This window comes from Oncorhynchus mykiss, chromosome 6, assembly GCF_013265735.2.
Source record: "Oncorhynchus mykiss isolate Arlee chromosome 6, USDA_OmykA_1.1, whole genome shotgun sequence".
Lineage (NCBI taxonomy): Eukaryota > Metazoa > Chordata > Actinopteri > Salmoniformes > Salmonidae > Oncorhynchus > Oncorhynchus mykiss.
Genome location: NC_048570.1, coordinates 55954308 through 56015255, shown reverse-complemented (window position 1 = coordinate 56015255; position 60948 = coordinate 55954308). Strand labels below are relative to the sequence as shown.

General features: G+C 41.0%; 3 protein-coding genes and 1 long non-coding RNA gene across 11 annotated transcripts; 1 reads left to right on the top strand and 3 right to left on the bottom strand.

Annotated features, from left to right (window-relative positions):
- Nucleotides 1-929: 929 nt before the first annotated feature.
- Nucleotides 930-11738, top strand: LOC110526174 (zinc finger protein 501). The gene is made up of 2 exons (XM_021606848.2): nucleotides 930-1198; nucleotides 10201-11738. The coding sequence occupies exons 1-2, from the start codon at nucleotides 1006-1008 to the stop codon at nucleotides 11343-11345; spliced, it is 1338 nt and encodes a 445-aa protein (XP_021462523.2). The 5' UTR covers nucleotides 930-1005; the 3' UTR covers nucleotides 11346-11738.
- A 14063-nt stretch (nucleotides 11739-25801) lies between these two features.
- Nucleotides 25802-32986, bottom strand: LOC110526173. 3 transcript variants are annotated; one of them, XR_005052167.1, is made up of 3 exons: nucleotides 32852-32986; nucleotides 27732-27904; nucleotides 25802-27375 (listed from the first exon to the last, which is right to left on the bottom strand). XR_005052167.1 is itself a non-coding variant. In XM_036980464.1 (3 exons), exon 1 carries the CDS (start codon nucleotides 30487-30489, stop codon nucleotides 28393-28395), a length of 2097 nt encoding a protein of 698 aa, XP_036836359.1. In that variant the 5' UTR covers nucleotides 30490-32844; the 3' UTR covers nucleotides 25802-27375; nucleotides 27483-27618; nucleotides 27732-28392. The 3 variants fall into 3 exon arrangements, 2 of the variants coding, with proteins under 2 accessions (XP_036836359.1, XP_036836358.1); XM_036980464.1 differs by lacking the exon at nucleotides 32852-32986 and adding an exon at nucleotides 27483-27618 and having other exon boundaries at nucleotides 27732-32844; XM_036980463.1 differs by lacking the exon at nucleotides 32852-32986 and having other exon boundaries at nucleotides 27732-32844.
- Nucleotides 32987-34351: 1365 nt separating this feature from the next.
- LOC110526171 lies at nucleotides 34352-43816 on the bottom strand. Of its 5 annotated transcripts, none has more exons than XR_005052165.1 (5): nucleotides 43566-43816; nucleotides 39825-39962; nucleotides 36790-36951; nucleotides 36336-36410; nucleotides 34352-36095 (listed from the first exon to the last, which is right to left on the bottom strand). XR_005052165.1 is itself a non-coding variant. In XM_036980460.1 (5 exons), the coding sequence occupies exon 1, from the start codon at nucleotides 43011-43013 to the stop codon at nucleotides 40785-40787; it is 2229 nt and encodes a 742-aa protein (XP_036836355.1). In that variant the 5' UTR covers nucleotides 43014-43816; the 3' UTR covers nucleotides 34352-36095; nucleotides 36336-36410; nucleotides 36790-36951; nucleotides 39652-39713; nucleotides 39825-40784. The 5 variants fall into 5 exon arrangements, 3 of the variants coding, with proteins under 3 accessions (XP_036836355.1, XP_036836356.1, XP_036836354.1); XM_036980460.1 differs by adding an exon at nucleotides 39652-39713 and having other exon boundaries at nucleotides 39825-43816; XM_036980461.1 differs by adding an exon at nucleotides 39702-39713 and having other exon boundaries at nucleotides 36331-36410; nucleotides 39825-43816.
- A 3348-nt stretch (nucleotides 43817-47164) lies between these two features.
- LOC110526172 lies at nucleotides 47165-50034 on the bottom strand. Of its 2 annotated transcripts, XR_005052166.1 has the most exons (3): nucleotides 49958-49972; nucleotides 48291-48989; nucleotides 47165-47893 (listed from the first exon to the last, which is right to left on the bottom strand). It is a non-coding gene; the product is annotated as an uncharacterized LOC110526172 (long non-coding RNA). The 2 variants fall into 2 exon arrangements; XR_002473897.2 differs by having other exon boundaries at nucleotides 48291-50034.
- Nucleotides 50035-60948: the final 10914 nt, after the last annotated feature.

Here is a 60948-nt window from a genome sequence, read left to right as displayed (position 1 = left end):
TCTTCCCTGGTGATGCTCTGCCAGGCCTTTACTGCGGCTGTCTTCAGTTCAAATCAAATTAATAATTTGTTATTCTTATCTCTTACTTTATTTAGGTATTTTCTTAAAACTGCATTGTTGGTTAAGGGCTTGTAAGTAAACATTTCACTGTAAGGTGTATTCGGCGCATGTGACAAGTACAAAGGGCAGCAGTCAATAGTTAGCTGTTCAGGAGTCTTATGGCTTGGGGGTAGAAGCTATTTAGGAGCCTCGTGGACCTCGACTTGGCGCTCCGGTACCGCTTGCAGTGCGGTAGCAGAGAGAACAGTCTATGACTAGGTTGGCTGGAGTCTTTGACCATTTTTAAGGCTAGCTTGTTCCTGCTTGTTCTTGGGGCGTTTTGCCTTCAGCTTGTACAGTATAGTGTCCAGGCACCCCATTTATGCTGTTTGACCACAGTAAAAGTCCAACAATACTCTGCATTATTCAGAGCCCCGTGAAATTACACCATATATGGATTATACAGACCGTACAGAATACTCCCCAACCCACTTCTACATCAGCACAAAGAATCTTATGTGGCCAATGGAATGGGTGGAGTAAAAGGCCAACAACACTCCGTATTATTCAGAGCCCCATGAAGTATTCAGACCCTACTGAGTATTCCCTACAATACTTTTACTGTGCCACCCAGAATAGTTTTTGAACTTTAAGTCAATATGTATTCCATATACAGTGATTCACATTGGGGCATTTATTTGAACTTGGAACATGTTTTAAAACCCACATTTAATGCAAATGTAATTTAAATATGAATCAATGTTTACAGAATAATGTTTCATTTATCATGAATCAATGCAGGTTATTGATACTTTTCTACTGTGACGTGCGGGACTTATATTTTGAAAAATGTCGACATTCCGTGACCCGGAAATACTTATTTAAGTGTTGCTGACGAGACGTTGATGAAGCGTCGTATTAACCGAATCACAAAAATAGAACAAATAGAAGGACATTTCAACCAAAATGTCAAAATTACAGTTGTTGCAAGCGTTTCTCTCCGATCGATTAACAACAGTGGCTGTAGAGATATCCGTGGTAGTGGAAAAGGCGTTTGCAGAGTACCAGGATGAGATGTCACGTTCAAAGGAGGAGAATCAACGCCTGCAGAGGCTGCTGGATTCGGTTTTTAATCCCGATCTGAAATTACATAAAGCAGGTAGGCAAGTTTATATGTTTACATTACATTTTTAAATGCGTCATTTAACAGACGCTCTTGTCCAGAGCATTCCTTCTTAGTGATTTAGGCACAATGGAGAGTGTTTGAAGTCAGGGTTGCCAGGTCCAGCTAAAAAAAACATTGCCCAATGACCACTTAACTTGCCCCAAAGGCCTGAAAACTAGCCCCCTTTTCCCCCCACAGAGAGTTGCCACATTTATAGAATAAACCATTTCCCCATAATGTTATTGAGCCTATTAAGAAGGAATATCGACGTAATTTGGAACTACGTTAGAAGCTAAATTTGGTTTTCATCAAAAATAATGATTATTGCTTACTTGACATGACATAATAAAATAATTTTTATATATTGCAATTTAAAATATAATTTGCCCTTATTAAACTCGCCAGATAATTTTCCATCAATGGATGTCGATTTAACTTGTTTGACTGCTATGATTAAACAATAAGGCACGAGGGGGTATGGTATATGGCCAATATACCACTGCTAAGACTTATGGCAATGCGGAGTGCCTTGATACAGCAGTTAGCAGTGGTATATTAGCCATATACCATAAACCCCAGGGTGCCTTATTGTTATTATAAACTGGTTACTAACATAAAATTATTTATTTGTTATATACCACAAACCCCATGGTGCCTTATTGTTATTATAAACTGGTTACCAACATAAAAGTAATTTTTTGTCATACCCAAGGTATATGGTCTGATATACCACGGCTTTCAACCAATCAACATTCAGGCCTTTTGGCATGTGCATAACTATAGATAAATCTGACAGGTGAGTTTGAGTGATGAAAGTTGGACAGAGGTTCTCAATCTCTGAGCAAGAAACAAATGTATTTAAAAAAACAAAAGAAAATTGGTGGGCTATTTCCTGGCAATTGTGCCGTTTCTGGCAATTGTGCCATTATGTGCCAAATGTTAAGACTACAAACCGTTATTAATGGACCATTTGCGAGATGGACTTGTCATTTCAATAGGCATAGGCTACAGACTAAAGTCTGGGCCTAAATTCAAATTTCCAGGGTTTCTTAGCTAGATGCAGGTAGCCTAAAATCAATGAAAGGCCTACATCTAATTTCAGGTAGTCTACAGTAGCCTAGGAAAAATGTAGGCAAGATGTAAACTGAACAATTTAGCAGCTGGATGCGTTCAAATTAACAGACTAATTTATTCAACGTGAACAGTTTGGCGATTCCGAGGTAAGAAGTGCTTCTGGAGCCCACTAGCCTGCTGAAATGGGATACTGAGGACGGGGTTGTAATTTCAATCACTAAATGAAATATTCATAATATGTATATGAACTGAATATGATTGTCAACAACAGCCAGTGTTTATTTTTTTTTTACCTCTAGCCTAATCAGACTGACTGTTACTGTCATTCTAATGCGTTCTAACAACTGATCGGCAATTGCAATAGAGCTTTGATAACTTCCAATTTAATTAACTAAACATTTCCATTAATAATTGCATAATAACACAAGGCTACTACAACAATACACTGAAGTTATTGGCTATGTATTAAATCTATTTTTTGCCAGCTCCAATTTGTGCAAGTGGCACAAATTGATTTGCAATGATTCCAGTCATTTTTAGAGATGGTGGCGCCGGCAGAGATGGTCGCCTCGCTTCATTCAGGTCCTTACAAAACTATGCAGTTATTAGTTGATTTTTTTGGGTACTATTTCTTACATTGTTATCCCAGAAAATCTCAAGTGTTATTACATACAGCCGGGAAGAACTATTGGAAATAAAAGCGATGTCAATTTACCATAATTACAACCAGGAATACATCTTTCCCGAAGCGGATCCTTTGCTCGGATCTCCACCCTGGACATGCGATCTTATCCCAGAGACCGACCCAAAACAGCGTGTTCGCCGCAGATGGAGCAGCCTACTGGTCAGACTCAGGCGAGCACACCATTCACTGCTTCCTAGCATATTACTCGCCAATGCTCTAGATAACAAGGTGGACAAAATTAGGGCACGAGTTGCCTTCCAGAGAGACATCAGAGATTGGAACATTCTCTGTTTCACGGAAACATGGCTCACTTGTGATACGTTGTCAGAGTCGGTACAGCCACCCGAGTTCTTTACACATCTCGCCGACAGAAACAAACATCTCTCTCGTAAAAAGAAGGGCGGGGTGTATGCCTTATGATTAACGACTCATGGTGTAATCACAACAACATACAGGAACTCAAGTCAATTTATGTTCACCTGACCTAGAATTCCTTACAATCAAATGCCGACCGCATTATCTTCCAAGAGAATTCTCTTCAATTATAGTCACAGCCATGAACATTTTGTTGTTCCCAGCCTATAACTTAAACAGGAAATGCCCATGTTCAGATCAATACAACGCTGGTCTGACCAATCGGATTCCACGCTTCAAGATTGAGCGAGTTTATTAGCAAGTGCATAGGATATGTTATACCCGCTGTGACTATTAAAACCTTCCCTAACCAGAAACCGTGGATTAATGGCAGCTTTCGCGCCAAACTGAAAGTGCTAGCCACCGCATTTAATCATGGCATGGTGACCGGAACCATGACCGAATACAAACAGTGTAGCTATTCCCTCCACAAGGCAATCAAAAAGGCTTCAGTATAGAGACAAAGTAGAGTCGCAATTCAACGTCTCAAACGTGAGACGTATGTGGCAGGGTCTACAGTCAATCACGGATTACAAAAAGAAAACCAGCCCCATCGGGGACATCAACGTCTTGCTCCCAGACAAATTAAACAACTTCTTTGCTCTCTTTGAGGACAATACAGTGCCACTGACACGGCCTGCTACCAAAGCCTATGGGCTCTCCTTCTCTGCGGCCAACGTGAGTAAAACATTTAAACATGTTACCCTCGCAAGGCTGCCGGCTCAGGCGGCATCCCTAGCCGCATCCTTAGAGCATGCGCAGACCAGCTGGCTGGTGTGTTTACGGACATGTTCAACCAATTCCTATCCCAGTCTGTTGTCCCCACATGCTTCAAGATGGCCACCATTGTTCCTGTTCCCAAGAAAGCTAAGGTAACTGAACTAAATTACTATTGCCCCATTGCACTCACTTCTGTCATCATGAAGTGCTTTGAGAGACTAGTCAAGGATCATATCACCCCCACCCTACCCGACCCACTCCAATTTGCCTACCGTCCCAATAGGTCCACTGACGATGCAATCACACTGCACACTGCCCTATCCCATCTGGACAAGAATACTGTTCATTGGCTACAGCTCAGCATTTAACACCATAGTACCCTCCAAACTTGTCATTAAGCTCGAGACCCTGGGTATCGACCCCGCCCTATGCAACTGGGTCCTGGAGTTTCTGACAGGCCTCCCCAAGGTGGTGAAGGTAGGAAACAACATCTCCACCCCGCTGATCCTCAATTCTGGGGCCCCACAAGGGTGCGTTCTCAGCCATCTCCTGTACTCCCTGTTCACCCATGACTGCGTGGCAATGCACGCTTCCAACTCAATCATCAAGTTTGCAGACGACACTACGGTGGTAGGCCTGATTACCAACAACGACGTGACGGCCTACTGGGAGGAGGTGAGGGCCCTCGGAGTGTGGTGTCAGGAAAATAACCTCCCACTCAACGTCAACAAAATAAAGGAGATGATCGTGGACTACAGGAAACAGCAGAGGGAGCACCCCCCCTATCCACATCGATGGGACAGTAGGTGAAGGTGGAAAGTTTTAAGTTCCTCGGCATACACATCACGGACAAACTGAAATGGTTCACCCACATAGACAGCGTGGTGACGAAGGTGCCACAGCGCCTCTTCAACCTCAGGTAGCTGAAGAAATGTGTCTTGTCATCTAAAACACTCACAAACTTTTACAGATGCATAATCGAGAGCATCCTGTCGGGCTGTATCAACGCCTGGTACGGCAATTGCACCGCCCTTCACTGCAGGGCTTTCTAGAGAGTGGTGTGGTCTGCACAACGCATCCCCGGGGGCAAACTACCTGCCCTCCAGGACACATACAGCACCCGATGTCACAGGAAGGACAAAAGGATCAAGGACAACAACCACCCGAGCCACTGCCTGTTCACCCCACTATCATCCAGAAGGCGAGGTCAGTACAGGTGCAGCAAAGCTGGGAACGAGAGACTGAAAAACAGCTTCTATCTCAAAGGCCATCAGACTGTTTAACAGCCATCACTAGCACAGAGAGGCTGCTGCCTACATACAGACTCAAATCTCTGGCCACTTAAATTAAGGGACTTAATAAAGGTATCACTAGTCACTTTAAATAACGCCACTTTAATCATGTTTACATATCCTACATTACTCATCTCATATGTACAGTGGGGCAAAAAAGTATTTAGTCAGCCACCAATTGTGCAAGTTCTCCCACTTAAAAAGATGAGAGAGGCCTGTAATTTTCATCATAGGTACACTTCAACTATGACAGACAAAATGAGAAAACAAATCCAGAAAATCACATTGTAGCATTTTTTATGAATTTATTTGCAAATTATGGTGGAAAATAAGTATTTGGTCAATAACAAAAGTTTATCTCAATACTTTGTTATATACCCTTTGTTGGCAATGACAGAGGTCAAACGTTTTCTGTAAGTCTTCACAAGGTTTTCACACACTGTTGCTGGTATTTTGGCCCATTCCTCCATGCAGATCTCCTCTAGAGCAGTGATGTTTTGGGGCTGTTGCTGGGCAACACAGACTTTCAACTCCCTCCAAAGATTTTCTATGGGGTTGAGATCTGGAGACTGGCTAGGCCACTCCAGGACCTTGAAATTCTTCTTACGAAGCCACTCCTTCGTTGCCCGGGCGGTGTGTTTGGGATCATTGTCATGCTGAAAGACCCAGCCACGTTTCATCTTCAATGCCCTTGCTGATGGAAGGAGGTTTTCACTCAAAATCTCACGACACATGGCCCCATTCATTCTTTCCTTTACACGGATCAGTTGTCCTGGTCCCTTTGCAGAAAAACAGCCCCAAAGCATGATGTTTCCACCCCCATGCTTCACAGTAGGTATGGTGTTCTTTGGATGCAACTCAGCATTCTTTGTCCTCCAAACACGACGAGTTGAGTTTTTACCAAAAAGTTATATTTTGGTTTCATCTGACCATATGACATTCTCCCAATCTTCTTCTGGATCATCCAAATGCTCTCTAGACTCTAGTGTCAATTATATGCATATTCTAGCATCTTGTCCTGACAAAATATCCCGTTTAAAATGGGAACGTTTTTTTTCCAAAAATTAAAATACTGCCCCTAGAGTCTCAACAGGCTAGCAAACTTCAGTCGGGCCTGGACATGTACTGGCTTAAGCAGGGGGACACGTCTGGCACTGCAGGATTTGAGTCCATGGCGGCGTAGTGTGTTACTGATGGTAGGCTTTGTTACTTTGGTCCCAGCTCTCTGCAGGTCATTCACTAGGTCCCCCTGTGTGGTTCTGGGATTTTTGCTCACCGTTCTTGTGATCATTTTGACCCCACGGGGTGAGATCTTGCGTGAAGCCCCAGATCGAGGGAGCTCATCAGTGGTCTTGTATGTCTTCCATTTCCTAATAATTGCTCCCACAGTTGATTTCTTCAAACCAAGCTGCTTACCTATTGCAGATTCAGTCTTCCCAGCCTGGTGCAGGTCTACAATTTTGTTTCTGGTGTCCTTTGACAGCTCTTTGGTCTTGGCCATAGTGGAGTTTGGAGTGTGACTGTTTGAGGTTGTGGACAGGTGTCTTTTATACTGATAACAAGTTCAAGCAGGTGCCGTTAATACAGGTAACGAGTGGAGGACAGAGGAGCCTCTTAAAGAAGAAGTTACAGGTCTGTGAGAGCCAGAAATCTTACTTGTTTGTAGGTGACCAAATGCTTATTTTCCACCATCATTTGCAAATAAATTCATAAAAAATCCTACAATGTGATTTTCTGGATTTTTTCTTCTCATTTTGTCTGTCATAGTTGAAGTATACCTATAATGAAAATTACAGGCCTCTCATCTTTTTAAGTGGGAGAACTTGCACAATTGGTGGCTGACGAAATACGTTTTTGCCCCACTGTATATACTATATTCTATACCATCTACTGCATCTTGCCTATGACACACGCCATCGCTCATCCATATATTTATATGTACAGTTGAAGTCGGAAATTTACATACACCTTAGCCAAATACATTTAATCTCATCTAATTTTCACAATTCCTGACATTTATTCCTCGTTAAAATTCCCTGTTTTAGGTCAGTTAGGATCACCACTTTATTTTAAGAATGTGAAATGTCAGAATAATAGTAAAGATAATGATTGATTTATTTCAGCTTTTATTTCTTTCATCACATTCCCATTGGGTCAGAAGTTTACATACACTCAATTAGTATTTGGTAGCATTGCCTTTAAATGTTCTATGGGATTGAGGTCAGGGCTTTGTGATGGCCACTCCAATACTTTGACTTTGTTGTCCTTAAGCCATTTTGCCACAACTTTGGAAGTATGCTTGGGGTCATTGTCCATTTGTAAGACCCATTTGAAACCAAGCTTTAACTGATGTCTTGAAATGTCCACATAGTTTTCCTGCCTCATGATGCCATCTATTTTGTGAAGGGCACCAGTCCCTCCAGCAGCAAAGCACCCCCACAACATGATGCTGCCACCCCCGTGCTTCATGGTTGGGATGGTGTTCTTCGGTTTGCAAGCCTCCCCCTTTTTCCTTCAAACATAACGATGGACATTATGGCCAAACAGTTCTATTTTTGTTTCATCAGGCCAAAGGACATTTCTCCAAAAAGTACGATCTTTGTCCCCATGTGCAGTTGCAAACCGTAGTCTGGCTTTTTTTATGGTGGTTTTGGAGCAGTGGCTTTTCAGGTTATGTCGATATAGGACTTGTTTTACTGTGGATATTGATTATTTGCTACCAGTTTCCTCCAGCATCTTCACAAGGTCCTTTGCTTGTTGTCCTGGGATTGATTTTCACTTTTCGCACCAAAGTACGTTCATCTCTAGGAGACAGAACGCTTCTCCTTCCTGAGCGGTATGACGGCTGCGTGGTCCCATGGTGTTTATACTTGCGTACTATTGTTTGTACAGATGAACATTGCACCTTCAGGCGTTTGGAAATTGCTCCCAAGGATGAACCAGTCTTGTGGAGGTCTACAATTTTTTTCTGAGGTCTTGGCTGATTTCTTTAGATTTTCCAATGATGTCAAGTAAAGAGGCACTATCTTTGAAGGTAAGCCTTGAAATACATCCACAAGTACACCTCCAATTGACTCAAATTATGTCAATTAGCCTATCAGAAGCTTCGAAAGCCATGACATCATTTTCTGGAATTTTCCAAGCTGTTTAAAGGCACAGTCAACTTAGTGTATGTAAACTTCTGACCCACTGTAATTGTGATACAGTGAATTATAAGTGAAATAATTACTTGTCATGCACAAAGTAGATGTCCTAACTGACTATAGTTTGTTAACAATAAGTTTGTGGAGTGGTTGAAAAACAAGTTTTAATGACTCCAACCTAAGTGTATGTAAACTTCCGACTTCAACTGTACATATTCTATTCATCTCTTTACATTTGTGTGTATTTGTGTGTATAAGGTAGTTGTGAATTTGTTAGATTACTTGTTAGATATTACTGCATATAGTCGGAACTAGAAGCACAAGCATTTCGCTACACTCGCATTAACGTCTGCTAACCATGTGTATGTAAATTTTACCAATAAAATTTGATTTGATTTCAACATATGTATTGTATCAAATGGTAGCCTACAATGGCATATAAAGTGAAAGGCTACTGGGGGCAAAACTGCGAACATGGCAACCCTGGTGGAAGTTAGCCCAAGAATGTACTCTTAAGGAGTGTACGGGACTGAGGTAAAATTGGTTTTATATTGGATATTCGGTTCTCTCATCAATAGCTATTGAACCAAGTATGCCATGACTATATTCTGAAACAGAGTTGATGGAGAACAATCCACACCATAATACAATTTGGGATTTCAATCTTCAATAGCTCTTACACAACACGTGTGTAGGCTGTTTTATGGACATGACATCACGTCACGCATTGATACTGACTCAAACTTGTTTGATGTTAGTCTGGAGTGTAATTTTGCTATCCATTTAGAATTAACTGAAGTTTTTATTTTTTATTATTTTCGTTTAAATTGTATAAGCTATTGAAAATTAGAAGCACTTTTTTTAAGGGGGGGCAACAACACACTTTTGGTGGGGGGGGGGGGTTGTTGTCCATCCTCCCTTGATTCAGAGTATATCATTGTCATGGCACGCTTTGTGGACGAGCTATTGAAGATTTAAAGCCGGCAAAGTTTTTACATTTGAATCGATCTTACACAATGCGGGTGGGTGCAGGCTGTGTTACGGACGTGATGTCACGCATTGATACTGACCCAAATATATTTGATTTTAGAGTCTGGATTGTGTTTTAGATGTCCATTTGGAATTAATTGACGTCTTTTTTATTTATTAGTATAATTTAAATTATTTAAACTATTGAAGATTGAAACCCGAAAACAAGAGTGTATATAAACTTCCGACTTCAACTGTGTATCTTTTTTTTTAAAATCTAATCTTTAACTCTGCATTGTTGGAAATGGATCCGTAAGCATTGTTAGTCTACACCTGTTGTCTACAAAGCATGTGATAAATACAATTTGATTTGAAAAATGTGATTTGATGGCATGGTTGCATGGACTCGCGGTCAAAAGACTGTGTGGCTGCCATTCCTCTCACTCCCAATTCCTGTCACTCCCAAAGGCCTTTTAACCGTTTAGTGGCATTTAAACATAAAACAGAAATTCATTATTGATTTGAACCATAAAATGATTGAATTAACTATTTGGCTCCTACATCATCAGTCATATCTACGCTATGTGAGCGATGCTAACATTAGCTAATAAATCATGTTAAGAGTCAAGTCACAGAGGTAGATTATTTATTGAAATGTGTAGATTTTTCTTGAAAGTTAATTCCTGTCTTTCCTTCCAGACCCCCTGCAGCTCACTCTCACTGTCTCTGAAGATGAGGTTCCCTCTGACCAGCAGCACTCTGAGCAGGTTTGGAGTGATCAAGAGGACACAGAGTTCTTCATTCCCTGTGTGGAAAGTGACAGTGATCAGGGCTCACACCAAACTGGGAAAAACAGCAAGAGGGACTCCCTATCCACAATTGCAGCAGAACAGATCCAAACAAAACCTGATGAAGAGGATGACGGAATATCAGAATCAACCAGTTATGCTCCCCTCACCCAGTTAAAGCCTCTAAAAATCAAGAGGACACGGTTAAAGAAAGGACAAAGCTCTTACATCTGCGCTGAGGTCAAGACAACCAGTGAGCTGATTGAGCCATTGAGGGATCACACAAGGAAGAGGTCCTACAGTTGTACTGAATGCACAGCAACCTATGACAGACCATGTCATTTGAAAACGCACAAGAGAACTCACACAGGTGAGAAACCATTTGAGTGCAAAGACTGTGGTAAATGCTTTAACCGCAAGTATTGCCTGCACGTGCATATGTTAACACACACACGGGAGAAACCGTACTGCTGCCATTATTGTGGTAAATGCTTCGCTCTAAACACAAGACTAATAGATCATCTGAGGATACACACAGGGGAGAAACCATACAAGTGCCCTTTCTGTGCCAGATGCTTTACATTTCTATCTCACTTAAGTCGTCACAAGAAGCTCCATACAGGAGAGAGGCCATTTCAATGCAATGTATGTGGGAAATGCTACACACGGAAGGAGCACCTGACAGACCATATGAGATCCCACACTGGAACAAAACCATACAGCTGTAAGCAATGTGGCAAATGCTACAAACTGCAGGGGAACCTGAGATCGCATATGGCGAGTCACACGGGGGGGAAATCATGCAAGTGCCCTGTGTGTGGACTAGGTGTTATAAATCTTAATCGCCACATGCAAGTTCATGCAGGTGAGAAACCGCATCAATGCCAAGATTGTGGGAAGTGCTTTAACCGAAAGGAAAAACTGACAGAGCACTTAAGGACTCACACAGGAGAGAAACCGTATCGATGTCATGAATGTGGTGAATGCTTTAGGCTCAATGTAACCCTGAAAAAACACATGATGACGCACACTGCTGCGGCAAGTACTTCTCCATGAAAGAAGATTTGAGAACTCAAGAGGACACACACAGGGACAAATCTGTTCACTGCTCAGTGCATTGCATGTTTCAGCAATATTGTTTAGATTTGAATTTGAACAATGTTTCAGTCAGAAGGGTACAAAAGCTGAAAAACATACGCATACCCAGTCAGAACTGTGACATGCGGTTTTAAACGGGACAGAAATTGTATAGGTGCAATGATTCTGGTCAATGCCCTAATAAAAAGGCATGCTTGAAAAAAAAACTAAATAAAAACATTTGCTGTGTATTTTTTATGCATTTGAAGAACACAACATCACAGTATGTGCAAAAAGATCAATCTGGAAAGAGGTTTGTGTGGTGCAAATGAACAGTATATGTCGAAAAATAAAGAGTAGACCTCATAGCTACTATGATTTTAAATGATTTATACTGACAAAATATAAACGCAACATGTTTCATGAGCTGGAAAATGATCCCTGAATTTTTCCATACACAGACAAATCTTATTTCAAATGCTGTGCACACAGTTATTTACATCCCTGTTAGTGAGCATTTCTCCTTTGCCTAGGTAGTCCCTCCACTTGATAGTTGTGGCATATCAAGAAGCTGACTAACAGGATGGTCATTACATGTGTGCAGCTTGTGCTGGGGACACAAGGCCACACTACAATGTGCAGTTTTGTCACACAACACAATACCGCAGATGTCTCAAGTTTTGAGGGAGCGTGCAATTGGCATTCTGACTGCAGGAATGTCCACCAGAGTTGTTGCCAGAGTATTGAATGTTTATTTCTCTCCTATAAGCTGCCTCCAATGTAATTTTTGAGAGTTTAGCAGGAAGTCCAACCGGCCTCATAACCACAGACCACGTGTAACCATGCCAGCCCAGGACCTCCACATCCGGCTTCTTCCCCTGCGGGATCTTCTGAGACAAACCACCCAGACAGCTGTTGAAACAGAAGTATTTCGGTCTGTAATAAAGCTCTTTTGTGGGGGAAAAACTAATTCTGATTGGCTGGGCCTGGAATCCAAATGGGTGGGCCTATGCCCCTGCCCAACCATGGTTGCCCACTTAGCCCATTAGGGCTAAGTGCCCTAATCCATAGATTAGGGCCTAATTAATTCCTTATATGAACTGTAAATCTGTAAAATCGTTGAAATGGTTGCATTTTGCATTTATATTTTTGTAAAGTATATTATTTCATAATTTCTTGTCAACAATATTCATCTTCGATCTTCACCACCTTATACTGTAAATGCTTATGCAAACACTGTTGCCTTCCATAGGTTTTCCCCCATTTGGAGACCAGACCTTTTTTCTTTTTTTTAATATGCGTTTTGAGTTGCAGTGACCTTTTTTGTTTAATATATTTTGTGTGCCTCATTCTAATTTAGTATGATTTCTTTGGCAGTGACCTTTTATTTAATATATTTTGTATTCCTTAATTTTCCTCATGCGCCCAGATTATTTTATTGTAACAACGGATGGATGCCTGATGAGACCTAAGGCTCAAAATGTTATAACTTCAAAATCATCTGGGAGCATGAACAGCAGTGTGCACCATTTTGCTTTTATTTTTCACCTCATTCTAATTTTACACGATCTATGGCTTGCTGTGTTTCTCCCTTGTGTTTTCTAATTGATTCATTGCAGACTCCTCTCCCTTGGCTGTGCTCCTTGGAGATGGGAGTTGGCCCAGGCATGCCACAACTGGGCCAGATTTGATTTAAAGAGCTCCCACAAAAAGGAGCTTTCAGCCCCAGTCTAGGCCTGCTGCTGGAGGGAGAAGACACCCAGTCAGCATAGATACCAGGAGCCAGAGGGGGACCAGAGTCGACAACGCTCTCTACCACACAGATAAATGGCAATCGATCCCTCTAAGCATGTGAGGGTGAGGTCGAATACTTCTAATCAGAAGGGATCCCTCCCTCATCCATCTTTTTCTCTCTCCCTCTCTACCACTGCTGTTCCGTGGGCTGGGTGCCCACAATGGATGACGGCGCATGACTACCGACAACGAACAAGCGTTGGAATGGTGGTGGCCATCTTGAGGACCTCCAGCAGCATGGATTGTATCTCTGTATTTTCAGGTTCCATTGAGTATAATTTTTGATTTTATAAGACCTTTTTCATGCCACTTGAAATGAAATTTCATACCAATTTTGAGGTCTGCGTGCCCCACAAACCTGCTGATATTCCAATGAGTAGGCTAATCACCTAATATAGAAAGGACAAACATCATGCTGGACTCCACCTTAAACTTAAATCTGGTGCTGGATCCTCGTGTGTGTGTGTGTGTGTGTATAATCCAAAGATCAGAAATAGGTAAATAAACTTACATTTGTATTGCCGCACAAACATTCGGTACGAGCCCATGAAACATTTGCATAATTGGGCACAACCGGCAATCCCAAAGCAGTTCCTTGAACCTGAAGAAACGTTTGAAGACCATTATCTTCAGGTTCAAGGAACTGCTATGGGATTGTCAGTTGTGCCCAATTATGCAAATGTATTTATGGACTCGTACCGAACGGGGAAATTTGAGTTGGACATTTTTCATACGGTAATAATCTCCTATTCTAAGTTAATCAAAGTGTTTTATGAAATCGATGACATCTTTTTTTCATTTGGTCAGGTAACGATCTTAAATTGGAGGAATTTTTTACATACATGAATTCATTAACGCCAGCCATTAAATGATGTTAGTATCCCATAAAGAACATGTTTCCTTTTTGGAAAGATGGCAATTGCTTGCACACTGAAGTGTATAGAAAAGAACCGGATTGAAATACCTTTCTTCATTTCAACAGTTATCATACATTATTATTTTTTACCATAGCCAACTCCTTTCGCATTAGGCACATTTGTGACTGATTTCTCATTCAATGTACATGCCAAAGATTTCTGTGAACGATTCTAAACAAGAGGGAATAAAGAGTCATTATTGGACAATTGCCTTTAGAGAGTAAGACAAGCGGAATGCATTATTGCAACCACATCAAAGGAATCCCTCTCCTCTCTCAGCAACTTTGGCTGTTGAAGGAAGAGGACCAAGGTGCAGCATGGTGAGCGTACATTTTATTTTTATTATAAAAATGACGCTGAACAAAACAATAAATACTACAAAAACAAACCGTGAAGCTAAAGGCTAAGTGCCCTAAACAAAGTCAACTTCCCACAAAGACAGGTGGGAAAAAGGGCTACCTAAGTATGGTTCTCAATCAGAGACAACGATAGACCGCTGTCCCTGATTGAGAACCCTACCTATAGAGATACAAATAATAGAATATAGAATACCCACCCCAACTCACACCCTGACCAAACCAAAATAAAGACATAAACAGGATCTCTAAGATCAGGGCGTGACAGGTGTCCAACTACAGTTCTATTTCAAGGTCGATCAAGGAGGTGGTTAATTGACATTGGCACATATCACACAGTGGCCCCAGCTTTGGTAAAGCGTCTGTATCCCCTCTGAGGTTTTGCTATAAGAGACCCTCAATTTTAAGGGATTGTTTAGTTGACTCATATTGGCCTAAGGAAAAAAGCATCACATTTTATGTGTATCGTTCCTGATCGCAGTTTCCCTTGTCACGACTGTGTCCACTGTTATGCCATGATCAGAAGGAACGTTCTTATCCATCCCCAACCGGGTGAGAGGATCAAGGTTTGAGGTAGAATAACATGTAACCGTAATCGGCCGCGACCGGGAGGTCCGTGGGGCGACGCACAATTGGCCTAGCGTCGCCCGGGTTAGGGAGGGCTTGGTCGGTAGGGGTGTCCTTGTCTCATCGCGCACCAGCGACTCCTGTGGTGGGCTGGGCGCAGTGTGCGCTAACCAAGGTGGCCAGGTGCACGGTGTTTCCTCCGGCGCATTGGTGCGGCTGGCTTCCGGGTTGGATGCCGCGCTGTGTTAAGAAGCAGTGCAGCTTGGTTGGGTTGTGTATCGGAGGACGCATGACTTTCAACCTTCGTCTTTCCCGAGCCCGTACGGGAGTTGTAGCGATGAGAGAAGATAGTAGATACTACAACAATTGGATACCACGAAATTGGGGAGAAAAAGGGGTAACATTTAAAAATAAAAAAAAAATTAAGAATAACATGTAACACAAAACATGTTGTATATCTCCTTAAGTGTTCCTGTCACTTTTATTATGTGAATAATACCAAATGTGGAGTTACGACAAGGATATGTGAGCATAAGAGCTCCTTTCGCGACCATGAGGAAATTTCAAGAGCCATAATCATGAACTAAGTGCCTTACTTTATATGGGTATTGAATTGGTGAAGGCGCCATATAGGGGAGGATATGGGGATAAATTACTTCTCCAAAGAGAGATACGGTACATTCGGAAAGTATTCAGACCCCTTGACTTTTTCCACATTTTGTTACATTACAGCCTTATTCTAAAATGTATAAAATAGTAGTTTCCCCCTCATCAACCTATACACAATACCCCATAATGACAAAGCAAACACAAGTTTTTATACATTTTTCACAAACTTTACTCTGTACTTTGTTGAAGAACCTTTGGCAGCGATTACAGCCTCAAGTCTTCTTGGGTATGACGCTACAAGCTTGGCACACCTGTATTTGGGGAGTTTCTCCCATTCCTATCTGCAGATCCTCTCAAGCTCTGTCAGGTTGGATGGGGAGCTTTGCTGCACATGTAACATATGTAAATCGTACTCTCCTTGCGTTGTGTTTTGTCCAAATAAATCATCCCAGCCAGTGGTCCCAGTTGAGCTTTATTTATTTCTGTTGTTAAATAGGAAACAGCACGTTAGTTGTGCAGGGCTTAACGATGTTGATGGCTGTCGATGGTAAAATCTGTAGCATGAAAACAACTGTTGGCAGTGGGTATATGTGACCATTACATCAGTGTATGCTAGCTAACACACTTATTTACAGCAATCATATGCCAAAGCACATCCCAGAAAGACCCTCAATCCCTAACAGGTACCATATACCCACACATGTATAAATCAGTAATGTACAGCAAACTTGTACACATTGTAAAATAGAAAACAGTATTCAGAACGTGATCTACCCCTTGCATCACATTTTCATACTGGGGAGACCTAACATTCGCGATCTCCCCCTATCTGCATGCGGGGCCACTCACAACACGCCTTGTTGTCATCAGAGTTGAACCAACCAATAAGAATGCTTGAACATTGAATACACCTTTCTTTAGAGGCAAGTGGAAACATAACCAACCCTGTTACAAACAGCTCTTTTCAAGTCTCTCCAGAGATGTTTGATCGGGTTCAAGTTCGGGCTCTGGCTGGGCCAGCTCTAGGATGAGTCTTGGTGGTTCCGAACTTCTTCCATTTAAGAATGATGGAGGCCACTATGTTCTTGGGGACCTTCAATGCTGCAGACATTTTTTGGTACCCTTCCCCAAATCTGTGCCTCGACACAATCCTGTCTCAGAGCTCTACGGTTTTTGCTCTGAAATGCACTGTCAGCTGTGGAACTTTATCTAGACAAGTGTGTGCCTTTCCAAATCATGTCCAATCAATTGAATTTACCACAGGTGGACTTCCAGTCAAGTTGTAGAAAAATTTCAAAGATGATCAATGCAAACAGGATGCACCTGAGCTAAATTTCGAGTCTCATAGCAAAGGGTCTGAATACTTATGTAAATAAGGTATTTCATTTTTTTTTACAGTTCCAAAAAACGGTTTTTGCTTAGTCATTATGGGGTATTGTGTGTAGATTGCTGAGGATTTGTTTTTATTTAATCCAATTTAGAATAAGGCTGTTAAGTAACGTTATTTTGAAAAAGTCAAGGGGTCTGAATACTTTCCGAAGGATAGACTGCTTGGGCACTCTTGCCCCAGCAGGCCTTACTGATGAAATGTCTTGTTTTTTTGTAGTAGATTTTTTGTAGTAGGTTATAAGTAGCCCAAACATTTAGGTAATGACAGAATCATGTATTTGTATTGTGGGTATATCTTTTTAATTGATTTTCATGTTTCCTCCCAACTCCCTCTCCTGGGATCTCTTGATTTGGGCGAATACTGGTATTCTTGTTGTGACATTGATTGCCAGTGCCTTGCACACTGAAGAAGGGCTCATATCAGAAGGTTCGTGCAGCAATAAACATTTAAATGTAGGTTTATGTACCTGAGTGCTGTCCTATTTATGTTCTTTTGACTAATATCATAGACTAATATTTGGTGCTAATTCACCAGTTGGAGAAGTGGAAACTCAAAACACATTAGCTAGATCCCTACCTCCTAAATATAATTTTCACTTGCAGTAGCAATGTTTGAATCTAACAGTAAAGTAATGACTAATGTCCTAAAATAACGTTGCTGCCATAGCCTAATACCCAATGAGGCCGTTGTAATCAGACGGCCGACGCACTTGCAATGGCCAATGCTCAAATCCATATCAATATCTCGGTTGTAAAATAGACAGCTGAGAAATAAAAAAAATTACACCTGCACAAAGGTGAGAACATACTCTCTTCAACTGTGACAAGTATTACTAAGGATATATGTGTTTTTCTTAAAGCTAGGATCAGAACACGTTTGTTTTCTACAGGAGCGCAGTGGGAAAGGTTGCAAAAAGTGGCTCGCTCATTATCACTGCAGCAGGCCCAAGTGAAACAGGAAATGGTCAGGGCAGACACTTCCATTTAGAGGAATTATGAATCTTTTGCTTTACTGTTTGACCAAATAATTGAATAGCTAAATAGTTGACTAGCTAGCTAACAAGTGCGCTAAATAGTGTGTGTGTGTGTGTGTGTGTGTGTGTGTGTGTGAACCCAAGATGATTGTGAAATAAAACTTAAAAACGTTAATCATTATAACTTTATCTGTGAGGTGACCTGGGATCTCAGAACCTTGCTTTTTTTTTTTAAACAGTGTTTTCGGTAAATAAAAGCTGTTTACAAAATAAAATTGTTTTAAGTGTTGACATGCATTTACTAGCCTACATCTCTGGAGAGCACAAAATCCATTGTGTGAAATTTGTCATTCAAAAGATGGAGGTGTATTCTAACACTTGTACAGTAAGAGAACATGCCCCCTAGTTACAGTAAAACTGAACATGTGGAAAACTCACATTGTGACAACTACTAGTTGAGGATTTGGGAGGAGACGGAATTGTTGGTGCTTTGGTGTCAACCAAAAAATGTAAACACGAAAATCCATGGCTGTTTCTCAGCTATATGGCACAAAGCAGGTCAATACATTTCTAGCTCCCTTAGGGCACTATTCAGTCTGTATCGCTGAAGACTTACAGATTGCGTGATAGAAATGTAAAGGTAATTTCTGATTGAGCCGCCATGCAGTCTCTGCAAACATGAGGATATTGCCTTTACATTTCAATCACACTAACGCTGCACTTCCGCGATACGGACTGAATAGAGCCCTGAGTTCCTATGATATATCACTCAGGGCATCTGGCCACAGTCTTTATCAACAGTCTTTTTTTTTTTGTTATGATTTACTGTCTGTCGATTTGGGAGTAAGGGGGGAGTTTCTCCACCTTTGGGGACCACTTTTCTATCTGCACTCAAAGGATGTTTGTTGCAGGGCTCATTATTAATTGTTCGGTTCCTTTTCGTCTCTCAGCAGAGCCACATAAGTCATTGATTTGTTCACCTTTGTGTCTGTATAGCCTCTCCCGTGGAGTGCACATTGCACTGTTTAGGCTGTTACATCTGTTAGTGTCAATTGTCTAATAAAAAGCTAATCAGTCTGGCACTTCAATTTAGCAAGCAAATTGCTGTCCATCTGTAATTATTGGGACAGCAGTGGTGATTTTAGCATGTAAATCTTGGTGGGGCAAACTCTACATATATTGTTTTAGATGCATGCCAGCAAAGCCACTACACAACACTAAACAGTACAGAAATTGTAGTGGCGATCTTAGCATGTAAATCTTGGGGGACAAACTCCCAATTTTTGTTTAGATATATGCCAGTAAAGCCACAACACTAAACAATAGATTAAATGCAATATAATGGTGAGAAACGCTGCCCACAAACTGTTAGGGCCTACATAAAGCTGTCCCAACAGCAGAGCTTTCTTTTCAGCACCATGGAGTGACTTCTTACCACTGCTACACCTGGCCATCAATGGAGCCTTGTCTGGCGGTGAAGGAGTTCATTCAGCCTCATTTACTGCCTTTTTAAAAAGCTTAGCTGAAATGACTGACTTGCTTAAAGAAATGTGGTTTCTACTGACAATTGAGATGTACAAACTATGGCATAAGGGAACGATGAGCGGATAAGAGGCGATCCGTAGTTTCACTAAAGACATTAATGAGCGAGCTAGGACGACGTAGTCAATATAACTATTTGTTTAGCACGTTTGAAATGTACAGCAACAAAATTCCGAACATTGGCCGTTCTTACAGTATTTTCCCTGTGCACCAAGTCAAAACCGTAGGATAAATAAAGAGGGCATATAAGCAGGCAATGAAAGCTCTTACAATATTTGATGACGATTCTCTAAAACAGGCTTGTACACCACCAAGTCAGAACATTAGGCTAAGTTATGAGGGGGAAAGGGACCACAATTAGGGTGAGGCACATGGGCTACTAACAGCTTACTACACACACTAAGTATTACTTTCTTAGCTACAGTATACATATCTCCCTGGCATATTACATTATTTCTGCAGCAGCATACAATACATTTCTGGAGTCACCTTGTTGTGCGGTGCTCACTTGAACAGAAATATGGTGCGCCGGTCCTTCTTGTGGGCAAATTCCGAGTTGGATGACCATTCAAAACCTATTTTCCCAGTCGGAGCTCGTGGTTTTCTGAATCACCAGTTGTCTTGAAGTCACTGAAGTCTGAGATGTCCAGTTGTTTTGAATGGGGCAGAAGTCATGCTGGATTGACAGTATGACCAGTGTATTCAACATTTTCTGGCCTATGGTGTTGCGTGTGAATGTTTATCCTAATGTTTATCTTAAGCTTGGAAAAAGAAACCCAGACTTGGACCGGGCACCCCCTCCACTGAATAGCAGGCAGGAGCCACTGATTCCTTCCAAACCACTCATTGTTGAATTTGTGATTTCCAACTTGTGTAATGTTTATGTCCAATGGCCGATGAGCATCGATACATTTTATCTATCATTTCTATTCATATGACAAGTGTCTGTGTGCCACCCTTTTCCTTGATGACAGCTTTGCACACTCTTGGCATTCTGTCAATCAGCTTCACCTGGAATGCTTTTCCAACAGTCTTGAAGGAGTTCTCACATATGCTGAGCATTTGTTGTATGCTTTTCCTTTACTCTGTGGTCCAACTCATCCCAAACCATCTCAATTGGGTTGAGGTTGGGTGATTATGGAGGCCCGGTCATCTGATGCAGCACTCCATCACTCTCCTTCTTGGTTAAATAGCCCGTACACAGCCTGGAGGTGTGTTGGGTCATTGTCCTGTTGAAAAACAAATGATCGTCCTACTAACAGATGGGATGGCGTATCGCTGCAGAATGCTGTGGTAGTCGTGCTGGTTAAGTGTGCCTTGAAATCTAAATAAATCATGACAGTGTCACCAGCAAAGCACCCTCACACCTCCTCCTCCATGCTTCACAGTGGGAACCACACATGCAGAGGTTATCCGTTCACCTACTCTGCATCTCACAAGGACATGGCAGTTGGAACCAAAAATCTCTAATTTGAACTCATCAGACCAAGGACAGATATACACCAGGCTAATGTCCATTGCTTGTGTTTCTTGGACCAAGCAAGTCTTCTTGTTGTGACGTGACTATCATTAATATGATGACTGCTATTCATTGAATAATTACCTCCTATGTTTATTTATAACTCAATTAAATTAATAATGTAACAATTAATTCATTAGTAATTATGTTTCCTGAATTAACTCAAGAATATATTGATATCATACCAGTCATCAATCAATCATTTCCTCATATCAGTCTCATTCTGAGTGTTGCATAATCCTAGCCTAAGTGATGAATCAGCGATACACAAATTGGCTTAATTATTTATTTACTAACTAAACAATCACACATAATTACATAAATACACACACACGGTATAGGTTATATTGATTGCTAACATAATGCAATGAAAAGTCCCTGGTGGACTAACCCGATAGGACGGCTGGTTACACAATGGAAAGAGGTGGGGAAAGACAAAGAGCGGGAGAGACAAAGACTACAAGACCAGAAACTTTACATACTAACTGCCGACTGGGAATGTTTTGGTCTAGTCTTCAACTTCTTCACTCGTCGAGAGTTTCAGAGGGTCTTACCATTTTCTGGTCTTGTAGTTTTAACCATTTCGTGACATCCGCCTTACACCGTCCGCCTGCTTGGTCTAATGTACATTTCGTTACGAGTCCTTGAAAGCACTACAGCCTGAAAGGCGGTTCCATCATGTTGACACAAACTCTGAGCTCACTTGGGCATAGCTACTGACTGGCACAAGTTTGCAAGAAAAACAATTCTCATTTAGAAGGCTAAAATCACATTTCTATCTTTTCACAAAGAATTTCATATTTAACCATAAGTTTTACAACATTTAGATGTAAATCTGATATATATATATATATATTGTGAAAGCTTTTAAAGTTACAATGTTTCCGTCATAACGTCTTTCTGATCATTTTAATGACATCACAAAATAGACATTAATTTTCTATATTCCATCTGTCATAATTCCCAATATTTGGATTTTGAAATATATTGTCCCAATGTTGATTGTTTGATGTTTGAAGTTTTGGCAGTCTCTCTCTGTTGTAACAAAGGGATTTTTAACTTCTCCATACTGCAGGGGCAAGAGAGAGAACGTTTACGACTGGTCGTCAAGTCATAAAACCGTCCCAACTCCCCCAGGAGAGGGGTTCTGGCTATCTTCTAACATTTTCCTAGCCGATGGGTCCTTTTGATCCTCTCCAAGGCTAGAGAGTCATTACATTCTTATTGGTGTCCTATAGTAGTGGTTTCTTTGCAGCAATTCGACCAGTAAGGCCTGATTCACGCAGTCTCCTCTGAACAGTTGATCTTGAAATGTGTCTGTTACTTGAACCCAGTGAAGCATTTATTTGGGCTGCAATTTCTGAGGCTGGTAACTCTAATGAACTTATCCTCTGCAACAGAAGTAACTCTGGGTCTTCCTTTCCTGTGGCGGTCCTCATGAGAGCCAGTTCCATCATGGCGCTTCATGGTTTTTGCGACTGCACTTGAAGAAACTTTCAAAGTTCTTGAAACTTTCAAGATTGACTGACCTTCATGTCTTAAAGTAATGATGGACTGTTGTTTCTCTTTGCTTATTTGAGCTGTTCTTGCCATAATATAGACTTGATCTTCTGTGTACCAACCCTACCTAGTCACAGCACAACTGATTGCCTCAAACGCATTAAGGAAAAGAATTCCACAAATTAACTTTTAACAAAACACACCTGTTAATTGAAATGCATTCCAGGGGTTCTACCTCATGAAGCTGGTAGAGAGAATGCCAAGAGTGTGCAAAGCTGTCATCAAGGCAAAGGGTGGCTACTGAAGAATCTCAAATATAAAATGTATTTTGATTTGTTTTACACTTTTTTGGTGAAAACATGATTTCATAGTTTGATGTCTTCACTATTATTCTACAATGTAGAAAATAGTAAAAATAAAGAAAAACCATTGAATGAGTATGTGTGTCCAAACTTTTGACTAGTACTGTATATAAAAAATATGAACTAGCTAGCGTCAGCCAAGTTATTTTGTTAAATCAAATCATCAAATCAAATCAAATTTATTTATATAGCCCTTCGTACATCAGCTGATATCTCAAAGTGCTGTACAGAAACCCCGTTACAGTTAACTACCTTGATGTTGCAAGTCCCATCAGCCTCCAACAGTTTCAAATTTTAATTTAGAAAATTCAGACTGCGACAAGATTCATCTGATGCATTCTAAAAGTAAAATATTATACTGCTCCCTCGGTCTCGAGACGCTTGAGAATGCTTACATGCTGATCACACCGCTCGCATTACGTGCGCGAGCGTTGCAAAATAAATGTACACATACGTTATTCAATCATTTCATCCAAACTGCTTGCACGCTTCAATGAGCGTCTTGTCTAAAATAGAACTTGGTTCTATTTTTTGACGCATGAGTCGCTGCAAGTCCCGCCTCCTCATTGGGTTTTAGGAGCATATACGCCATGTGGGTGATTGAAAGATGAAATGAGGTCCACATTCCAGTCCAGTTGGTGGTGGTAATGCACCATAAAGTTGGTTGCAAACCGCTATATAAAATCCAAAGAAGACTGAAGGGAGAGATTACTAGAAACCAACTAGGTTCACCCTTTTATCTGTGGATTAATTGTCGGAGTAGAGGACCTTGTGCATTTCAGATAAAATAACAACCCAAAGTTTATATCCCAGGACAGATCAGCTAGCTAGCTAAATGGCCATGAATGTTTCATGCATTTTGACCTGTCCCCAAATTAATACAGTTGGTTCAGAATTTGTTTTGATATTTCAACCTGCGTGTCCTGATTGCGTCGGGACAAAATCAACACGCGCACGATGGCACGCGCATGCCCGGTCTAGTCAGCATGTTAGCCAACAGAAGAAAACAAAAAACAAGTGGGAAGTTGGGAGTATCTATTATGGTGTGACGTGACTATCATTAATGTGATGACTGTTTTTAATCAAATCAATTGTTTAATTATTATGTGATTAAATGAATCATGTAACAATTCATTAGTAACTTGGGGCACCACGGGAAAGCGTATTTAACGATTTATTATCTCCTGAATTAATCTCAATCTATAGATATGAATATATCCTATAACAGTCACTTATTCATGTATTATTACCTCAGTCTCCTTCTGAACGTCGTTGACCTCGTGAATCTGCACGAACCCTAGCCTAAGTGATGATTCAGGGATACACAAATTGGCTTATTTATTTACCAACTCACTAAATAATCACACAGAAATACACACACACAGTGTAGATGATTTATTACTAACATAATGCAATGAAACACAGTCCCTAGTGGACTAACCCGATATGACAGCTTGTTACACAATGGAAAGGGGGTGGGGAAAGATAAGGAGCGGGAGAGACAAAGAGAGTGGACTTATCGCACATACAGTTGAAAAACACTCACTGTAAATATGGATATTTAGTACCCTAACAACCGCTCATTCAGAAAAGGAATGCAATACATATTTACGCGTAGATGTCTTTCTCTGTCGTCTCTCTGTTGAACTCGATAGTTGAATGTGGTGGCTCGATGTAAGTCTCTGGTGGTCCACCAGAGGTCACAATTTCTTTAGTAGTTGTAGGCTTCTTTTGTTCTGGAGTGTTTGTTAGAATGGATCCATCAGAGGTGAATCACACAGTGGTGATAGGAAACTGTTCTTCTTTTGTTCTACATAGACTACTTTAAATTACCCAACTGTAGAGATTTAACCATTGGTAACATATTCAGCTCACGCTGCACGTAGACTGGTCTCAATGGTTGATTATTCAGGGTACAGCTAGGACCACTTTACACACCGGCAGCAACCCGGCATTTTTGGTCTAATGTTAATTTCCTTACGAGTCCTTTTATGCTTAGGTAAAAAGGGGCGTTCCATCATGCTGACACGAAGTCTGTGCTCACGTGGACGTGGTTACTGACTTAGCAAATGTTTATACAAAAAACAATTCTCATTTAGAAGTCTAAAATCACATTTTATCTTCACAACAGTATTCTTATACTTAATCATTTATTTTATACAACATTTAGATGCAAATCTGATCAATACATTGTGAAAGCTCTTAAAGTTACAATGTTTTTTATTTATTTATTTTTTATTTTACCTTTATTTAACCAGGTAGGCAAGTTGATAACAAGTTCTCATTTACAATTGCGACCTGGCCAAGATAAAGCAAAGCAGTTCGACAGATACAACAACACAGAGTTACACATGGAGTAAAACAAACATACAGTCAGTAATAAAGTATAAACAAGTCTATATACAATGTGAGCAAATGAGGTGAGAAGGGAGGTAAAGGCAAAAAAGGCCTTGGTGGCAAGGTAAATACAATATAGCAAGTAAAACACTGGAATGGTAGTTTTGCAATGGAAGAATGTGCAAAGTAGAAATAAAAATAATGGGGTGCAAAGGAGCAAAATAAATAAATAAATAAAATACAGTTGGGAAAGAGGTAGTTGATAGGGCTAAATTATAGGTGGGCTATGTACAGGTGCAGTAATCTGTGAGCTGCTCTGACAGTTGGTGCTTAAAGCTAGTGAGGGAGATAAGTGTTTCCAGTTTCAGAGATTTTTGTAGTTCGTTCCAGTCATTGGCAGCAGAGAACTGGAAAGAGAGGCGGCCAAAGAAATAATTGGTTTTGGGGGTGACTAGAGAGATATACCTGCTGGAGCGTGTGCTACAGGTGGGAGATGCTATGGTGACCAGCGAGCTAAGATAAGGGGGGACTTTACCTAGCAGGGTCTTGTAGATGACATGGAGCCAGTGGGTTTGGCGACGAGTATGAAGCGAGGGCCAGCCAACGAGAGCGTACAGGTCGCAATGGTGGGTAGTATATGGGGCTTTGGTGACAAAACGGATTGCACTGTGATAGACTGCATCCAATTTGCAGTCCAATGTTACACCATCCTTAATGATATCACAAAATAATAAACCCACCAACCATTCCAAGCGTTTGGATTTCAAAACTAATGTTCCAATGTCCAATCTTTGGATGTTAAAGTTTTTAGCAAGAGTCTCTCTGTAACACTCAGACATTCAATACTGCAGAGCCAAAGGGAGAGTTTCTGCCAGGTATTTACAATCCGGTCGTTAAATCATAAAACCGGGCCAACTCCCCCAGGAGAGAGTTTGGCTATCTGTCAGCCATTGGCCTAGCTGATCCGGCACCTTTGATCCTCACCAAGGAGTGACAGTCATGACAATTATATAGATAAGATACTCAAGTGGCCACTCTAACAATGAAAATACATGTCTTCAAAGATGGAAGGAAGTCGGGAGGAGGCGAGATCAGGTGGGACCATTCTAGCGAATGAGAGGGCAGTTACACGCTTGAACAACATGCATAACACCGATATAAAGTTATTTTTCTACCTTCATTCAATTATTTGATACGGTAATACAAAGTTGGAAAAACTAAAATTGCCCTGCCAACTATTAGCCCATTTACTTGTCTTCTCAGCCAGCCAGAGCTGACGCCATAACATCAAAATGCCATAGTGGTAGCTAGTCCACTTAACCATTGAACACCCCAACCAAAGAGAAATAGGCTTAATATGAGTGTATGAATAATCACATTCATATTCTACGTATGTAATATATAAGATTGTGGTAGGAAGTAGAGAGCAATTTCCTGTTGTGTTTTCATTTTTGTTTCATGTCAGACATTGGGACCACCAAGAGCTGTGTTTTCCAGTCAGGTGAGCTACAATGTTTTGTGAGTCTGTGGTCCCTCAGATCAGTCTTTTCCCTGTGATCTCACAACCTTTCTGAGTTTTACAGTGAGGAGAATCTGATGAACATAGTATTTCTGTTCTGGTAAAAAGTACAGGTCAGTCGTGACGGAGTCTAGTGTAGTGGTCTAAGCTCCCCGACTCTGTACCAGATATGCCCCCTGGCAACAGGGATTGGGCCCCCTGCCAACAGAGATTGGGCCCCACCTCGGCCACCCTCTGTCTATGCCCCTACTATGTTTCAATCTTTACATTTCCAGCTGTATTGTGAAAAACAAAAATAAAACATTTAAGAAAAAAAAAAAAGGTTCAGGTCGGTCAACCCATGGACAGTGCTGAATTCCAAATCGACCCCTTCTCGTAGCCCCTTCTCGTAGCCCCGAAACAGTGACACTGCATGTGTCATGTTTAACTCCACTGAAATCCTTTGCAGGCTTAAGTGGGCAATCAGAGTACATTTTTAGTACGAAGTGTTGAAAGTAGGACTGATCAAAGTAATGAATCAGTTTAATCTATTGGCAGTCCGCTCATCCCTCTTTACAAGACCTCAGAACTCTTGTCTTGTGTGTCAGGAAGGATGTTCTGTTCGCAAGTCTGTTGTTGAAGAGGCTGTAGAGAAAGTACATTATTCATCATTACCAAACAGATCACCCTCCTCCAACAGTTACATCAAGTAAAAGAGACTGCCACTCTCCCTGTCTTCACTCACTACCTACCTACATCGCACGCTTTCTCAATCACAGGCAAGCACTCTAATGCACACTATATGGTAGGTTAGTGGAACAGTTGGCAAAGACCAGTTGGTGTAGGCTAGTTTCAGTCAGAGCATCAGTGATGACATTGTGACTGACGCTACAACACAGGAAGAGAGGAAGAGAATGAGTGGTCAATAATTGATCGGACAATACTTACCTGCACAAAATGGATCGATGGACACACACACACACAAACTAAAACATACTCACCCCAGAATTTGTCCTATGTGCAGGATTGTATGGAGGGGCTGTAGGTGGTGGTCTGTGAATTGATAGTGCCGAGGTCCAGTTCTGGCAGCACCTCTGAGTAGCCCAGAACAAGAGATCCACAGGCCTGCCAGTCTAGCTTGGTCTTCACGAGGTCCAGCTCCCCATCTGAGACTCTGCACAGGGACAAGGCACACATCAAAGTTTTGCTGAAATTGGGAAGATAAAACCAAGAGATAACATCACAGTATATGTGAGAGCTGTTGAGCAGGTCGGGAGCTTCAAGTTCCTGACACCGCGTTTGAACATCATTAGGCTATACAATATATCACAAAATAGGTATATAGTGTAACTATATTATACTTGCATCTACTTATTGTCTGAGGTTGCATTGCTGTTTATCTTTCACCAGTCTGAACACAAAAGTTAAGGTGCTAGAAAGAAAATCACGTTAATGCAACATTTTTGAAATAGGCAATGTCATCACCAGGTTACAGGGACAAAGTTAAACCTGTTATAAAAAAGGTTCTGTCCTGTATAGTCCTATTGTGGTTCATTAGTAAATAATTAAACAAATAAAAGACTCATCCACTCTGTCATGTCTATTCCTTTACAATTTTCATTCTTCTGCAGGTGTGGCAGAGAGCTTTTCTTCTTCCTTTGCCTACACTGTCTGGAATGTTTTCCTCATTGACACTATTTTTGGTTCATCCAAAAAGGACAGCCATTCCCAAGTGTGATTCTTCTTGCACATGTCCATGCCTTCAATGGCAATACTGACTGCATTTGACTTAGCTTTTTGCAATTGATCTAATATTGCCAAATCCTTTCTGAATCGATCATTGTTTTGTGACAAGAGCTCTAAATTGACTGGAAGCATCATAGAACATACCTTCAGAAAACTGGCTAGGATCAACTCAACAATCTGAACAGTCAACTCAAAAAAGTCTGTGTCGGTCCACATGGTAAGCCTATCAAACACAAGGTTCTTGGGTACCTCAATGTCATCAAACAAGCATGCATTTCCTTTAACAAGGCCTCTCCCATCTTCCTGCCATTCCTTGAGTTTGGTAACAAGGGTTTGGTATCTTTCTTCCATCTCCAACACGTTTCCCTTCAAAGTTAAGGCTCTCCAGAGAGGATCAATGATAAGCTTGGAAACCAGACCCAGAGCTCTGCACCCGGCCTTGAACTGTTGAACCTCCAAATCAGCAACAACTGTGGCAAGCAAACTACTCTCAGCTCCGTACGTACTGGTAAACTCAACCAAATCATCATGGATGCTATACACCCCAGCAGAATTATGAAACAGACCATCTATTCTATGTCCAATGGATAGAGACAAAGGAACTTCATCAAATTCTTTTTTGCTGGTCAAAAAGGTTTCGAACGGAACAAGCTGACCGTCCTCTGCCCATCCAAGCTCTTGCACAGCAATACTCACAGAACTCACCAAACACACTGTTCCAGACTCCAACTCTGTTGTCCCAATGTTAGGGGAGCAATGGACTCCTACTTCCTTATCTCCTAAAATCATATTTTCCCAAAGTAGAAGACTTGTGTTTGCCTGGTGAGCAAAGCCGTCAATCAAATGTAAGCCACAGAAGAGCTGACTTACAAGGCACATCATTGTCTTTTCAGTGGAACTAAAGCCACAATGTTTCTCAGCCATCAGTGGTAGGATGTCTGATCTGTATTCAGTGAGGATTGGTTCAAATTTCTTTTCGGAACCAGTCCCAGCACCAAAACACTTTGAAAAGGTTACAAAAATCCATCTCATCTGTTGCATTTCACCACTCGTAACAATTTCATTGATCATTTTCCTGCAAACATCAACTTGGTAGTTCTCTGGGCATGGGGTTTGCTCTGTGACCCCAGAGTGAACGTCAGACTCCTTTAAGCAGAAGTCAGTGGGTCCATTATCTTGGCCAAGCTTGACAGTTTCATCTGTTTCGATAGAGATGATCTCTTCAGCATGCAGAGACCATACAGTCCTTGCATCAGCGACCAGATATTTCAAACCGGTCTTGTTAACCATCTTCTGGGAGTTCATCTTCTCCTCTGTATCATTTGCCTCTTGTATCCTTTTCAAATCCAATTGTCTTTTTGACAATCTTGCAGGTGGAGTAGCTTCTTTTTTCTTGTATTGTCTAGTCACAAGCGGTATTATAAACACTTCTTTTGAAAAGTCTTCATTTGTGACATGTTTCCGTTTAGCCATTCGTTTCAGTTTAGATGAAATATGTATGGCAAATTGACAGCGTTTCTGATTTTGCAAATCTAGATTAAAATTATATTCCAGTATATCATAGACAGTATACATATAAGCCTTTTTTGTATTTTTTGCAAACTTATGAACCTCATACATTACGCCATTTGTCAGTAACTGTGAGTCAAGTTTTGTTTTGGATGGTGGTTTGGATCTCACATCAAGTTCCACACCTACTTCTTTGCACAAGGGGTAGCAGTTTTTCACCACTTTCTCTGCAAAGGGCATCACGTTTGCCTTTTTAATTTTGCTGACAGGGACCTTCGTTTTTCCGGCTGACAATGTGAGTCCAGTCTCGTTGGAGATGGTCTGTTTCTTCACAGACTGAGAAACTAGGCCTACTCGTCTACCTCTACGAAATTTCTCTGCCTTCGTGTCTCTTACTTTGCAAGTGGCTCTTTCTCCCTTTTTCCTTCTCAAATCTAATCGTCTTCTTTCTGTTACTTTTTTCAGTCCTTGATATTTCCACACAATTGAGTTAATGACCTGCATTTTATTGGAAATCACTGCAGGTTTCTTTCTTGTGCCAACCCCCAGTGAGAATGATTATTTTAAATATGGAGGTTTCCTTCTATGTGCCATGCATGTCATTTTCTTAACAACTCGTCTCAACTTTGTAATAATATAGGTAGACAGCTTGGTTTTCTCAATAGGCAAATCAAGATCAAAATTGTGCTCTAGGACATCAATGACAATTTGCTTGTAAGTTCCACAAACATCTTTGGCAAAATTACCAAGTTCAATCATTACACCTTTGGTCAATAATTCCAAATTAAGTTTCTCTTTTGCCCCAAAATTGGATTTCACATCAAGTTCTAATCCTATTTTCTTACAGAGGGGATAGGGGTCCTTCATTGTTTTTGATATTGTAGAGGCCATTAGATGCCCATTTTGGTCCCCTGCAAGGCTGTACGCCGTTCCACCAGCACACTGCGTTACATCTTTCTCAGTTAACAGGTTGTCTGTCTTGACATGCTGAGTAAGTCTGGATACGATGTCCAGATGAGATTTGTCCATTAAGAGCAGGTTCAAGATTTTCTGACACACGGTCATAATTCTTTGCAGTTGAAAGGGCATATTTTGAACCTTTTATCGTGTTGGGATCAGGAAGGGTAAACACCTCCATTACCAATTCAGGTTTTCCTAGAACAGTTTTTTTGTTTTCTCATCAATTCTCTTAATTTGTGCATAGTATGTGTCGCAAAATCATACCTTTGATGCTTTTGCAAACCAAGATCAAAGTTGTACTCTAGAATGTCACAGACAACATGCTGCTGAGCTCTATTAACTTCTTTAGCTAAATCAGAAACCTCAACCATCACACCTTTAGTCAGCAACTGCACATCTAGTTTCTGATTGGATCCAGACCCAACATTGAAATCCAATCCAATTTTCTTGCAGTTGGAGTATGGATCCTTCAACTTTTTTCCAGCTGACGACCTTTGCGAAATATGTTTTGAGTAATTAACACGATGTCGCCACATATCTCCATCTTTTCTCCCTTTTTGTGCCTTGACCATTTTCTTCCCTCTTTTTTTTTTATTTTAACGTCGTAGTCTTCCTCTTGAATAGAGGTTGAAGTAAATGGTTTACAATAGGCTGGAAGAATAGGCCTGTGAGTCCTCATATGACATGGTTGCAGCACTGGAGTTAAATTACTGTCACTTGCTATTGCAGGTGAAATTATCAGAAATGGTTTGGCAATACTTTGACTTGGGAGATTAACATAATCAGTCAGCACTTGATCATTGTTTAGTGGCTGTATTTGAAAGCTGCTAAATATCTGTGCAGTTGGGTTGATTTGTCCTCCCAAAGAAACACTTTCTGCAACTAAGTGTTGCGACTGAGAAAAGGTACATACTTTTCCAATCTGAATATCATTGGGAGATATGTACAAACATGGCTTATCTTTGATTAAATTCCCTACAGGGGTGCTTGAGTTATCCTGTACTGTGTGAACGTGGACAACACCTTTACCATCCACATTTACAGCTGGAGCACCAACTGTTGTTGAATTAATTTGAATCTCCCTATCACTTGATTTTGTATCTTCTAACGGAGCACAAATAAGGCTTTGTTTTGTTGTGTCATACCAATTTTCAGCATATGAATAACTTGCATTAAAAGAGTCAGATAAAATGACAGCTGGGGATATCTCCATCTCATCCTCCTCTGGCTTTATATCTACATCCATCTCACACCGACTAAACTAGCTATCTGGGTGATACCCAGGGTCAAATTAAATATAGTTTGGTTAGACCTAGTAATGTCCAAGTAGCTGACCAGGCCTATCTCCTTAAGAATATCAATCCAATTGATTTTTATAAAGTCCTTTTTATAACAGTGAAAATGGTGAGAGTCTGAGGAAATAGGTTATGTAATATTAGATATAGTGGTGTAACTACAGATGATTCCAAGTTTAAGGTTTGGCCTACACCAACTGACCAAGGGAGTCCACCCACTCTACTTCTCTGTCTGCTTGTAAAAATGACTGTTTATTACACCACAACACCTAACGGGTGCTTTGTGTCCTGAATTACCCCCACACAGTTTATCAAACTAACCTCAGGCTAACTGACAAGCCTAACTTGCATCTCACTGCAGTAACGTTAAATCCAATGAGACTTGGCACATAACAAATGCGTATTGTGAGTACCACCAAGTAGCCAACTCATCTAGCTAACTATGTATTGAGGTCTATATTGACGGCAAATATGCCACTTGCAAGGGCGCATTGATTGCAGAACATGAATTATCAGTACATAGAGTAGCCTATTGTTTGTCATAGACTAGTGGTTCACATCAAATAGCCTCGCTAAGCTTGCTAACGTTAGTTAACTATTACTGTAGCTACCTTGATTTTGCAGGTCCCCCTTAGCCTTCCATAAGACAGTTTGGAATTTGAAAAAAAGTTGGTGCTACAGTAAAGTACTTCATCTTCCAGGTGGGTAACGGTTAGCTTATTCCGGAAATGTGAATGCTCTGAGTCCGAGATAGTGAGATCCTATTGGACCGTTGTAGTATTTATTAGCATTTTTCCGTTAGGGAACGTGACGAGAGTGAGGATGAATTAACTGTGGCAGGTGCAGTGATGACTGCTGCGAAAAAGTTGAGTGTAGAGGGAAGCAGTATGTTGAGGAAGGTTGGTGTCGAGTGCAAAAAGAGAGATACGTGCCCAAGCATTTCAGAGATGGAACCTGGCGAGAGTGAGGATGAAGTACCTGTGGTGAGGACCGCCGAGTTCGGGCCTCGTCCCAAAGATGATAAGGATGATTATGGCCCAGTGGGAGTGAGATTTGTAGACAATGGATCATTGCATTTTGGCTGATCCATATGTGGCGTCAAGCTGTGGTGTAGGATAGGTTGGGAACTGTTGAGTTGTTGAAGGTAACTAGGAGTGGACTCATGTAGATTTGTATTTCCTCCACCCAGAGGGAGCGGGCGCTCCGGATTACGCAATTAGGGACAAGAATTGTGACTTGCTTTGCTCCCCGGAGCAGGGCGCTGATGAAAGGAGTGATACCGGGTCAGCACTAAGTGTTAAGGAGGAGCAGTTGAAACTTAAGATTCCCGGTGTCTGTGACACATACAGCTAGGTGAGACATAGATCTGGTGGAGAGTGTGGGGAAACAGAAGACTTTGTCTGTCATGCTGAGTGTTTATGTAGTCTTTGCCAGATAAGGTCAGGGTAGGAAGTGTCAGTTATCCCATGAAAGCTTTTGTTTCCCAAAAATACTAGTGTTTTAGGTGTCAAGTGTATGGGCATGTTGCAGTGTGTAGGAGGGAGATGCCTAGATGTTAAAAGTGTGTAGGAGGGCATAAGATGATGGAATGTGTGGTATCGGTGGAAAACGTTATGGATGTTAGTTGTAGGGCTGCCCATGGGGCTGAAGATCGGAGGTGTCCGGTGAGAGAAAGGCAGGTTGAGGTTGCCAGGGTTATGTATTTAACCTTTATTTAACTAGGCAAGTCAGTTAAGAACAAATTCTTATTTACAATGATGGCCTAGAGTAGTACAGAAAGTGTTGAATGCCAAAGCAGTGAAGAGTGGTTGGTAGTGGAAGATGAGTACAGGGTGAGGGATTCTGAGAGGATTCCTGTGAGTAGGCAGAGACCAAGAGAGAGTGATGGGAAGAATATGTGCTTCAGTAAGGTGGGCTTTTCAGCATTTATAGCCATGGTTGTCAATTGTACTGCAGAAATGGATCAAAAGTCACAGAAAATAGTGGTTGTGGTGGCAGCGGCAAATAAGTACTTGAGATTGAGAGGATTTACTGCGTAACAGATGCAGGATTAGGTCTGGTGTGGGACTAGATATAATTAAATAGTGGAATGGTGTGGTGTTTTATTTTTGTATTTTTTTGAGAGGGTTAATAGTTGGGAGGGAAATGTTCCTTTTTCACAATTTTGTATTACCATATCAAAGAATGTAATGTAGTTAGACTGTAAATTGCCTCACACACACCAGTACAGTAGTTGGCGGTGTATGCACTTAAAAGGTGGATGCGATCTGCCAAACAAATTCCAAAGAAGAAGGTAGCAGGTTAGGATAATTAACGTGGCAGGTTAGTAGAATGAGGTTATTAAGGATAGCTAAAATGCTATGGTTGTCAACAATCTACTTGTTGTGCAGCCCACACACAAAATGGTCAAGTGGCAACAAATCTGCCCAATTAGCTGATTGGTTTCCATACACCCACTTTTGTTGACACGCCCACTTTCAGACACTCCACGTATGCAGCACATGACCCATGATATTCCAGATTGGACATTTGCATCTGCTTCTTTGTTTTGCAGTCAAGATAAACAGTGCAATATCGCCACCTATCGTACTGGAGGCAACAGTGTTTACTTTGTTATGGCTCGACCTCTCATCCAGAGCTATTATCCATAACACCTAAATGCCATAATACACGTGCTAGCTCACTTAATACACCAAACAAATAAAATAATAGTCTATTAATACTAGTATTTATACTTTTAGGTACAACTTATAAAGGCATTAAATAGCATTCATAAACACTACATAAACACTTCACAAATAGTCTATAACCATATGTCATACTCTACAGATGGTGTGTGAACATACATATTGAGTTATGTCACAGTTGGCAATTCACTCTACAGTGGAAATGGGTATGTAACCCTTCATAGAGTATGACAAACACTTATAGATGATTTGTGAATGGAGTACTTGTACTTGGTTTAAAGTGGGACCGATATTGACATTTTGTATTTCCGTAACAATACTTATTTAATCCCAACTATCCTAGCACCTGTTGCCAAATTGGAATCATCATCCCATAACTAACATCTCCATGTGAAGAGAGTAGCAATAAAAATAACAAAGTAATACAAAAAATGAAACTTTAGATAAAGGCTACAGAGGCAGATAACCAAGAATGGAAAAGCTGGCTGTATTACGTGGAGATAATTGGACAAAAAAGGTTGCATAATTAAGAACAAACAAATCCTAACACAAATCTTATGGACTAGTCCAATGAAAACAAATTTGATTTACAATTACCATACAAAACTACATTAAATATATTTTTCACAATCCCCATATAAAAATACCAAGTAGTGAGATTTATGTTCCTTGTAAATATTTACAGGATCATGCATGTCTACAGGTTTTTTACAGGTAAAAAAGGAATACAATCTTATAAAGATACATTAATCAACAAAACACTCAAGGATGTTGTTTATATGAGTCAGGTAGGATACTACTTACTGCTGTGATATGTCAGAAGTGTAAAACAATGGTAATTTACATTTTTGTTGTTTAATTTCAAATGGTGAAACACCAGAGAGCTCTGCTATCCACAGTCAGATGCAGTCAAGTGAGCTGCAATGATTTATGAGTAATGAGTCTATTTCCTGTGACCTCATAACTAATCAGAGTAGTCCAGTATGAGGAAAGTGATGAACATTGTATTTCTGTTCAGGTCAGTCAGCCCATGGCATGTAGTCCAAAGACAACCAGACGGAAATCAACATGACTGAAGGCGCAACAGTGGTGTATAACATCCTCAGGGCAGGTCCGCAAGTTGAGGACGGAAACAGAGTGTGTCTCTCTAGTATGGCAAGCAGAGGACCTGTGAAGGAAGGAGCAACACAAATAATTGAATCATCAAGATCGCTTTTAGTGTGATAAGAACCATCATGTTTTTGAGCATTTACAGTGGCAAGATAATTTGTAGAAAGTTGTACAAATATTTATTGTATGTGCAAGCAGCCCGTCTGTCCCTAGCTACAGTATATTGTTCCTATTTAAGTAATGATTCATAGAGGTCCACACAGTGAATATGACACGTACAGTCACAAGCTTACCTTACCATCATGATTAAGACGTTTTCTCCTCAAGTGTTGCGGACCTGGAACACCCCACTGCACCAGACCTCCTCCTATACCTAAAATACAACAGGATAATGCTTTGTCCTTTTTTCACAGAAATTGAACTTTGTCTTTAGCCTTTCCCAACCCCACAAAACACACGTGCAGCGGCACCAGGTCAGCCGCAACACACCACCATGGAACATTTTGGGGAATATGTGCCCAGCTAAAGGGCACAACACAGAGGGCAGCTGGGAAATGACACTAGCCACGCATCAGTAACTGATCCACATCTCAAACCTCTAGGCTGACTACCGCCACAGAATATGTCATTAATAATTTCTCGAGTAGTGCTAGTGTTTAACTACTATTGTCATACATTATAAATAATTAGAAATGACTGGATATCTTTGTCATTCACAACAGACTCTGAATAGTTTGTGTCCGACGACAAACCTTAAAACACCTTCTGCGCCTTGAGGTCAGTCAGCCCATCGACTGACATGAAAAAAAGTAATGACTGAAGGTGCAACAGTGGTGTCCAACATCCTCAGAGCAGGTCAACAAGTTGAGGACAGAATCAGACTTCACATCCCGTAATTGTTTCAAGCAGAGGATCTGTGAATAAACATAAGGTGCAGAGCCAAAGATTATCATAATGTTTCATGAATATTCAAACCGTCAGGAAAGTTAGTAGACAGCACAAAAAAATAAGTGAAACTCACAAGAAGAAAGTCAATACTAATACATTTGAGGATCACAAACTGGACCCTGAAAAGAGCTGTTGTACACCCAGATTCAAATAGCATGCATCAAGTTGAAAGAGAAACACACGCATCACCTGTGAATACACATGTATGAAATTATTAGATCAAGCAAATTAATAAAATTATTTTTATTTTACCTTTATTTAACCAGGCAAGTCAGTTAAGAACAAATTCTTATTTTCAATGACGGCCTAGGAACAGTGGGTTAACTGCCTGTTCAGGGGCAGAACGACAGATTTGTACCTTGTCAGCTCGGGGATTTGAACTTGCAACCTCAATACCTCATTGACCTCCTCATGAGAGGATATGAATATCCACTTTATTCCGGCCTAGTGACAGTGTTAATCATTGTAAAAAGATATCAAATCCCAAGTCACAGCATTACTTGCATATATTTTGATCCAGAAACTAGCTCCCCACCAGTGATGCATAAATCTGAAGAACAATGTGGAATGTTTTATTTCACCACATGGTTGACTCTACACTGTAGAGGTAAAAAATACTGCCTGCAGTCTTGGCGGATCATTGAGAACAGCATGACTGGCTGCGTCACGGCTTGGTACGGCACTGCAAGGCGCTAGGGTAGTGCAGATGGCCCAGTACATCACTGGGGCCGAGCTCCATACCAGGACCTCTATACCAGGTGGTGTCAGAGAAAGATTCCAACCACCCAAGACAACAGGATCCTGAACAGCTTCTACCCCCAAGCCATAAGCTAAATAGTTAGTTAAATAGTTACCTGAACAAACTTTTTTTTTTTTAACTCATCACATCCACTGCTGCTACTGTTTACTATCGGTCACTTTATTCCTAGTTATATGTACATACAGTATATACCTCAATTACCTCATATCACTGCACATCAACTCGGTACTGGTACCCCTTGTATATAGCCATGTTATCATTACTCATTGTGTATCTATTATTACATGTTTCACTTTTCTATTATTTCTAGGGATGCACGGTATATCGGTAAGCATATCGGAATTGGCCAATATTAGCCACAAACGCCAACATCAGCCCGATGTCTAGTTTAACGCCAATGTGCAAAACCGATGTCAAAGCTGACGTGGGTACCTATATAACGTATGTAGATGACGTAATGACGCCACAAAAAAATACAGCATTACACATGCAACACAGCATTCCTAGCCAAGCCCATAATGTCAGCTGTGTGGATCTATTTTGAAGTTTCAAAGGAAGATAACAAAAAGGCCATATGCAACGTTTGTGCTGCTATTATTTACGGAGACTTTTATCTCCCTCACCAACTTTAAACATCTGCTATCTGAGCAGCTAACCGATCGCTGCAGCTGTACATAGTCCATCGGTATATAGCCCACCCAATTTACCTACCTCATCCCCATACTGTTTTTATTTTATTTACTTTTCTGCTCTTTTGCACACCAGTATCTCTACCTGCACATGTTCATCTGATCATTTATCACTCGAGTGTTAATCTGCTAAATTGTAATTATTCACTCCTATGGCCTATCTATTGCCTACCTCCTCATGCCTTTTGCACACAATGTATATAGATTCTTTTTTTCCTACTATGTTATTGACTTGTTTATTGTTTACTCCATGTGTAACTCTGTGTTGTTGTCTGTTCACACTGCTATGCTTTATCTTGGCCAGATCGCATTTGCAAATGAGAAGTTGTTCTCAACTAGCCTACCTGGTTAAGTAAAGGTGAATATATATATATTTTTTAATTTATTTCCAGAGGGGGGGAGAAAGTGAAATCTTTCTATACCACAAACCGAATTACTCATTTGAAAGTGCATCACCCCCCTACTTAGAACAAAAGCATAACAAAACTAAGCGCACACCTCCAACAACTAAACATGTTCAAGTCAAGCAGTCATTTGAAAGACTAAGAACATTTCAGCAAGACAACTCAAAGGCGAAACCCATTAAACGCCAAGATAATGGAATTCATTGCCCTTGACAATCAACCGTTCTCTGTCGTGGATGATGTAGACTTTCACCGAACTGGTTCGAGCACCGGTACATACTACCAAGTAGGCACCATTTTTCAGATGTTGCCCTACTGGAGTTACACAGTATTGTTGAAACGCACATCCATGAGCTACTTGCTATGGGCGTCACTGCTATTAACGTCACAAATTACATTTGGACCAGCGATGTCAGTCCCATGAGCATGCTGAGTCTGACAGCACAGTGGGTCGACGAGGATTTCGTAATGCCGAATAAACACCTATAACCTGACCCTCCTCTCCAGGCAGTTCTTGCAAGAGCCAGGTGCTGCTGTGCTGCAAGAGTGGCCCTCTTTTACAAGCAACATGTGCTAGTTGAAGCATTCAAGGTATGGCATGAGTGTGACAATCTTTTGATGAGAACATTATAGGCCAGTGTTGCCCAACACTTTTTCCTGTTGAACTACCACTTTGTTGGCTCTTGTTTAATGTTGTACATATTTTAGTTTTTCATGTATTTCAGGTCCCCAGAACCCCACCCCCCCCCCCCCACCTCCGCTAATTTTTCCCCCACAGCTAACAACATTTCCTGAGGAAACACTGGTACACACAGTCACTGTTTCAACTTCAATAAGAATCTCTCATGGTGGACATCACAAACCTGGAACTCGGCCTGCAGAAAGACAAAATGCATTGTCATAGTAAACAAAACAAAAAACAGAAGAAACTAAATAGCTACTTAATTGAAACAGTGAATAGTTTTCGAAGTGAATGAAGCTCTCACCTTTTGAAAATTATTTGATGTTTATATATAAAAGCATGTTCTTCCTGAAGTCTACAGAAATGTGCAACGTTGAATGCTGCAACAGATAGAAAAGCACTGCAGTCCAGTGTGCATTTGTCCTAATGAAAACATCTTGATCTCCAACAGAAATAGAGATAAAACAGGCTCTCAAAAATGGATAACAAAAATAGGATTTAAAAATGTATTTAAATTTTTTTTTTAACAAAGCATGACTCATTTTGACAATGGAAAAGTTGACAACTTTCAGAGCCTTGCTCTCCATCTTGTTTATATTTAAGTTGACCATTCAAGTAGTCAATTCAAAGGTCAAACAAAAAAAATGGTCCAGAAAGAAGCTAACACTAAAATAACAACTGGTCTCCTCTCAAAATGATCATGTTCTTTTTTTCATAAACAAGACCAGGCATCAAAAGCGAATAGAAGGCCAAGGGAATCTGCAAATTCAACTATTGTGACAAAGCCGCTACACTTTTCCTGACAGCACACTTCGTGAAAAACCTCTACATTGGATTTCAAACAATATAAAAACAAGTAAGCACGTGGAACCATTCACATGTGGTACCAAATGGATAAGCGTTATTCGACATTCAACATTTACTGACACCACGTTTGAACCTATTTAGGCTATACAGTATCCAACAGAATAGGTATACAATGTAAGTAGCTATATTATACTTTTAATCTACTTGTCTGAACTCATCTGAGGTTGCATTGCTGTTTATTTGAACACAAAAGCTAAGGCGCTAGAAAAATAGCACATTCATGCATTTTTTTGAAAGATGCCATGCTATTAAAAGGTTCTGTACTGTGGTTTACTAGTAAATAGATAAGTACCAAACCAATAAAAAAAATGTTTTAAAAGACATATCTTTCATGTCTATTACTTTACAATTTTCATTCTTCTGCAGGTGTGGCAGAGAGCTTTTCTTCTTCCTTTGCCTACACTGTCTGGAATGTTTTCCTCATTGACACTATTTTTGGTTCATCCAAAACAGACAGCCATTCCCAAGTGTGATTCTTCTTGCACATGTCCATGCCTTCAATGGCAATACTGACTGCATTTGACTTAGCTTTTTGCAATTGATCTAATATTGCCAAATCCTTTCTGAATCGATCATTTTTCTTTGACAGGAGCTCTGGGTCGACTGGAAGCACCATAGAACATACCTTCAGAAAACTGGCTAGGATCAACTCAACAATCTGAACAGTCAACTCAAAAAAGTCTGTGTCGGTCCACATGGTAAGCCTATCAAACACAAGGTTCTTGGGTACCTCAATGTCATCAAACAAGCATGCATTTCCTTTAACAAGGCCTCTCCCATCTTCCTGCCATTCCTTGAGTTTGGTAACAAGGGTTTGGTATCTTTCTTCCATCTCCAACACGTTTCCCTTCAAAGTTAAGGCTCTCCAGAGAGGATCAATGATAAGCTTGGAAACCAGACCCAGAGCTCTGCACCCGGCCTTGAACTGTTGAACCTCCAAATCAGCAACAACTGTGGCAAGCAAACTACTCTCAGCTCCGTACGTACTGGTAAACTCAACCAAATCATCATGGATGCTATACACCCCAGCAGAATTATGAAACAGACCATCAATTCTATGTCCAATGGATAGAGACAAAGGAACTTCATCAAATTCTTTTTTGCTGGTCAAAAAGGTTTCGAACGGAACAAGCTGACCGTCCTCTGCCCATCCAAGCTCTTGCACAGCAATACTCACAGAACTCACCAAACGCACTGTTCCAGACTCCAACTCTGTTGTCCTAATGTTAGGGTAGCTATGGACTCCTACTTCTTTATCTCCTAAAATCATATTTTCCCAAAGTAGAAGACTTGTTTTTGCCTGGTGAGCAAAGCCATCAATCAAATGTAAGCCACAGAAGAGCTGACTTACAAGGCACATCATTGTCTTTTCATTGGAACTAAAGCCACAATGTTTCTCAACCATCAGTGGTAGGATGTCTGATCTGTATTCAGCAAGGATTTGTTCAAATTTCGTTTCGGAACCAGTCCCAGCACCAAAACACTTTGAAAAGGTTACAAAAATCCATCTCATCTGTTGCATTTCACCACTCGTAACAATTTCATTGATCATTTTCCTGCAAATGTCAACTTGGTAGTTCTCTGGGCATGGGGTTTGCTCTGTGACCCCAGAGTGAACGCCAGACTCCTTTAAGCAGAAGTCAGTGGGTCCATTATCTTGGCCAAGCTTGACAGTTTCATCTGTTTCGATAGAGATGATCTCTTCAGCATGCAGAGACCATACAGTCCTTGCATCAGCGACCAGATATTTCAAACCGGTCTTGTTAACCATCTTCTGGGAGTTCATCTTCTCCTCTGTATCATCTGCCTCTTGTATCCCTTTCAAATTCAATTGTCTTTTTGACAATCTTGCAGGTGGATTAGCTTCTTTTTTCTTGTATTGTCTAGTCACAAGCGGTATTATAAACACTTCTTTTGAAAAGTCTTTATCTGCGACATGTTTCCGTTTGGCCATTCGTTTGAGTTTAGATGCAATATGTATGGCATTTTGACAGCGTTTCTGATTTTGAAAACGTACATCAAAATTATATTTCAGAATATTATAGACGGTATACATATAACTCCTTTTTGTATTTTTTGCAAACTTATGAACCTCATACATTACGCCATTTGTCAGTAACTGTGAGTCAAGTTTTGTTTTGGATGCCGGTTTGGATCTCACATCAAATTCCACACCTATTTCTTTGCACAATGGGTAGCAGTTTTTCACCACTTCCTCTGCAAAGGGCATCACATTTGCCTGTTTAATGTTGCTGACCAGGACAGACCGAGACAAGGTACATACTTTTCCAATCTGAATATCACTGGGTGACATGTAAAAACATGACTCCTCTTTGATTAAATTCTCTACAGGGGTGCTTGGTCTATCCTGTTCTGTGTGAACACGAACAACACCTTTACCACCCACATTTACTGCTGTTTGAAGTGGAGTACCAACTTTTGTTGAATTCATTTTAATCTCCCTATCACTTGATTTTGTATCTTCTAACAGATTACAAATAAGCCGTTGTTTTGCTGTGTCATATCCATTTTCGGCATATGAATAACTTGCATCAAAAGAGTCAGACCAAATGACAGCTGGGGCTATCTCCACCTCATCCTCCTCTGGCTTTATATCTACATCCATCTCACACCAACTAAACTAGTTATCTAGGTGACACCCAGGGTCAACTTAAATATAGTTTGGTTAGACCTAGTAATGTCCAAGTAGCGGACCAGTCCTATCTCCTTAAGAATATCAATCCAATTTATTTTTATAAAGCCCTTTTACAACAGTGAAAATTCTGAGGAAATACGTTCTGTAATATTAGATAGTGGTGTAACTACAGTTGATTCCAAGTGTATTGTTAGGCCTATACCAACTGACCAAGGGAATTCCACCCTAGCCTCAGGCTACCGAATAATCTTAACTTGCATCTCACTGCAGTAATGTTAGATCCAATGAGACTTGGCACATAACATAAACGAATAGTGAGTACCACCAAGTAGCCAAATCATCTTGCTAACTAGCTATGTATTGAAGTCTATATTGACGACAAATATGACACTTGCAAGGGCGCATTGATTGCAATACATGAATTATCTGTACATGGTAACCTATTGTTTGTCATAGACTAATGGCTCAGATCAAATAGAGTAGCTCAGCTAACTAACGTTAGTTAGCAATTACTGTAGCTACCTTGATTTTGCAGGTACCCCTAAACCTTCCATACGATAGTTTGGAATTAGAAAAAAAGTTGTTCCTACGACAAAGTACTTCCAGGTGGGTAACTGGTTAGCTTATTCCGAAAATGTAAACTGAATGTTTTGAGTTCGACGCTGCGTATCGAGGAATTAGAAAATCATTCTAAACACTTGGCTAAAATCTTAGTTACAAAAAAACGTAGACATGCAGTGGTTCTGCGTAAACGAGCTTTCTTTTCCGCTGAAAACCGGATGTGGAAACTCTACTCAGGCGTTATGATTCCGGGTGCGCCTTTCTCGCTCCAGATTCAAATAACGGGTAACTGCATATTTGGAGCAAATATTTTTGTATAATTAACCCAATATAGAGCCTGTCGTTTCAAATTGGATCAAATTAGTCATAGAACAAGGAGGTGGGCAGAGTCAAGCACGAGATAGTGAGATCCTATTTGCCCGTTCTATAATTTATTTGAATTCTTCCGTTAGGGAAAGCCTGCCTTGATGTGCAATAAGTCAATTCGCCCTGGCAGTCCTTCTAAACGCATTTTTGTTATATATTCCCGGTGTCTGTGACAGATACAGTTAGGTGAGACGTAGATCTGGTGGAGAGTGTGGGGAAACAGAAGACTTTGTCATGCTGAGTGTTTATGTAGAGTCTTTGCCAGATAAGGTCAGGGTAGGAAGTGTCAGTTATACCATGAGAGCTTTTGTTTCCCGAAAATACTAGTGTTTTAGGTGTCAAGTTTATGGGCATGTTGCAGCAGTGTGTAGGAGGGAGATGACTAGATGTGAAAAGTGTGTAGGAGGGCATAAGATGATGGAATGTGTGGTATCGGTGGAAAACGTTATGGATGTTAGTTGTGGGGCTGCCCATGGGGCTGAATATCGGAGGTGTCCGGTGAGAGAAAGGTAGGTTGAGGTTGCCAGGGTTATGTATTTAGCTTTTATTTAACTAGGCAAGTCAGTTAAGAACAAATTCTTATTTACAATAACGGCCTAGAGTAGTATAGAAAGTGTTGTATTCCAAAGCAGTGAAGAGTGGTAGTGGAAGATGGGTACAGGGTGAGGTATCCTGAGAGGATTCCTGTGAGTAGGTAGAGACCAAGAGAGAGTGATGGGAAGAATATGTGCTTCAGTAAGGTGGGCTTTTCAGCATGTATAGCCATGGTTGTCAATTGTACTGCAGAAATGGATCAAAAGTCACAGAAAATAGTGGTTGTGGTGGCAGCGGCAAAGAAGCACTTGGGATTGAGAGGATTTACTTCTTAACAGCTGCAGGGGGTAGTGTTAGTGGTGTTATGTCCTCTCAGACCATTGATCTGGAGTAGGACTAGATATAATTAAATAGTGGAATGGGGTGGTGTTGAATTTGTTTTGAGAGGGTTAATAGTATATATAATATATATATATTAAATGTAGTTATGCCGTGAATGGCCTCACACACCAGTACAGCAGGTGGCAGTGTATGCACCTAAAAGTTTGATGCGATCGGCCAACCAAATCTCAAAGAAGAATGTAACCGATTAGGAGAATTAACATAGCAGGTTAGGAGAATTAACGTGGCAGGTTAGGAGAATGAGGTTATGGTTTGGAAAGGGGTTAACATTAGCTAAAATGTGTAGCATGTTTGGATAATTAATGTGTCAGGTTAGGAGAATGTGCTTCAGGTTAGGAAAAAGCTTAGCTAAAATGCTATAGTTGTCAACAATGTACTTGTCGTGCAGCCCAGACACATAAAACAGTCTTGAGTGGCAACAAATCTGCCCAATTAGCTGATTCTCTTTCCATACACCCACTTCTGTTGACACATCCACTTTCAGACACACTCCATGGTAGCGGTCCAAACACTTACAATACACAAAGTCCACTTGTCCTCGCCTTATGGAAAAAAATAATTTCCCTCCAAAATGCAATAATAAATAGTCAAGATAGCAGAGTAGGCTCTTTCAACAATGAGACCGACGTTGATGAAGGTGGTCTTGATCGCACTGTTGGGCCGGGACCAGCCCCGCCGAAAGCGCAGGTCTGCGTGGGTCCAGAGATGGTTAAAGTCCCGAAAGCAGGCAGGGGAGTTCCACTGTCTAATTCAAGAGCTTCGACTGTTTTGAGAGGAATTCCGAAGTTACTTTCGTCTGGACCGAAGCCAGTTCGATCACCTGCTCCAGATGGTTGGAGCCAGGATCACCCGGATGGATAACAACTACCGGGAGTCCATCAGCCCAGTTGAACGCCTGGCGATTTGTCTCCGGTAAGGTACATTCTAGTACATTTTTAAAGCCTTTGATATCATAATTGATTTATATTTTATACATTGTTTGTATGTGCAACGCTAAAGGGCTTTAGTTAATAGTCCCTATTTGACATCAGATGTACTTTTACAGAATGTTCATTGGGACTATAACTTTTCCCAAAGTTGGTTTATAATCCTTTTTCAATTATGCAATGTTACCAAATGAAAAGAAAGGCGCCTTCTGCCCTGATGAAGGTAGGCTAGTCTTCTCCAGGACCCATTGTTGTTCAAGACAGTTACAGTCATTCATTACATTCTTATTGGACTCACATACACTCTTAGAGAAAAAGGTTCCAAAAGTGTCCTTCTGCTTTCCCCATAGGATAACCATTTTTGGTTCCAGGTATAATACTTAATACATGGAACCCAATAGGGTTCTACTTGGAACCAAAAGGGGTACTACCTGGAACCTAAAAGGGATCTCCTATGGGGACAGCCAGAGAACCCTTTTAAGTAGATAGTACCATTCTTTCTAAGAGTAGAGTTGGCCTGGACTACAGTTTATTGATATAGTCATAGACTGAATTGTACTGTTTCAAGGCATTGTTAATGATGGTTGATGAGTATTACAATATAATTAGTAAAGCATAATAAACAGTAATGAGGTAGCTAGCTATATGAGTAGATATAATATGTGGGTGGAATTCAAGTTATACACAATATTGATCATTATTTTGAATTATATTTTAGATTCTTGGCGACAGGGGACTCCTACAGGACCATAGGATTCAGCTTCCGAGTTGGACGGTCCACGGTGGCAGGCATTGTCCCCTCTGTGGCACAAGCCATTTGGGACTGTCTGGTTCGTGAAAACATGCCTGTCCCCAACGAGGAAGACTGGAGGGCCATCGCTGCCGAGTTCCTGGAGAGGTGGAATTTCCCCAATTGTCTTGGCTCCATTGACGGGAAACATGTAGTAATCCAGGCTCCACCGTGCTCAGGTTCGCAGTTCTACAACTACAAGGATACATATTCAGTTGTACTCTTGGCTGTAGTAGATGCCATCTACTGTTTCCGTGTTGTCGATGTTGGTGCTTACGGCAAGGGAAGTGATGGCGTGACCCTCCGAGGCACATCAGGATGGCACCCTGGATATTCCACCACCTGCATCACTCCCTGGGGCTGAAGACCTGGGACCTGTTCCCCACGTCTTCGTCGGCAATGAGGCCTTCCCTTTAAGACCCAACCTCATGAGGCCCTACGCTGGATGTTTTTACATTCATCTTGTCTTAGATCAGCAAAGGTGTAGGGAAGAATTAAGCAGATTAAGTCTAAATTAGATATTAATAAACAACTGAAACAACTGACTATGAAAACATTATAATTTAATAAGTATTCAAGTACAGGAAAGAACATGACAGGTATGTGTGTTGTAAAAATGTTTTTAAAAATAAAACTAGTGAAAGAGGTGTGTGCGTGCATGTAATTAAAAACATTTTTTTTTAATGAATGTGTAGCCTGTAATCTGTAAGAGAACAGCAAGAGCATGTATTTTTGGCACAACTGCAGACCGATACAGGGACTACTCATAAAGCCTAGACATAGTAGAGGAAATTCAGACATGGCCATAAAGAGAGAGGGCAGGGCACTGGAGATCTGAGGTACGAAGAGGTGTGTGTGTGTCTCTGTCTCTGAGAAAAAGGGAATAATATGTAGCCATAACACAGCTAAACAAACAAATGACCCCTGGACGTCACGGACCAGTCGATGGAACATAACTTCACAAAAAGTTTCAACACCCTGGTTTTCAAGTGGTTTTAAATTAAAGAAATATATTGACCTATAGTCTCGTAAGAGACCAAGAGCATCTGTGAAAACTCCGTATGAGTTTCAATTCAGAAATCTATGTAACACTAATAATGAATGCTATCCTAAGACTTTATAAACAAATTACTTTATGAATTGACTGAATTTAAACGGAACTGACGTGTGTGAAAAGAAAGGTACAATGAGGGAGGTCAAAACAACAACCAGACAACTCCTCTCCTCTTCCTGTCCTTCCTGTGAGCTGGTCAGCTAAATTGACTCCATTTCTGAAAGGGAAGAGAAAAACAACACATACAAGCTTAACATAATATGACACCATAAAAGGTGGGATTTATGTTAACTAAATACTGCTTGCATAGTGTAGTTAGTGGCATAAATATAGGAACATTGGGGTAAAGTTGGTAATACTTGCTGTTTACTCATGGAATTTGTATTTCAGACCAAAAAATGAATATGAAAAAATGAATATGATAGGCATTTCGACAGCAAATTGTTTTAGGATATTTTCTAACCCAGAAACAACAGCTATACATTTGCCTCATATTAATACTTTGATCTGAAATACCAATTAACCTACATGACTATACTGTAAAAATGACCTACTTTACTTCACTGTCGCACAATTATGACACTACCTGTGATGTGGAGAGAAAAAAAACATACCATTGAACTCGGCTTCGAAAAGCAGTTGATCCATTTTAACCTTGACTGCTGCTTTTCTTTGCTGAGGCAGCCTCTTCAGTGTTGGCACCAGGCTCATGGCAAAGAGGGTCTCTTCATCCTCCTTCCTGTGAGCATCAGGTTGGGCTGCATCCCTCTCGACGGCTTGGAGGAGCCTCTGCTGAAATGAGTTGAGTGGATCTGGGGGCTGGTACCTCCGATGACGCCTGGTGTGACGTTGTTCCTCTTAGTTTCTCTCTGTTTCTCTCCACGGCCGCATCCTGTTCAACGAGGTGGTCACTTCCGTGAGGTTCATAATAATCTCAGGTGGTCCTAGATCCAGAGGTGCTTCCTCCATTTCATCATCTTCCATGGCTGCACCGGTAGTGGTCATACTCGTGGATGATGTTGTAGAGGGTCTCACTCCACCAGTGGAGGTGATGGTCGCATTTGTAGGTGACGTTGAGGGTCTTGATGCACCGGTGGCAACAACACTTGTGGATGACGTAGTAGAGGGTCTGGCTGTAAAATTGCCACTCGTTGCCCTAGGCACAATAAATGGATCCAGAAAAGAAAGAATGTGGCAGAAGCGCCAAGGCTGCTGGCCTGAAGCTGCTGACCCAGACCTCTTCTCTTTCTCTACCCTTCTCTCTCTCTGATACCTGTCCCTGAGTCCTCTCCACTTCCTCCTACAGTCTTCTTCTACATAGACATGAACATGATAAGCCAAACCATTACCTAGCATAACTATAGTTATTAGATAGCTATCATTGACATGTCACCTACTGTACACAGACACACACACGGTTATCTGACCAAATTATCAGGGGTACAGTAGTATCTACCATTTCTATTAATATAGCATACACACTCTCACTCTTTCAAACATGATTATTTTGTAAAGTTATCAGGGGTAGTAACTAGCATAATTTATTTGACTATTTCTTTCACACACACCTCATTGGCTAGGTTAGCTAGCTAGCTAACTAGCCACATCTAGCACAAGCTCACTACTAAACTGACCTGGCAATCCTACTATCGTGGCCACTCCAAGCAGCATTTTTTGTGTTTATGTCCCTGTAGCTGTCAGCAGTTGTGTCAAAAAGACACGGTTTTGAGGATACTGCGAAAATTATTCTCTCCTCCATGTGTCCAACTGCATGCGACTATTTGCAAAAGGTACCTGCATCAGTATAATTGCCTAGCTGCGCAAAATGTTATGCAGCAGGGATGCAACAACGCAGTCGGTGTTTTCGAAGCGTAAAACAATGATCATTTACATTTTTGTTGTTTAATTTCAAATGATGATGTTACGCCCCTGAAAACAGGGGAGAAATAATCACGAGCGTGATACGGTGTTGTATTCTCAATTCAACGTTTAGTGTAATCATTTCACAAAAGTAACACATTACAAAACAACAGAAAACCCATTATACAACCAACACAGCAACATATCTTATTAACAACGTATATGTTCATTCACAATCGACATAAAATGGCAGCTACTCTGAGTACAATGCTATTCTTCACTTCAACCGAGCAGGGCTAATATTACTCTCTTCAAACTTAACTCTAACTTCCTCAAGACGTTACTAAGACACACCTTAAACACTCTTGACATGTTAGCGAGTTATAACATTTAAATTACTATTTTATCATCAATAAAGTACCTGAAAACAGGGGAGAAATAATCACGTGCGTGATACGATGTTGTATTCTCAATTCAACGTTTAGTGTAATGAGAAAAGACCGCGATTTTCCCAGAAATATGGGTGGAGACCAGAGCAATCGATCTCCGGCTCATAGATTAAGAGCATTTCGTAGATCACAGATTAACACTTTTAGGCACCACAAAATAAAGTAATCCATATAACGTTTACACAGTACTCTCAATTCTTACCCTTTGACAGATTTTAACGTTAATACAATTATATGAATGTTATTCATCTCTATCAACTAATACTGAATGCATCTTTTTAACCTTAGATGTTTTACGATCCTCACATACCATAAACTTACTAATACTTTTTAATGTATAACAGGCTATGAATATTTCCTTTAACCTGTCACAGTGAAACACCAGAGAGCTCTGCTATCTACTGTCAGATGCAGTCAAGTGAGCTGCAATGATTTATGAGTAATGAGTCTATTTCCTGTGACCTCATAACTAATCAGAGTAGTCCAGTATGAGGAAAGTGATGAACATTGTATTTCTGTTCAGGTCAGTCAGCCCATGGCATGTAGTCCAAAGACAACCAGTCGGAAATCAACATGACTGAAGGCGCAACAGTGGTGTATAACATCCTCAGGGCAGGTCCGCAAGTTGAGGACGGAAACAGAGTGTGTCTCTCTAGTATGGCAAGCAGAGGACCTGTGAAGGAAGGAGCAACACAAATAATTTAATCATCAAGATCGCTTTTAGTGTGATAAGAACCATCATGTTTTTGAGCATTTACAGTGGCAAAATAATTTGTAGAAAATTGTACAAATATGTATTGTATGTGCAAGCAGCTAACTGTCCCTAGCTACAGTAAATTGTTCCTATTTAAGTAATGATTCATAGAGGTCCACACAGTGGACCACACAACAGAATGGCGCCGAATGTGATGGCTGCCGTTATGATCCCGTAACCAATTGTGCATGGTTTTTTTGCAACTTATTTTGTACATAATGTTTCTGCCACCGTGTCTTATGACCGAAAAGAGCTTCTAGATATCAGGACAGAGATTACTCACCCCGTACTGGAGGAATACTTTTTCTTCAACAAGTCGGAAGGGAAGAATTTACTTCATATGCCCGACAAGGCCCTCATCCCTGTTATTCGCAAGAGAAAGAGACGGAGGCATCGAGGATGAAGGTCCGGGGGGGGGGGGGGTTGTAACGATCCGTCACGTTCTTCCTTTACCATCGGTCCTATTAGCCAACATACAATCAATCGATAATAAAATAGACAAACTATGATCACGTATATCCTACCATCAGGACATTAAAAACGGTAATATCTTATGTTTCACCGAGTCTTGGCTGAATGACGACATTAATAACATAGCTCTGGCGGGTTTATGCTTTTTTGGTAGGATAGAACAGCGGCCTCTGGTAAGACAAGGGGTGCCGGTCTACAGTGGGGCAAAAAAAGTATTTAGTCAGCCACCAATTATGCAAGTTCTCCCACTTAAAAAGATGAGAGAGGCCTGTAATTTTCATCATAGGTACACTTCAACTATGACAGACAAAATGAGAAAAAAAATCTAGAAAATCACATTGTAGGATTTTTATGAATTTATTTGCAAATTATGGTGGAAAATAAGTATTTGGTCAATAACAAAAGTTTATCTCAATACTTTGTTATATACCTTTTGTTGGCAATGACAGAGGTCAAATGTTTTCTGTAAGTCTTCACAAGGTTTTCACACACTGTTGCTGGTATTTTGGCCCATTCCTCCATGCAGATCTCCTCTAGAGCAGTGATGTTTTGGGGCTGTTGCTGGGCAACACGGACTTTCAACTCCCCCCAAAGATTTTCTATGGGTTTGAGATCTGGAGACTGGCTAGGCCACTCCAGGACCTTGAAATGCTTCTTACGAAGCCACTCTTTCGTTGCCCGGGCGGTGTGTTTGGGATCATTGTCATGCTGAAAGACCCAGCCACGTTTCATCTTCAATGCCCTTTCTGATGGAAGGAGGTTTTCACTCAAAATCTCACAATACATGGCCCCATTCATTCTTTCCTTTACACGGATCAGTCGTCCTGGTCCCTTTGCAGAAAAACAGCTCCAAAGCATGATATTTCCACCCCCATGCTTCACAGTAGGTATGGGGTTCTTTGGATGCAACTCAGCATTCTTTGTCCTCCAAACACGACGAGTTGAGTTTTTACCAAAAAGTTCTATTTTGGTTTCATCTGACCATATGACATTCTCCCAATCTTCTTCTGGATCATCCAAATGCTCTCTTGCCTCTAGTGACACCCCATCCCGTGAACGGGACCGTTGTCATCATCTGACACTAATTAGCATAACGCAACGGACATAAATCTTCCTAGAAAATATTCCCATTCATGAAAATCACAAGTGAAATATATTGGAACACAGCTTAGCCTTTTGTTAATCACCCTGTCATCTCAGATTTTCAAAATATGCTTTACAGACAAAGCTAGACAAGCATTTGTGTACGTTTATCGATTGCCTAGCATAGCATTATGCCTTGCTAGCAGCAGGCAACCTTGTCACGAAAATCAGAAAAGCAATCAAATTAAATCGTTTACCTTTGATGAACTTCGGATGTTTTCACTCACGAGACTCCCAGGTAGATAGCCAAAGTTCATTTTTTCCCAAAATATTATTTTTGTAAGCGAAATAGCTCCGTTTGTTCTTCACGTTTGGCTGAGAAATCGACCGGAAATTGCGGTCACGACAACACCGAAAAATATTCCAAATTAGCTCCATAATATCGACAGAAACATGGCAAACGTTGTTTAGAATCAATCCTCAAGGTGTTTTTCAAATATCTATTCGATAATATATCCACCGGGACAATTGGTTTCTCAGTAGAAGCGATTGGAATAATGGCTACCTCTGTACTTTATGCGAGATTTTCTCTCCGGGAGCATCATGTGACCACTTGCGCAATGTAGCCCCCTACGGGCATTCTTCAACATAAATGCATAAAACTACGTCACAATGCTGTATACACCTTGGGGAATACGTAGAAAGTGTAAGCTGGTTCATAGCACATTCACAGGTCAATGGGGACTTATTGGCACGCAGCGTTTTCAAAACCTGGGGCACTTCCGGATTGGATTTTTCTCAGGCTTTCGCCTGCAACATCAGTTCTTTTATACTCACAGATAATATCTTTACAGTTTTGGAAACGTTAGAGTGTTTTCTATCCAAAGCTGTCAATTATATGCATATTCTAGCATCTTGTCCTGACAAAATATCCTGCTTAAAACGGGAACGTTTTTTTTTCCAAAAATTAAAATACTGCCCCTAGAGTCTCAACAGGCTAGCAAACTTCAGATGGGCCTGGACATGTACTGGCTTAAACAGGGGGACACATCTGGCACTGCAGGATTTGAGTCCATGGCGGCATAGTGTGTTGCTGATGGTAGGCTTTGTTACTTTGGTCCCAGCTCTCTGCAGGTCATTCACTAGGTCCCCCCGTGTGATTCTGGGATTTTTGCTCACCGTTCTTGTGATCATTTTGACCCCACGGGGTGAGATCTTGCGTGGAGCCCCAGATCGAGGGAGATTATCAGTGGTCTTGTATGTCTTCCATTTCCTAATAATTGCTCCCACAGTTGATTTCTTCAAACCAAGCTGCTTACCTATTGCAGATTCAGTCTTCCCAGCCTGGTGCAGGTCTACAATTTTGTTTCTGGTGTCCTTTGACAGCTCTTTGGTCTTGGCCATAGTGGAGTTTGGAGTGTGACTGTTTGAGGTTGTGGACAGGTGTCTTTTATACTGATAACAAGTTCAAACAGGTGCCGTTAATACAGGTAACGAGTGGAGGACAGAGGAGCCTCTTAAAGAAGAAGTTACAGGTCTGTGAGAGCCAGAAATCTTGCTTGTTTGTAGGTGACCAAATACTTATTTTCCACCATAATTTGCAAATAAATTAATTAAAAATCCTACAATGTGATTTTCTGGATTTTTTTCTCATTTTGTCTGTCATGGTTGAAGTGTACCTATGATGAAAAATACAGGCCTCTCATCTTTTTAAGTGGGAGAACTTGCACGATTGGTGGCTGACTAAATACTTTTTTGCCCCACTGTATACCCAAGCCTAGCCTATGGTTGACCTATTAGAATTCCTTGCAGTAAACCTGGGCCAATGGCCAAATAATAAGTATCCCGTTTCAGGCTTAATGTATAGACAACTCAGACCAATGAGAACATGCCACATGTAGCTTTGAGTCCCAGACTAGAATTCCTCCTGTGTCCCTGACCCATTAATCTTCAGTTCCCCATTACAATGAAACAACTATTTCCATTGATCATTAATTCCCTCTTGACCTTAAGTCCTCTGAGTTGTGTATTTATCTGAAAATATTCTTACAGCTGTAACGTAACAAAATGTGAAAAAAGTCAAGTGGTCTGAATACTTTCAGAATGCACTGTAGATGCAGTAAGTCATGTCAGAAGCTAGCAGATTCATTACTTACCAACAACAGCTGCAAATTCCAATTAGACTACATCACATTTTGAAGTTCACTTTCATTGCTTTGTCTAACAACACTATTATGAATCTAGCAAATGAGTTTTGTGAGTCAGAGTGCAGTATTTACACTGAACATAAATATAAAGGCAACATGAAACAATTTGAGTTACAGTTCATATAAGGTAGTCATTTGAAATTGGTAGTCATTTGGTAGTCCATTATCCATAAATCCATTATGCTCTAATCTATAGATTTCACATGACTTCGAATACATATATGCATCTGTTTGTCACAGATATATTTTTTTTAAAGGTATGGGCATGGATCGGAAAACCAGTCAGTATCTGTTGTGACCACCATTTGCCTCATTTGCTTCATGCAGCGCGACATTTCCTTTGCATAAAGTTGGTCAGGCTATTGATTGTGGTCTGTAGAATGCTGTCTCACTCCTCTTCAATGGCTGCGCAAAGATGCTGGATATTGGCGGGAACTGGAACACGTCAATCCAGAGCATCCTGAACATGCTCAATGGGTGACATGTCTGTTGAGTATGCAGGACATGGAAGAACTGGGACATTTTCAGCTTCCAGGAATTGTGTACAGATCCTTGCGACATGGGGCTGTGCATTACCATGCGGAAACATGAGGTGATGGAGGTGGATGAATGGCAGGACAATGGGCCTCAGAATCACGTCACGGTATCTCTGTGCATTGAAATTGCCATCAATAAAATCACATTGTGTTTGCTGTCTGTAGTTTATGCCTGACCATACCATAACCCCACCGCCACCATGGGGCACTGTGTTTACAACGTTGACATCAGCAAACCGCTCATCCACATGACGGCATCTGCCGATACAGTTGAAACCGGGATTCATCCGTGAAGAGCACACTTCTCCAGTGTACCAGTGGCCATCGAAGGTGAGTTAGGTCAAGACCCCTGGTGTGGATGACGAGCACGAAGATGGGCTTCCTTGAAACGGTTTCTGAGAGTTTGTGCAGAAATGGGCTCTCTTTCTCCGTAACGGACATGAGTAAGACCTTTAAACGTGTCAAACCTCGCAAGGCTTCTGGCCCAGATGGCATCCTCAGAGCATGCGCAGACCAGCTGGCTGGTGTGTTTATGGACATATTCAATCTCTCCTTAATCCCAGTCTGTTGTCCCCAACAGCTTCAAGATGGCAAACATTGTTCATGTACCCAATAATGGAAAGGTAACTCAACTAAAGGACTATCACCCCGTAGCACTCACCTCTGTCATCATGAAGTGCTTTGAAAGACTAGTCAAAGATCATATCACCTTCATCTTACCTGTCACCATAGACCCACTTCAATTTGCTTTCCGCCCCAATAGGTCCAAACACGATGCAATCGCCATCCCACTGCCCTATCCCATCTGGACAAAAGGAATACCTATGCAAGAATGATGTTATATTGACTATAGCTCAGCATTCAACACCATTTTACCTCCCAAGCTCATCATTAAGCTCGAGGTTCTGGGTCTGAACCCCGCCCTGTGCAATTGGGCCCTGGACTTCCTGACGGGCCACCCCCAGGTGGTGAAGGTAGGAAACAACACCTCCAATTTGCCGATCCTCAACACTGGGGCCCCACAAGGGTGCGTACTCAGCTCCCTCCTGTACTCCCTGTTCACCCATGACTGCATGGCCAAGCACGCCTCCAACTCAATCATCAAGTTTTCAGATGACACAACAGTAGTAGGCTTGATTACCAACAACGATGAGACAGCCTACAGGGAGGAGGTGAGGGTTCTGGGAGTGTGGTGTCAGGAAAATAACCTCCCACTCAATGTCAACAAAACAAAGGAGATGATTGTGGACTTCAGGAAACAGCAGAGGGAGCACCTCCCTATCCACATCAACAGGACAGCAGTAGAGACGGTGGAAAGTTTTAAGTTCATCACTGACAAACTGAAACAGTCCACCTACACAGACAGTGTGGTGAAGAAGGTGCAACAGCGCCTCAGGAGGCTGAAGAAATGTGGCTTGTCACCTAAAACCCTCACAAACTTTTACAGATGCACAATTGAGAGCATCCTGTCGGGCTGTATCACTGCCTCGTACGACAACTGCACTGCCTACATACACAGACTTGAAATCAATGGCCACTTTAATAAATGGGACACTAGTCACTTTAATAATGTCACTTTAATAATGTTTACATTTCTTGCATTACTCATGTGTATATACTGTATTCTATACTATTGTACTGTTTCTTAGTCCATGACGCTCTGACATCCATATATTTATTCTTAATTCCATTCCTTACTTAGATTTGTATGTATTGGGTATATATGTTGTGAAATTGTTAGATATTACTTGTTTGATATTGCTGCACTGTCGGAACTAGAAGCACAAACATTTCACTACACCCGCAATAACATCTGCTAAACACGTGTAAGTGACCAATACAATTTGATTTGAAATTCTTCGGTTATGCAAACACAGTTTCATCAGCTGTCCGGGTAGCTGGTCTCAGACGATCCCATAGGTGAAGAAGCAGTATGTGGAGGTCCTAGGCTGGTGTAGCAGTGTGATGTTGTTCCCTTAGATTATGCACCAAGTTGCACACAAGGACCAATTCAAATAGGCCAGGTCAAGAGGGGATGTTAATAATTTGATAATAATAATTCAGTGTGTTTTTTTAAATGTAATTACAGCTGCATAGCTAATGTTATTATTTGTTGTTCAAACACTTTTTCATATCAATATTGTACATACATGTGATTGTAAAAGTTTAGTATATTTTGGTTTGGCCCATCGCAGGTCATCTGCATTTTCGTACCCCCTTATTGGTCTCTTTGCTGGACCTTCGGCTAGCAAGGTATGTGGTCATTGTCTCCAAAATTGTTCAATATAAAACCGTGGTAATGTTACACAATGTACTGTTATGCAACCATAAGTTTGTTACAATGTGGACAAGATAAAGATTTATGTTAACAAGTTTCACCAAGCTCGCTAACTAGGGTATCTATTGTAACTTGTGAGTGCTTGGGACAGTGTTTGAGTGAGTGTCCATGTGCTTTCGCAGGTGCCTGAGAGCTATGACTGCGCCAAGGGCTGACATTGTGTGTTGTCTCTTCGTGTGCAGTTATGTATTTTATTTTGTCCGAATTATGTTCTGTATCATTTTACTTATTGTATGGTGTGCTGTTGTGCATTGAATGTGTGCACGCAGCACCTGTTATTTCCTTTTGACGCGCTCTTTTGCCTGACCTTCGGCTAGCAAGATGCCTGAGAGTTATGACTGCGCCAAGGGCTAACATTGTGTGTTGTCTCTTCGTGTGCAGGGCAAATAAAAATAATTCAACTAGCAGACCTCCAGTTGTGTCAGCGTCCTAATTAAAAGTACACAACACAGAACGAACCACTCTACACTGGCGTGGTTACCCATGGTCTGCGGTTGTGAGGCCTGCTGGGGGTACTGCCAAATTCTCTAAGATGATATTGGAGGCGGCTTATGGTATAGAACTGAACATTAAATGATCTGGCAACAGCTCTGGTGGATATTCCTGCAGTCAGCATGCCAATTGCACCCACCCTCAAACCTTGAGACATCTGTGGCATTGTGTTGTGTGACAGAACTGCACATTTTAGTGTCCCCAGCACAAGGGGCACCTGTGTAATGATCATGCTGTTTAATCAACTTCTTGATATGCCACACCTGTCAGGCGGATTATTTATCTTGGCAAAGGAGAAATTCTCACTAACAGGGATGTAAACAAATCTGTGCACAACATGTTAGAGAAATAAGCTTTGTGTGCGTATGGAAGAATTCAAGGATATTTTATTTCAGCTCATGAAACATGGGACCAAGACCTTACATGTTTTTGTTCAGTATAGTATGTGCCTTCATTGCCTTGTATCATATTCTTATTAAGGAATTAGCTCAAAGTATTTTAAAGGAGCAAACAGGAATAAAAAGTTGAGAAGAATTGGACAAGCTGGCTTCTGTTTACAGTTCTAAATCAAATCAAAATAAATGTATTTAAATAGCCCTTCATACATCAGCTGATATATCAAAGTGCTGTATAGAAACCCACCCTAAAACCCCAAACAGCAAGCAATGCAGGTGTAGAAGAAGTTCTACAGTGGACATTGAAGATAAGCATCGTATTGCGGTTCAGAACAATAGCCGTGTCCCACCCTTCATTAACTCTCCAGTCACATATTAAATCTCAAACAGTAATCGTCTTCTATTGTTTGGCTTTGAGGTTTTCTGTTTAATTCTGCCTGGTCAACCAACAGTAATTATATCCAGCCAGTCTATCAGTGTTGTGGTGTTTTGAATATTTTTTTTTATCCTTAGATTTGAGAATTTAATCCAGATGCCTCTTAGTTTATGCAGATTGCATTTTAGTGGTAACTGGACCATGAGTGATCATGGCAGCAACTGGGAGAGGTGGAGCCCCTATCAGAGCACACAAAATGGACCCCCTAAAATGTCCCTGCTCCTCCTAATACCAATCTATGAACAAATAGCGTGTTTCCCAACCCCCCTAATTACTGGGGTTGGGCCTGGGCCTTGGAGGCTGCTGGTATGTAGATAGCACCACTGGGAGCACTGAAAGGCTGTATCACTACATCCAGGCTGTATCACTACATCCAGGCTGTATCACTACATCCAGGCTGTATCACTACATCCAGGCTGTATCACTACATCCAGGCTGTATCACTACATCCAGGCTGTATCACTACATCCAGGCTGTATCACATTCGGCCGTGATTGGGAGCCCCATAGGGCGGTGCACAATTGGCCCAGCGTCGTCCGGGTTTGGCCGATGTAGCCCGTCATTGTAAATAAGAATTTGTTCTTAACTGGCTTGCCTAGTTAAATAAAAGTACTAATAAATACAAAATAAATATGCAATTCTTCTGAAAATGGGTGTGGCTCCACAATGTTTTCCAATTTGACAAAATGGTGTAAAATATAGAGTCGAAGTCCAACGAGAGCGTATACAAATTATGACAAATGTTAAGAAAATGTTGAGCAATGTAATAAAGTAATGGCTGACAATTTGTTAGCTACGCTATCCTTACGAACCGCATAGCATTACAGCAGTATGTACCGGTATTAGTTGGTTACTAATACATCAAACTTGCCAGGCAGTATATTAACTATCTGCTATCTAACTACCCAATGTTTATTGACTTGATTATTCACATAATTCTTAAGGTCAAAATCCTACCCAAAATTCTCATCTCCCTAAATACATAATTAAGTACTACATCCCCTGAAGATTCCCCCAAGAGTTCACTTAGTCCTGGCTCTTCAACCCCATTACCCTTCAAATTTACTAACAATCGCTCCCTTTCTCTAACATATTTTTGGCACTGAAATAGAACATGTTCCACTGTATCCAAAGATCACACCTCCCAGCCAGCCGGATGTTTCCCCACCACTTTCAAAATACCATTTAGCCTTGTGTTTCAAACTGTGTTCGAATACTCATTAACATACTGCATACTACATAACGACTATATACTCATATACTATATACTATATACGTTCATTTTAGTATACTGTAAACGATCCACTCTCACAATCATTCCAGTTGAGAGTTATAGAGCTTTGCTTGTATACCGGAAGTTGATGCTGGTGCTATGCAGCGTTTTGCTAGCATAACAAATTACTAGCTAGACTTTTTACGATTTCGGGTGTGTTCGTAAATTCAATCTGGAGTGCCAGAGTGCGCTCTGGGCGTTCGTAAATCCACAGCGTTGTCAGTCAGATTGTTGATTCATAGGTTCATAAATTCAGAGCGTTTCGCTCTCGGAGCATTCAGAGCGTACACTGGACGCTCTGGCAAGCGTTCAACTGTAGTCAAGCACTCAAGCTAACTGGCTAACGTTGGCTAGTTACTTACAAACACAAATGAGAGAACACCCCCACTCTTGACTATTTTACTCGACCTAGTAGAGCTGGTTAGGCTGTTTTCATGTTATCCATAACATTGGTGACTAACTGTGCTGCTGGCAACAATTTAATAAAGGTATTTTTTTTGCCACCGGGCATATTGTAAATTCATCAGTTACTCTGTTTGAGAGTGCTCTAAAATCGGAGTAGATAGACAGAATTAACAATATCAATTGAAACGCACAATAACTACACCACTAAACTAAGAATGACCTTCACTGTCTCTTGGCCACACTCCAGTCCAGTTGGCGGAGGTAATGCACCTTAGTTGGTTGCCAACCGCCATATAAAATCACTGAGGAAGAAGAAGAAGAAGAAGGAAGTTGAGGCCGAAGGGAGTTCGCGCAAAATTAAACGATTTTCGTTGTCCTCTCGTCACATTTCTGGCTGTACAATGGATTGGAAGGGAGATAACGGCGTAAGTTTAACTTTACAGTGATTCTTGATTGAAGAGGAAGGGAATACTTGCTTTCTAATTAGAGCGGTGCTAAAATAGCCATCATATCTAGCTAGGTAGCTAGTTAGCCTAAGGTTGGACGCTTCATGAATTGGCAGCAAGTTTGGGG

Bases quoted from the DNA above. Each gene is read 5' to 3' on its own strand.
- LOC110526174 (XM_021606848.2), top strand. From the start codon at position 1,006: ATGTCAAAATTACAGTTGTTGCAAGCGTTTCTCTCCGATCGATTAACA. The intron at 1,199-10,200 runs GTAGGCAAGTTT...CTTTCCTTCCAG, and splicing joins TCTGAAATTACATAAAGCAG to ACCCCCTGCAGCTCACTCTC.
- LOC110526173 (XM_036980464.1), bottom strand. From the start codon at position 30,489: ATGCAGGTCATTAACTCAATTGTGTGGAAATATCAAGGACTGAAAAAA.
- LOC110526171 (XM_036980460.1), bottom strand. From the start codon at position 43,013: ATGGATGTAGATATAAAGCCAGAGGAGGATGAGGTGGAGATAGCCCCA.